This window comes from Phacochoerus africanus, chromosome 8 (assembly GCF_016906955.1).
Source record: "Phacochoerus africanus isolate WHEZ1 chromosome 8, ROS_Pafr_v1, whole genome shotgun sequence".
NCBI lineage: Eukaryota > Metazoa > Chordata > Mammalia > Artiodactyla > Suidae > Phacochoerus > Phacochoerus africanus.
This window is the reverse complement of record NC_062551.1, coordinates 12,708,102-12,773,271: the sequence shown is the minus strand read 5'-3', so window position 1 is coordinate 12,773,271 and position 65,170 is coordinate 12,708,102. Positions and strand designations below refer to the sequence as shown.

The following is a 65,170-nucleotide window of genomic DNA, read 5'->3' as shown; positions in this document are numbered from 1 at the left end:
GAGCTTCCCCATGATAAAGGACAGTTATGAAAACCCCACAGCCAGCATCATATCTCATGGGGAAGGACTGAAAGGTTTTCTCCCTAATATCAGGAACAAGAGAAGGATGCTCATTTGCTCCAGTGCTGTTCAATATTTTCCTGGAAGCTCTAGACAGAACAATTAGCTGGGAAAAAATCAAGGCATCCAAATTGGATAAGAAGTAAAACAGTCTCTGTTCAGTGATGACATAACCTTACATACGGAAAAGTCAGAGTACCCATGTGAATTTTTACTAGCGCTAAATAAAGGAATTCAGCAGAGTTGCAGGATACAAGATGAACACAAAAATCAGCTGTGTGTCTATATACCAGCAATGAAAACTACAAAAAGAAAATTAAGAAAACAATCCCTATTACAATAGCAGCCAAAAGAATATAATAGAACGTACCATTTAGGAATATATGATATTCAAATGTAAGCAAGTAGGGGAAAAGACATGTACACTAAAACTACAAACCATTGCTGAAAGAAATTAAAGAGCTGAGGAGTTCCCTTCATGGCTCAGTGGTTAACAAATCCAACTAGGAACCATGAGGATGAGGGTTCGATCCCTGGCCTTGCTCAGTGGGTTAAGGATCCGGCGTTGCCGTGAGCTGTGGTGTAGGTCCCAGATGCAGCTTGGATCCCACGTTGCTGTGGCTCTGGCATAGGCCGGAAGCTACAGCTCCAATTCGACCCCTAGCCTGGGAAACTCCATATGCCGTGGGAGCAGCACAAGAAATGGCAAAAAGACAAAAAAAAAAAAAAGAAAAAGAAATTAAAGAGCTGAAAGAAATGAAAATCATCTTTCTGCTTTTATTCTAGGACTTTTGTCAAAACCAAGGAATCTGGTTGGCTTGAATGCTGGGACAGCTCCTAAGTGAAAGGGGATCTACACCAATGTTCAACCAATTGGAGGGAAACCTCTTGTCCTTTAGGCGGACAATTCTGGCAGGTGTTACGTCTGCTTCTGCAGATGCCCCAGCAGAATCTGTGTGAGAACCTCACATACTCATTTTTACATCGCTCCCCTACTTTCTATTCTTTTCCCGTCTCTCACTCCTTATTTCTGCAACTACCTCCCACGTAAACGACATGGTTTTGCTTTTAAGCTTGATTAATATTCTATTTTATTTTTAAAAAGTTTTTAAAGTTCTTTTTTCCCCCATTTTAAAAAATTTTAGTGACTCCTGCTGTTTAGCACAGGGAACTATATCTAATCACTTGTGATGGAACATGATGGAGGATGGTATGAAAAAAAGAATGTATATATATATATATATATATATATATATATATATGCAGAAGTGGGCCACTCTGTTGTACAGCAGAAATTGACACATTGTAAATCAACCATAATACAAAATTTTAGTGAGGTTGTTCATGTTTTTGTTGTAAGGTTTGCGTTTTATCAGTGAAGACAGGTTCCCATTTTGATGCTCTTACTAAAACAATACTGGAGTTCCCACTGTGGCACAGTGGAAATGAATCCGACTAGTGTCCATGAGGATGCGGGTTCGATCCCTGACCTTGCTCAGTAGGTTGGGGATTCAGCGTTGCCGTGACCTGTGGTGTAGGTCGCAGACATAGCTCAGATCCTTCATTGCTGTGGCTGTGGCTACAGCTCCCACTCAACCCCTAGCCTGGGAACTTCCATACGCTGCCAATGTGGCCCTAAAAAGCAAAACAACAATAACAACCCAAAAAAACCCCCAACAAAATGATATTTTTTCTTCCTTTTCTTACCCCTGCTTCTTTTCCCATGCTATAAGCTGACAAAAGATCTGGGACGGAGAGAAAACGAGAACCTTGACATTTTCCAGGTTTCACATAGAGAAAGTTATTGTGTTGTTATTTCCTCACTGTAAAGAAATCTCCATTAATTTTTTGAAGCCATCATATCTTTATAGAAATTTAGACTGGAAAGTTCATGTGTATAGTTCCAGATTCCTCTCAAAAAGAGCAGATGAGACAAAACAATAAGTTAAAAGAACGGAAAAGGTGGAAAATGCTGGAATTTTATAATCACAGTCACTGGAATCCATCAGAAGGGTACAGACTGCATGCTGCCACCAGAGGGCAGCAGAGGCCAGGGAACAGGCAGAAAACCAACGCCCAAACACTGTAACTATCAGAGATCTGGCAGAGACAAGACTCCTATTTACTGGGGCCTGTTACAAGTTGGCATTGTGCTGCGCACAAAAAGAAAGTGTACAAAGTTCAAAGAGTTGAGAAGCCAGAGCCAATGGAGGAGTGGAACTGAGTCAAGTGGACAGGACAGTTCCTCAGGGCAACCAGGGAACGCCCAAAGACAGCCTGCTTGGAGGCAGACGCAGGATGCTGGAAATAGAAATAAGGGCTGTGGGCCTGACCTCCGCCAGGGCATCTGGGTCGTTGCTAGAGAATCACGTAAATTGCTAGGATCATTGCGAGTCCGTCAACCTGCACACTGGCTTTACAGGGATCAGACCTGAAATGGCCCTGCGCCCTAGTAAACATTCAACTTTCTTGATGTTTTCCGTCTTCTTCCACCATAGAAATAACCATGTGCTCTGAGCTTCAGGCTTTCCCATCATGCTAGACGCGCTGCCATCATGATAATGTCCCACGCTGGCTTTGATATCTAATCTGTGACTCCTTGTGTCTCTTGCACCCAAAGGTAAAAATTCTCTGACGCAAGCAGATGGTCGCGCCAACTGGCTGATGGGCGTTCTCTATGTTATTCTCTTCCATAGGGTGGGGCTCATGCTCTCTTCCAAAGGCCTGCGGAAATCCCTAACCCCCTGGAAGGTGAGAGTGGGGACAGCAGGAAGCACAGGGGAGCCTAGCCAACATTCACTGAGCATGCCTTTTCTTTCATAGGTTAGCTTGTCACCACCCCCAGTCCAAAATCTTCTCCTTACCGTGCTACAAACTCAGATGATTTTGGTATGTCTTGCTACTTCTGTTTCAACTTTTTTAAAAAAATTTTTGGCCACGCCTGTGGCACGTGGAAGTTCTCAGGCCAGGGATAAAACTGGAGCCGTGGCAGCAACCTGAGCTGCTGCAGTGACAACGCCAGATCCTTAACTTGCTGCATCACCAGAGAACTCTATTTCAATCTTTTAAATAAGTTTTTTTCCTAATTAATTTTTTTTTTTTTTGGTTTTTTTAGGGCTGCACCTGCAGCTTATGGAGGTTCCCAGGCTAGGAGTCAAATTGGAGCCTCAGCCGGTGGCCTGTGCCAGAGCCACAGCAACACCAGATCTGACTCATACCACAGCAGTGCCAGATCCTTAACCCACTGAGTGAGGCCAGGGATCAAACCTGGGTCCTCATGGATACCAGTCAGATTTGTTTCCACTGAGCCACGATGGGAAATCCTTTTCCAGTAATTTTTTTCCACAGATGTGCTCATTTTAGACCTGTCTCTGGTAGACCTGTATATTTATGACTATATGTATTTACATGTATTTATCTCCTCCTTCGCTTCTTCCTTTCCCTTGGTCGCGACGCTCCGTGGCTGGATTCCCAGCACCACCCAGGGAATAGAGGTTGGGTTTTGCTGCTTGGGTGGCCAGATTCCAGTAATGGATTCCAGGCGCTTGGGGGATCAGTGGCTCAGACAGGTGGCACTTTTCTGCAGGCCGGGAGCTGCTCGAGCAGCAGTGACCAGAGCCTCGCCAACACCAGCTTGCCTCCACTTTCATTGCTCCCTCTGCATCCTTGGGCAGGTAAATCCAGAGCCCAGCTCCACGGGACCTCCTGAATTAGACTCTGAGTGTTGAGGACTTGGAGCTGTAGTTTGTTAGGATCTGTAGGTGCTTCTGAGGTGGTGGCTGGGAAGACATCTGGGAAACTCTTTCACCCAGACTGAGCTGGCCTGATGTTCTCCCTCCTACACCGGGCGTCCGTTGCTGGAGCCTTAGAAAAGTCAGCTCATCTCAGGAGTTCCCGTCGTGGCACAGTGGTTAATGGGTCCGACTAGGAACCATGAGGTTGCGGGTTCGATCCCTGGCCTCGCTCAGTGGGTTAAGGATCCAGCGTTGCCGTGCGCTGTGGTGTACGTCGCAGACACGGCTCGGATCCCACGTTGCTGTGGCTGTGGTGTAGGCCAGCGGCTACAGCTCTGATTCGACCCCTAGCCTGGGAACCTCCACATGCTGTGGGTGGAGCCCTAAAAAGCAAAAAAATAAAAGTCAACTCATCTCAGCTGAGGTCTGATAAATTCCAGAAGCAAAGCCTCCTCCGCGGTGCATGTACCAAGGCAGTCTGGGGAGCGACGCCACCCTCCTTTCACCCCCAGGTACAAGCAGTGAGGGGAGGCACTGTATGCAGAGAATTTTAAGCCAGTTATGAAACCAAGTAAGAGAAGAAGGCTTGGTGGCCGTTTAATCGTCACTGTACCCTGCCAAGGGCAGACCACCTGGTCAGCGATCAAAGAAACACTCCTTCCTGCTGAACGGACCACCCACTTCCACCCTTCTGCTCCTCTCCGGCCTTGGGGGAGTCTGGCTAGTGACCATCAACGAGCAGCGAAACAGAAACAGACGCATGGACACAGCCAACAGACTTGTGGTTGCCAAGGGGGAGGAGGAAGGAAGCAGGATGGACGGGGAGCTTGGGGTTAGAAGCAGCCAACTCTTTCATTTAGGATGGATAAGCAATGAGGCGAGGGCCTGCTGTACAGCACAGGGGACTGCCCCCAGTCTCTTCCGAGAGGACATGATGGGAGACAGTATGAGAAAAAGAATGAAATGGACCCAACGCGGTGAATCCACCACACTCGAATAAAAAATAAAAAATTAGGTAGCAGGGAATCTTTGTTGGCTTCTTTTCCAATGTTTTTATTTTTCAAAATATACAATTTATTTACACCTTTATTTCACAACTGTAGTTTGTATATTTATTCCAAAATCTTTAAATAACTCCGCAGTAAACAGTACAAATCACAGGATGGGTCAAACTGCTTCCCTTTAGCCTTTACACACATCGAGTTTTTCAAAAGTTTCAAGTAGTAACGGTTTGTGGGTAAGACGGGAACAAAAATAAGACAAAATTTTTTTACATACGCTCCACATGTAGGATTAGAGAGGGCAATATGAGCAGCTACTTGGTCTGGGGGCCCGACTAACGGTATTTATAGTTTATAAATAAGACCCTTTAATGAGCAGTGAGGTTTTGGTTACGAGGAGGAAGGCTGGGCGTCTCACCCGCTGCGGGTGGGGCTGAGATAAGGCACCGAATCAAGGCTCCTTCTCGGCTTAAGGAGAGAGGCACGGGCTGGAAGGGTCCTGAGTGAGGCGGGTTGGGGCCCACCTATGCCGGGGGAGGGCAGGGATGGCCGGGGCTGCGAGGGGCTGCCGCCCACAGACAGGTCTCTTTAGCCTCCCTTGGGGAAGAGCTCTGGCGGCTCCTCAAGAAAGGTGCATCCTTGAGGCTTTGGTCAGCACCCCTGGGCGCACCTGCACAGACAGGTGAGGGTGGGCATGTGGGTGCTGGATGGGTCACGGCCAAGGCCCCTGGCGGTATACAGCTGGCATGTGTCACTGGCACGGGATAAAGGCGCTGCCCCGGGATCGGGGTGGGCCTGTGGGAGGCATCAGGCTGTCTCTTCTTCCAAGAGCGCTTCATCCACCTCTGTGGTCTCCAGTCCTCGGGAGAACAGCCAGAGCCACCAAGCGTCCCCAGGAAGGGTGGGGGAAGACGAGGGCCACAGCCCTGCAGACCCCGTGCTTTGCTGTGAACACTGGCGGCTCCTGGGGAGCCCAAGGTGCTAGAACGTAGGCAGGACACAGGCCTGGTCCCAGGGGTCAGTTTCCTTCATTCCCCTCAGCAAAGTCCCCGCTGGCCAGGCCCTGTGGGCTAAGGCTCTGGGCAGGGATGCGGGTGGAGAGGCTGGGGTGGTCCAGGAAAGAGCTAGTCCTTGCGGGCCGCGGGGCCACCAAGCAGACATGACCCTCCTGTGCCGGGTCGTGGGTGGGGGTTGGTCTCAGGGTCAGCCTCGGTCTTGAGGGTTTCCCCAGCATCCTCCACCACGCCCGAGGGTTGGACCAAGCCCGTCCTGCCTGGCCAAGCCAACCTTCTCTGCAGGATCTGGGGTCGGGGGAGCGGGGTAGGGGCAGGGGCCATGGTGGGGCTGGGTGTGGTCACTGCGTCTTCGGGTGGGGCTCTTCGGGTATGAGGGTATGGAAAAAGTGATCCCAAAATTTAGAGCTGATGCCGAATCCTAGAGAGGGAGACAAATGGGGAGAAGGTGAGGAGTTCTGGAGGGAGTGGGGTCGGACTGTTCGAGAAGGGAGCCTGTGGGGGTAGCACAGGGGGAAGATGTCAGCATCGGTCCCCGCTGGCCTTCCCACCGCTCGGGGCCATCCTGGCAAAGTCAAGAGCAGGGATCCTGTGTTTCTAGAGTCCCAGGGATGCTGCTGGAATAATCCCACATTTCTCGTGCGGCCTGACTTCCTGGGAGGGCCTGGCCACCACCTGCCTCCTCCTCCCTCCCTCTCCCTCACTCCAGCTGCCTCTTCTCTTTGAAGATGCCACCGTCATTCCTGCTTCAAGGCTGCACACTTGATGCTCCTGGGATGCTTTTTCTCCAGACATCGGATGCTGGCTTCTCTTCAACATTTTTTTTTTTTTTGGTTGTTCCCAGGCCAGGGATTGAACCCATGCCACAGCTGCAGCCGAGTCACCACAGTGATAATGCTGGATCTTTTTTATTGATTGATTTTTAGGGCCGCACCCATGGCATATGGAGATTCCCAGGCTAGGGGTCGAATCAGAGCTGCAGCTGCCAGCCTACACCACAGCTCACGGCAATGCCGGATCCTTAACCCACTGAGTGAGGCCAGGGGTTGAACCTTCGTCCTCACGAATACTAATTAGATTTGTTTCCACGGAGACACGATGGGAACTCCCACAATGCTGGCTTTTTAACCACTCGTGGCTTTTCTTAATTTAGGTCTCAGCTCTAATGACATCTCTGTGGTGACACCTCCTGGACCACTCTAGCTAGCTTTCTGCTGTCCTGCACGGTAGCCACCAGCCCAGGCTCCTGAGCACTGGAAATGTGGCTAGAACGCAAAGGGACGAAATTCCTAATTTCACTGAATTTTAATTAATTTACATTTCAGTGTAAAGACCCATGCTTGATTCAGTGACTGGAAAACTGTTAAGGCACATCTGGAGCAGTGCATGTACGTGAATCTCCTTTTTTCGCCTGTAAATTGCATAAACTCTAAAGATGGACCAAGTAGCTCCAATGAAGATTTAGCCCTTGTATGGCGATAGGCTGTGTGTGCAAGAGACACACTGGACGTCAAAGACTTAATAGGAGAGAATGTAAACTCTCTCGTTAACAATTTTTTGAATCGATCACCAGTTGAAAGGATAATATTCTGGTTGCATGTGACTTAGACTGTTGCTTAGGTTAACTTCATCGGTTTACTATTACTTAACATGGCTACTAGGAAATGTAAAATCCTATCTGCGACTCCCATTGTAGTTTTTTTTCTTTTTTCTTTCTTCTTTTTTTTTTTTTTTTTTTTGCTGCACCCACGGCATACAAAAGTTCCTGGGCCAGGGATCGAACTTGCACCTCAACAGCACCCAAGCCCCAGCAGTGACAATACCAGATCCTTAACCTGCTGGCCGCCAGGGAACTCTGCGCACTGCATTTTACTAGACTGTGCGGGACCCCTCCCCTAGTGACATGGTTTCTCTAACATCACTTTGCTTTTCTTTGGGGTGGTCATCTCTGCCTGAAATGATCTTTGCTATTTATTTATCGGTTTCCTTGTCTGTCTGTCTTGGCACAGCCCCAGGCACCAGGGACTCGGATGGGCGCCCTGGGGTTGCCTTGACGGCTGTGCATCCCGAGATCCGATCCTGGACCCCTGCCCTGGGGGGCGCTCAGGGGTGGAATCAAGAAACAGACCCGTGAGGGACGGGGAGGCGCCGCCGAGCTCACCTGACCGTTGATGTGCAAAGTGGTGCTTGACGTGATAGGCCTTCAGGCTGTACAGGTAGGAGCCCTTGTGCGGGGAGCCGAAGTGCAGGTAGTAGTGGATCATGTCGTAGATGACGTAGCCCAGCAGGCCCCCCGCAAACACGGTGCCCCCCACCGCCTCGGGCAGGATGAGCCGGAGGAAGGCGTAGAAGAAGCCGATCACCAGAGAGGCCGGCACCGGGGGGAAGACCAGGCGGGACTCGTCGAAGGGGGCCTGTGCGGGAAGGGGCTCAGGTCAGGACGCCGAGGGGGGACAGGGCGCAGGGGGACAGCCAGCCCAGGGAGGGCGGGGCTTGGCTTTCTCCGCGCCTTCGGAGCGGATGGGCCCCGGAGAGCCCGAGAGGGTCTGTCCCGCCCCCAGTTCCAGGCCTGGAGGGGACCTGAAAACCTGCCCAAGAACACGGCGTGGGCTCCATGCAGGCGGGTGGCTCACCGGGCAGAATCTGCTTGACGCTCGAGGCCACTTTGGCTCTGGAGTTTTTTGGGTGTCAGAGAGGAGCCCCCCACTCAGCTCCACACGGGGTACCAGACCCGGGCCTGAGGCTGATGAAGGCACACAGGTGGATGACCCTGAAAGTGCCGGGGGACAGGCCTCCCACCCCAGGTGGCCTTCTTTGGGGTGAATGTCGCAGAGAACCAGATAACAAAAGAGTGGAGTCTTTGGCTCTGGAGCTGCACAGGCCAAGGGCCTGGCACAGAGGTAAGATGACAGAGCTATGTGAGCATTCTGGGAAGAGAGACCCTCTCTGGGCTGAAAGAGAAATCGGAGGACAGAGAAAGAGCAGCACACTGACGTGGGCGGCACCCCCACCTGACCAGGAGCCACAGGACCTGCCAGCAGTGTGCACCTCCTGGAAAAGGAAGGAAGGAAGGAAGGGAGGGGGAGGGAGGTGGCCCTGGGACAGGCTGAGAACAGCCCAGTGCGGGGACAGAGAAGCAGCAGTGGATGCAGCTTCCTCTGGGCAGACCTGGCCTCTGATCCCAGCTGCTGCGACCACCGTGCTGAGGACCCCTAGGGTGGTGGATGGCATAGAGCACGGCCTGGAGGCCACCGGGCACAGCATGCAGGGGGGACCTTGGATGAATTCCTCAGTTCCTTTGTTTCCCCAAGCCTCAGTTTGCCCCTCTGTGGAGTGGGGAGAACTGTGGCACCATTTTCTTTTTATTTTTAGAGCCACATCTGCAGCATTTGGAAGTGCCCAGGCTAGGGGTCAAATCGGAGCTGCAGCTGCCAACCTACACCACAGCCACAGCAACACACAATCCCAGCCACACCTGCAACCTATGCCACAGGTCGCGGCAAGGCTGGATCCTGAGCAAGGCCAGGGATGGAAACGACATCCTCATGGGCACTATGTCAGGTTTTTAACAAGAACTCTACGTGGCACTATTTTCAGAAGCTCCTGCAAGGGCAGTGATACTGGTTTTGTTCAGTGGCATCTAGAACAGTGTCTGGCACAAAGTAAGCACTCAGAGCACAACTGTGGGTTTTTGTTTTTTGTTTTTTGCTTTTTAGGGTTGCACCCACAGCACATGGAGGTTCCCGGGCTAGGGGTCTAATCAGAGCTATAACTGCCGGCCTACACCACAGTCACAGCAACGCGGGATCCGATCCGCGTCTGTGACCTACGCCACAGCTCACGGCAATGCCGGATCCTTAACCCACTGAGCGAGGCCAGGGATCGAACCTGCAACCTCATGGTTCCTAGTTGGATTCCTTTCTGCTGCGCCAGGACGGGAACTCCTCAGGGCACGATTGTTGAATGAATGAATGAGTAGTGAGAATTAAAGATGGACACGTGTGCTCGCTCTGTCCGTGCCCGGTTTGGGTTAGGAGCCGGTCACGTGCCCATGACTGCCCCTGGCTCCCACCCTGACTCCCACCAAGATGGGCAGCCCCCGAGGGAGGGTTAGAGCTGCCGGGGGCGGCGGGGGCACGCCGCTCCACTCACCTTGTGGTGCTGGCCGTGCAGGACGAAGTGCAGCATGATGAGGTAATAGCTGTTGCTGGGGGGCTTCATGTGGAAGAGGAAGCGGTGGATGAGGTACTCGACGAGGCTCCAGAGGAGCATCCCCAGCACGAAGAGGCCCGGGAACACGGACTCGGGCATGGCTACCGAGTACTCTGCGGGGGGCAGAGAGAGGGGCGGTCAGGGCGGATGGGCTCAGGGCACAGCAGCGCCCGGGGGCTCCGGAGGTCCTGTCTCATGACCTGTCACCTGAGGAGCTGCTGCGAGAGGGCCAGGCGGGGCCCATGCATGGGGCCCTTGAGTCAAAATGGGAAGGAGGCTCGGAGGCCGAGTGTCGGGCTTAGAAGAGGTCCTTTCAGAGAACAGGGGAGGGTGTATTCCACTGACTTCACACGCTGAGCCACCCGTGCAGTCCTGAGATAAATCTCATCGGGTTCCGGTGTGTCACCCAGCACGCGCCAGGGTTCAGTTTTCTAGTATTTTGTCAAGGTTTGGGACGTCTATAGTCGTCAATGATACTGTCGTTTGCTTTCTCGTGGTGTTTTGTTTGGCTTTGGTGTCAGGGTAACACGTGGCTAGAAACCGGAGCTCTTCCTGAGAGGGACTATGAGGACAACAGCTATGGCCCGGGCTGGACCTGTGCCTGCCGCTTTGCTCTGAATGTGGTCCCTCAGATTCCTATGTTGAGACCTAACACTCATGAGGTGACTGGGACGAATGACCTTACGAAAGAGGCTCAAAAGAATTCCCTCCCCCTTTCTGCCATGTGAGGATGCAACGAGAGTCTGACCCAGAAGAGGGCCCTGGCTCGACTGCGCTGGCACCCTGGTCTCGGACTTGCGGCCTCCAGAACCGTGAGCAGTCCGTTTCTGCTGTTCCTAAGCCACCGGGTCTGTGATGTTCTGTTACAGCAGCCCGAGCAGACGAAAGCACCAGAGAAGAGGGACCTGGCCTGGGTGACATGGAGGAGAGGGAGCAGCCACCCTGCGGAAGGCAGCAGAGCCGGGGGGGCTGTTGGTGGAAGATGTCGAAAGCCAGGGATGGGGCAGGGGGTCAGGAAAGCCCGGAGAGAGACAGCTGGACCAACACTTCATATGTCAGAGCTTATGAGGAAGGTGTGACAAACCTGAAGATGATCAGCCCGGGGGGCCAGACAGCGGGGGAGATTTAAGGATCATCAGGTGCCAGGTCCCCACACCCACCCTCGGGCAATGGCCCGCGGTCCTTCCGTGCTTCAGGCCTTTCCTCCAGGTAACCCATTCTTTGACCTCACAGGGACCTCAGCTCTAGCCACTGTTACAAGCCATCGCCTTGGCTATGCTTGCTTTAAGAAGTAACAGCTTTACTACTGTTTTGTTTTGTTTTTTTTTGGTCTTTTTGCCTTTTCTAGGGCCGTACCCGCAGCACATAGAGGTTCCCAGACTAGGGGTGGAGCTGTAGCCACCGGCCTACGCCAGAGCCATAGCAACACGGGATCTGAGCCACATCTGCAACCTACACCACAGCTCACAGCAACGCCAGATCCTTAACCCATGGAGCGAGGCCAGGGATCGAACCCAAAACCTCATGGTTTCTAGTCAGATTTGTAAACCACTGAGCCACAACGGCAACTCCACACAATTCAATGGTTTTGAGTATACTTAGAGTTGTACAAGCTTCACTACAACTTCAGAACACTTTTACCACCCCAGAAAGAAACTCCTGACCCATCAATGGTCACTCCCCATTTCCTCCAACTCTTGCTATTTCCCAGAGCCAAGAAATCATTAACCTACTGTCTATTGACCATTCTGGGTATTTCATGTCAAAGGAACCATACACTATATAGTCTTTTGTGATTGGCTTCTTTTACTTACAGGAACTTCAGGGTTCATCCACTCTGTAGCGTGTATCAGAACGTCATTCCTTTTTAAGGCTAGATAATATTCCTTATCAATGGGGATGCATCTCATTTGTCTAGCCCTCACCAGGTGATGACACCTGGGTTGCTTCTCCTCTGGCTATCGTGAATAACGCTGCTGTGAACATCCATGTGCCAGTTTTTGTGTGGACATACATTTTCTGGTGTCTTGGGTTTATGCTTAGGAGTGGGTATATGCTGGGTCATATTGCAACTATGTCTAATTTTTACAAAACACCACTTTGTGTGAACATTTGGAGTTTTTGTGGAAATAGCAAATTGTTTCCCAAGGCTAGCCTTTCTCCTTTGGCCTCGGCTGCCCCCCATGAACCCCCAAGCCTGGGTCTGCACAAGAACCCGTCTTTCCACCCCGACATGGAGGCAGATTGTGTAGCCATTGGTGTGTCTCCTTCATGGTCGGCTAGAGCTCAAACACTGCCCGCAGATCCCCTTACGGCTCCCTCCCTGCTGCCTTCAAACGTCCCACCTTCCTTCCACTGGGCCGCCTACTTCACAGAGGAAGGACATCCTCGGGGACAGCAGAGGAAGAGGGAGAAGAGCTCCCTCCACGCCTTTCCGTCTGCCTTCCGCGCCACCTGACATGCCCCGACCCTGTAGCTTCCTTCTCGCTCCTTAGGAAGACGGGGAGCACCCAGCACCTGGGCTCTGGCTGGCCGTGGTGTAAAAAGGAAGAACAAATCTGACTCCACTGTGGAACCGTTTCTTTTACGTGAGCCTCTGTATTCTACTGCTTTTGCTGCAAGTTAAGAATGTTGCCTATAGCCTGAAATATACAGGAGAGCCCAGCCTCCAGGCTCTGACTTTGACAGGTGTAACGCCTTTCTATTCCTGTAGAGATAAAACATGTTTCCATTCACGCAGAGATAAGAAGTTGCAGAACAGAGGATAACATTTGTCTTGGAGGTTTACAGAAACATTGTGACCTAACCTACTCCCATAGCTGCAAGAAGAAAGGATTTGGACACCAAGACGTTTGCAATAACTAACCACGCTCCCTTCCCTTTTCATATAAAAACAGCCTGAATTTGGAGTTTCTGTCCTGACTCAGCTATAAAGAACCCAAGACTAGCCTTCATGAGGACGTGGGTTCGATCGCTGGCGTCACTCAGTGAGGTAAGGATCTGGTGTTGCCATGAGCTGTGGTGTAGGTTGCAGATGTGGCTTGGATCTGGTGTTGCTGTGGCTGTGGTGTAGGCTGGCAGTTGTAGCCCTGATTTGACCCTTAGCCTCCATATGCCACAGGTGCAGCTCTGAAAAGACCAAAGGGGGTGGGGGGAAAGGCAGCAGCAGCCTGAATTCTGACTTGGGAACGATGGTTCTTTGGGACATTAGTCCAACCATCTTCTCAGTCTGCTAGCTTGCCAAATAAAGTCACTATTCCTTGCCTCAACAACTCCTCTCTCGATTTATTGGCCTGTTGTGTGGCGAGCAGTACGAGCTTAGACTTGTTCCTACGTGCCAGGTGCCATTCAAGTGCTTTACATGGATTGCTTCAAATTTCACCTCACTCCAGGCTTAGGAAGGAAGCTCTGTCACTGCCCACATGAGGGAGGATGTGGAAGCAGAGACAACTTTCATACATGTCCAGCTCACCCTGCTGGGGAGTGCACAGCCCTCAATCTGCCTCCTCCACAGTCCCTCCATTCCAACCAACCCCTGTGAGTATCTTCAACTTTTTTGGGGGTCTTTTGTAGGGCTGCACCCGTGCCATATGGAAATTTCCAGGCTAGGGGTCGAATTGGAGCTGCAGCCACTGGCTTACACCACAGCCACAGCAATGTGAGACCTGAGCCTTGTCTGAGACCTACACCACAGCTCACAGCAACACCAGATCCTTAACCCACTGAGCAAGGCCAGGGATGGAACCTGAATCCTCATGGATGCTAGTCAGGTTCATTTCCACTGCATCACAATAGGAACTCCGGTATCTTCAACTTCTCTTGAACTGGCTTCTACTCTTTTTTTTTTTTTTTTTGTCTTTTTAGGGCCACACCCACGGCCTATGTAGGCTCCCAGGCTAGGGGTCAAATCGGAGCCGTAGCTGCTGGCTGCTGGCCTACGCCAGAGCCACAGCAACACGGGATCCGAGCGGCATCTGCGACCTACACCACAGCTCACGGCAACACCGGATCCTTAACCCACTGAGCAAGGTCAGGGATCGAACCTACAACCTCATGGTTCCTAGTCGAGTTCATTAACCACTGAGCCACGACGACAGGAACTCTGGCTTCTACTCATCTTTAAGACCTTCCCATGCACAAGTCAGCAAGACTCAAGTCTATTATCACCTCTTCCCATGACACTCAGGCCCCTAAAGTCTGTCTTCTGCAAAGAAGAACTGCAACGGCCATTTGTGACGTATTTCTTGCCAGCTCTGAATAATTTTTTCAACTCATCTCTACCTTGGCTGCAGCATAAGACACTGGTGACGACTCTCTTTTTGAATATGTCACCATTTACGTTTCCAACCTGAGGTTTAAGAACACCCAGCGAGTCCTCAGTTGGATTTCAGAGTGAACCTGCTGAAACGGTATCCTAAATGATGCATGTGTGTGCATCTTTCTGGGCAGTGCCCGCACCACTTTTTAGATTCTCAAAGCATCTGGGACCAACGGGGGTTAAACAGACAGCTTCACTCCCTGCCTGATGGGACACTTGGCTTTTCTCTTCTTTTTAAGATGCCCTTTGTCAGGCTCCATCGTGGAAATTGCCTCTGTCTCCCAAACCCTTGACCCTCTACCCTCGCATGCTCTTTGCTTGATACGGGATGTCAGCCACACTCACTTGCTGACACACCCAAATCTGCACCTGCAACCCAGCCCGGACTGCCACTTGCTGCTGGGTATCTCCATGCAGCTGTCCGCAGCCATCCCCTCAGCAGCTTTCTCATGAGGGCAGTCGTCTTCCTCTTCCTTCCTGCCACCCTGTTACCCCAGGCTGCTCCTCTGGGTTGGCGACGGGTATTTTGCTGTTGTTGTTGTCTTTTTAGGGCATATGGAGGTTCCCAGGCTAGGGTCGAATCAGAGCTACAGCTGCCAGCCTACATCCCAGCCACACCAACATGGGATCTGAGCCACATCTGCCACTTACACCACAGCTCACACAACGCCAGATCCTTAACCCACTGAGCGAGCCCAGGGATTGAACCTGCATCCTCATGGATACTCGTCAGACTCATTACCGAGTCATGAAGGGAACTCTGAGGTTCTTTTTGGTCCAGTGAAGGGTCCTGATGTCCACACATTAGCAAGGGCTTGACTTATTCCCCTGTCCTATCTGACCAGTCACCAAGCTCTGTCCGCTCCCTGTCCTTAATAGCTCTTGGCAAATTAAAGAAAGAAGAGCCAGACACAAAAGACCACATTTTGTAGGGTTCCCTTTATACGGAGTGTCCAGGCTAGGCAAGTATATAGAGACAGCAAGCAGACGAGTGGCTGCCAGAGGCTGGAGGCGGGGAGAATGGGGAGCAGCTGCTCAGAGGGTACAGCGGTTCCTTTCAGGGTGACGAAAATGTCTGGGGACGAGACAGACGCGGTGGTTGCACAGCACTGTGCATATACTAAAGGCCACTGAATCGTTCACTTAAAAATGCTTGAATGGACGTTGCGTGCATCTCACGTCCATGAAATCTCTCGGGTCAGTTCACTGCTCTGAATCCCGTCCCCACCTTATCACCCTCCCAGCGCCCACACTGGCTTCCTACTCCAACTGCCTCACATGCGGTTAAAAGCCTCCAACGTGCCTCATCCTCTTCAGGTAAAGTCCAGCCCCCAGCCTGGCACGGAAGGGCCACTAAGACCCAGCCCTGCCAGCCACATCCCTGCATCATCTCCCCATCACCCTGTACTGGGGCCAAACCCAACAGCGTGTGGCTCCTCAGGGGCCCCACGGTGCCCAGCCCCACTCCCATGTCCTGCTCCCTTCGCTGGCATTGCCTCCCCGCCTTCCTTACCCCGCTGATCTCCTCCTGTGAGACGCCTCCGCGGATGCCCTCTGCCCCACCCCGGCTGGGTTCTGGGCCCTCCGCCTCCTCCTTTATCATGCTGAACTTTGGCTGCTGTCTCACTCATTCATCCCCACCAGGTTCTGAGCATTTCACGGACCTTGGGTTTGCTATCTCCTGAGCTCAACACAGCAGGTGCTCTGATACTCATGGGGAGATTAACGGGCAAACGCAAGCCTCTCTGGAGGGCTGGACGCGGATGAGGTTGGACCTGCGCTGTTCCAAGGGCAGAATGGAGGCAGCTTCGGGTTAAGTTTGAAGAAGCCCTTCTGAAGGGCTGTGCCCAGGTGGCTGCTGAGGGAGAAAGCCCGGAAGGTGCGGAGGCGAGGCCACCTTTCAGCTCTCGGGACCCCATTCCAGGCCCAGGACCATCCTGACAAATGGCTCCAATGAGTCTCTAAGCTACGGAAGGATTCTTCATGCCTCACCTGGAAACTAACATGCATTGCAGCTAAGATTCAATCCCCAAAGGGTCCGTCTCTCTCAAACAGGTGTTAAGCTGGTCTGACATCTCTCATCAGTGGAGCCTGCTGTGGCCACATCTGGCACAAGACCCATCCCAACAACACTGCCTACGAGTGGCCACCCAGCCTTGGCTCAAGGGAAGGCTTGATACCCCTGCGGTCTTTCAGGACACTGTGGTGAAGGGCAGGGAGCGTGGGCTTTGGGTCTGCAGACCTGGGTTCAGGTCCTGGCTCTGAACCATCTACGTGTTGTCTCGACAGTAAAATATAATCTCGACGGGCTGTTGTTTGGATGGTGGAATATGTAACCTGATTATATACGTGTATATTTAATATACAAGAAGCATGTGTATAGGGTGAGGGGATGTGCCTGGGCTGTGAGATGGAAATCCTGTGAAATCAGATTATTATGATCATCATACAACTACAGATGTGATAAATTCATTTGAGTAATAAAAAATTAAAAAAAAGAAGCATGTGTATATTAACACTCACCATAATAACATAACCCTACTCATATCCAAGCAGGGCTGCCTTCTCTTGATACTCCTTGCAGAGCTCTGGTGGGTCCCCGGCTTGGGAAGAAGGGATTTCCTAGCCCCCTGCCCCACCTCACCCCACTGCAAAGAGGGCAGGACCCTTTTCTCGTCATGTGGCTCTCTCGTTGGCAGGGAAAGGACTAGACATATGAAGCGTTCCCTGACCACGGACTTTGAGCTTGACCTTTGCTGGGGCTGCCATCACACAATCCTGCTGGAGGTGAATCCTTGCCTGGGATGACACCCGGCACCCCCGCCAACGTACCCCTAGGAACTGCCCCAGGGACCAGCCTGAATGTGCAGAGCCCCTCTGCTTTCCAAAGCATTTTCACACAAGCACCTGGGAATGTCAGCCTTGAACGGGTGTCTCTGTTCAGCGTCCACTGCTCCTTGGCACCCTGTCTCCTGCATTGACTCCAGAGCACCGTTTATCCAGCAGCTGTGATGGGATCCTGGAGGCTCAGCAGGATCCCATCGCAGCTGGGCTCTATTCCCTCTGCCTGTGACCAGCCGGATGAGCTGGGGTGAGGAAGGCGTGCACAGCTCTCATGCTACCATTGCTGGCATCAAGGTCACAGGCCCACTAACCCCCTACACTAGGCCTTTATTAGGCAGCATATTTCAGCTCTCTGCAGAGGCCTGGGGTTCTGACCGAGCCATCAAACCACCCTCCCTGCCACGCAGAAGACTCCCCTCCTATAGGTCAAGTCTCCGCCCGCCCCCTCACCCCAGCATCACCCCTGACGGCCCATCAGGCCGGAGCTGGTACCGAGTGGCATCTCTGGAGGAATCCTGCAGAGGGACCTGGGCCAAAGCTCTGGCATCCCCTTCCCCCTCCAGCCCCAGCCCTGGCGGCCCTGCCACTGTTGGTGATTGTTAGGGGAGCTCCCGGCAGACAGTGGGTGATTCAGTGAGCAGACTGTCTGAGCAACAAGCCCTGTGCTGTGCCTGAGCTATTCAGCGTGGGCAGAAAAGGGTAACCTTGGCTCGCGGGGCACACACATTAACCCTTGGGGACCGGGAGCAGCCTGGGCTCTGGGGGACTTCCTGTACTTCAGCCACACTCCATCCTGGACCAGGTGGGAAAACTGGGGCTCCATGTTTTCAATGTGGCCATGACCCCTCTCCTGTAAGCCATTCAGCCCTCAACTTCTCCTGGGGAGGCGGGCCGGAGAGGACTTTAAGTGCGGGGGAAGGGGTCCCCACCCGGCACAGACGGGTTCAGAGGTTCACAGACGGGTTCAGAGGTTCACAGGTGGGAAAGTGGCGTGTGATCGGGAGAGGGGAGCCCTCCTAAGCGAGTCTCAGCACCCCTCTCCCACCGGTCCCCTCACTTGGCCTCCATCTAAGCCACTTGCCATGGACGGATGGACTACCTGGGCAGGTGACATGCACCTGGAGGCCCAAGGCAGGTGATGAACCTGGGAGGCAGGCTGGCAGAAGAGGCCACACCCAAACTCAAGGCTGTCCTGAGAGACTCAGTCTCACAGGCTCGTTGGAAGTCACCCCATGTCAGCCCCTCTCTCTGTCTCCTGCCCCCTTAGGGAACACCTGGCATCCACATCCTGGCCAAGTGGCCCTGAATGGCTCATCTGACTTCCCTGAGGCTCCATTTCCTCATCTCTAAAAAGGTATAATGACAACACCTTTCTTTATTTTTTGGTCTTCTTGCCTTTTCTTGAGCTGCTCCCGCGGCATATGGAGGTTCCCAGGCTAGGGGTCTAATCGGAGCTGTAGCCACCGGCCTACACCACAGCTCACGGCAACACCAGATCCTTAACCCACTGAGCAAGGCCAGAGATCAAACCCCAAACCTCATGGTTCCTAGTTGGATTCGTTAACCACTGCGCCACGACGGGAACTCCTGACGGCACCTTTCTAGAGGGGCTGCTGTGAGGGTGAAATGAGGTGGCCCTAGAAAGCACAGGCATGTGAGAGGTGCTCAGTAGAGGCTAGTGGGGGGCCTTCCTCGGAGCTAGGGTTTCTGCCAATGGGCCTTTGCCTGGGGAAAACTGTAGGACACGCTAGGATCTTTCTATCCCAGGTTCCAATCTGTGCGCTGCTCCTGGACCAATCTGAGTTCAGCTCTCAGCTGTGCCACTTGGTGAAATGACTTCAATTAGTCTCCTGGCAAAATTCCAACTCATACATTTTTCTAGGGGGAAACCCCACCTGACCAAAGGGTTTCATTTAGTGTCTGCTAATGGCTGGCTGTTTTTGGTTCGCTTGTTGTTTAATTCATTTTTACGGAGGGGGGGAAGGTCTGACATTTCTTTTGGGAAGAATATTTCTGCAGATAAGCCTTGCTTAAAGATGTTTATGGTAGTTTCCGTCGTGGCTCAGGGAAAACGAATCCGACTAGGAACCACGAGGCTGCAGGTTCGATCCCTGGCCTCGGTCAGTGGGTTAGGGATCCGGCGTTGCTGTGAGCTGTGGTGTAGGTTGCAGACACGGCTCGGATCTGGCGTGGCTGTGGCTGTGATGCAGGCCAGTGGCTACAGCTCCGATTTGACCCCTAGCCTGGGAACCTCCATGTGCTGCGGGTGCGGCCCTAAAAAGACATTAAAAAAAAATGATGTTTATGATGTGGAGTAGGGTTCTATGTTCTCGGAAACGCAGGACCAGGGAGAGCACCAAGGTCTCCTGCCTCCAGGAGCCACGGAGCAATTCAGGAAGGACCCGGCATTACCTGTGGTGAAGGATGTGAAGAGTCGGACATTGCCCTGGGCGAGGGTTTGGTAGTAGGACCAACTGAGGTACAGCATCAGGGGAATCCAGATGATGGGCACGCTGTACCTGCAGGGAGGCCATCAGGGTGAGAGAGATACATGCACACGAACTTGACAGCTTCCCCAGAGACACACTTCTCAACTAAAGGGTGGGGGGCGCGGATGAGATGATACCAAAGCATATGCAGAAGCATATGGAGACCTGGAGTCAAAGGGGTGCTGCTGTGGGGGTGTGGAGCAGAGAAGGAGAAAAGATCAGCGGCTATAGGTCCATCTGCCTCAGTCTCTGAGATGAGTTACTGGCAGGAAAAAAAAAAAAAAAAAAATCTCTGGCTGCTGACAGTGCAGCTGAATAGGTGCTGGCCTCTTGTGGCAGAGGAGTTAATTGCAGGCAAATTAATCATCCCGCCCCCCACCTGCAGACCCCCACCCGCGGACCTCCACCCCTGCTGAAGGCACTGAAGGCTAGAAATCCCTCACAGGAGTCTGGAATAGAACAGAAGTGACACTCAAAGTGGTTTCTGGGTACATGCTGGGTTGTCACTCAGTGGCTAAAATCATGCATAGGAATGGATCAGGCTTATGGCATGTTTCACTACTGCCAAGAACTTACAGTACAGCTCTAGGCTCCAGGGAGGGATCCAAGTACCCCTTCCCTTTTGTATCTGGCTGGCACCATTAGGACAGAGGGATGGCCTACCATGGACCGAGAGAAGGGCTCACCAGACAGTCTTGCTGAGGGCCTCGATGAGGTCAGACTGGAAGAGGCGGATGGGCCTGGTCACCGGCTGGTGGACCCATTCATCATACTTCTCTCCCAAGTGGCCAACCTGCCACAAGAGGGGCTTCCGCCAGTCTACCAGGTCCTGCAAGAAAAGAGTCAAGTGGACATTTGAGATTCACACCTGTGCACATTCCTTCTCCCATCTCCTGGTTACAGCATCCCAATCCCCAGCCCCCACCTTGGTTCATGTGGTCTGAACCCTCCTGCTACTACTCACCCTCCTGCTTCAGTGAGTGGGAACTAACCAAGCCATTCATCTCAACCTGCAGGCCACAGAGACAGAATCCAGGAAAGGCCCATGACCTAAGCTGGTGCAATGAGCTATCAGAAACCCTCTCCTCTTACTGGGATGACTAGGTGGCAGGGCAGGACCCTGGAGTTGCTAGTGGAGCCTGCCTGGGGTCTAAGTCAACCCAGAGGATGGCCAAGCCAAGAACTGGAGACACTGAGTCCTGGCGACGACATCTGAACACCCAGATTTGGCCACATCTGAAGCTCGAAGTCTTAACAAGGATTCTTTACTAGAGCCAATACATTCTGTACTAGGAATCAAGCAGGCCCTTTTTCCTTCCACCACTTTCTTCTTAGTTGTGGCCTGTGCAGTTCATTTGTTCATCTGTTCAAACAATCATTCATTTAGCACTTTGCTTAGAACTATCGATTTTTATTTATGTTTCTATGCTAGGTGCTGGGAAAAATAACAACAATGTAAGAGACCTTCTTTGCTTTGCCTAGCTTAGTGCTGAAGCAGAGTTCAGACTCTAGAGTCAGGCAGCATTACTTACTGTGTGTGACCCTGGAGAAATGACTTGACCTCTCTGAGCTTCAGTTTCCCTAGCTATGAAATGGGAGTAATAATAATGGTACCTTTATAAAGTAGGCAGCAAAGTGAGACAAACCAAGCAACATGATTTAATGGTGATGTAAGCAGGCTGAAGTTTGGAGGCAAGAATGACGGGTATAAATGCCTGCCTCCAAGGTAGCAGAGGAGGGCTTTGCAGAAGACCTGGGGTTTGGATGGGAGCTCATCTGATATGGAAGACTTGGCAGGGGGGAGGGGGAAAGAGGTGGGGTGGGAGTATGGGCATGGATGCCGAGTTGAGAATGACCATGGCCCATGGGATACCTTGACAATGATCTGCGGGGCAGGAGAAAGAAATCTGCTGGGGGCTTTAGCTCTAGTATCATGCTCAAGAGTTGGCACTTCATTGTCCAAGCCCGTTTTCTCCCAGGTGGGGATATATGTGTACCCGCAGGCTGATCCCCAGAGGTGGGGAGGAAACATCAAAGACTCTACTTTTGACCTATTTCTCATCTATAACCGTATCTGCATGTTTCCTAAGGCACATGATACAAGAGTACGTGAGCACATGCAGATAACCAGGAGATAAGGTGGACAAAGGACGGAGACGGTGCTCAACATGTTTTATTTATAGCTTTAAAAAGTTTGGAGGCTGCCGCTCTAGGTGATGTGAATCCCCTGAAGATTTCTGATGGGTCATGTATTAAAGATTAATCTAGACCCAAATTGGTAAAGAACAATGACCTTGGAGTCAGGGGACAACCTTCAAAGCCTGGCTCTGCCATTTATTAGCCATGGGATCCCAGGGAAATGTCTTTACCTCTCAGAGCCTCTTGGCTCTCTCATCTGTAAAGCCAGGTGTGCCTAGACCCGCCACCCATGACAGGAGAAAGGGCACGATGCGCCCAGTGTCAGGCACCCAGTGGGTGTCGATGAGCCTCCACTGCAAGGACAAGGGAGGAGGTGTCAGGAAAGGAAGAGAGAGGAGTGAGAGAAGTTTGTGGAGGGAGAGCCCTGAAGCCTGGGAGGAAGAATCGATTGGGATTCAGAAACCCACCTTCCTGCAGCCCCTGGTGGGACCTCATCCTTGCCAGGCCTCTAAGCCAAAGCTGGCCAAAGTATGTCCCTGCCATGACAGCCCAGGAGCCAGGGGGCTCAGGGCAGACAGGGTAGGTCGTGGAGCCATCTCTGTGTGCCTGCGACCAGGGAGAAAGGCCCAAGGATGTTTGTGGTTCCTGCCATGTGAACTTGGCAGGGCCCAGGTGCTTGCTGACTGGCTGTCTGCCTGCTTCTCAGGCTGGAAAATGACCCAGGTCAGCCTGCAGCCTCCCCATCCAGGACTGGGTAAACCAGGCAATCATCCCAAGCTCACCGGTTGTCACACTCCTCCTGGCCCTGGTCCCCAAGTCTCCTTGACCTTATCCCTTGGGTCTAGGAGCAAACGGATTATTGGATGTGTGCTAATTCATTCCTCCCATTCCTCTGCCTCAGGTCTACACACACACTCACACACACACATACCACACACGCGTGCGCACGTGTGCACGCACAGCCAGGAAAGAGAACTGGAGAAACCAGCTAGTGGCCTGTGTTTACTTCTTATCTTGCGACAGCCTGAGCCTGAGGCTTTTGTTCTAATTGCAACAATTCTGAAGGCTGAGAGTCACAGAGCATTTGCAATGTGCTAAGCACGGCTCTGAAGGTATGATGTGAATTAAATCCTTTGATCTTCGCCAAATTCCCAGCTAGCCAGGTACTTCTCCTGTTGTCATTTGCAGATGAGGAAGCTGGGGAACTTGCCCGAGGCTGCCCAGTTAGGACTTTTGGATGAAGTGGCCCCTTTATCATTGGGAAACAGTCCCTGGAAACATTCCTTGTCCTGGAGGCCACTTGGTCTGATTTCAGTACAGGCTTCATCATGCTTGTTATTTGCATGCTCTGTCTCTCCCCGTCCTTTTACTTCCGCCCTGGCTGCGGCTTTACGCTTCGAGTGTGTTTCTTACAGACGGCGGCGTATAGCTGAGTCTTGCTTTTCTGTGTAGTCAGACACTCCCTGCCCGGCCCCCACCCCTGTCCCCCTCTTTTGGCTTTTATTGCTTTTTTTTCAGGCTTTTTGGTGTATGGTATAAGAGAATGTTCTAGTTTCATTCTTTTACATGTAGCTTCCAGTTTTCCCAGCACTGCTTATTGAAGACTGTCTTGTCTTTCTTTTCTTTTCCTTCCTTCCTTCCTCTTTCTTTCCTTCCTTCCTTCTTTTTTTTTTTTTTTTTTGGTCTTTCCAGGGCTGTACCCTCGGGGCATATGGAGGTTCCCAGGCTAGGGGGCTAATTGGAGCTACAGCTGGGAGCCTACATACACCACAGCCACAGTAACGCCAGATCCTTAACCCACTGAGTGAGACCAGGGATAGAACCCACATCCTCACGGATACGAGTCTGGTCCTTAACCTGCTGAGCCACCATGGGAACTTCCCCACTTGATGTTTGGACATGACTGGTTTCTCCCTGGGTAGACCAGTGGGCACTGGCCACCTTACACAGGAAGACATGCTGTCTAGAGTTGGTCCCAGGGGTCCTCTGATCTGCTTGCCAGCCTGGGAGGGTCTTGAACCCAGGCTCTGAGTCTAGCCCACGATGCATTTCTGTGAGGTTGTCCCTCCTTGGTTCCCAGGAAGGGCCCTTTGCCCCTGGGCTAGAGGACCCTGGAGGGATCCCGGGAAAGCTCCCTCCCAGCTCCACAAACATCCCACTGAGGGACACCGACACACCCGCCCCTGAGGTCATGCTCTTGCAGGGGGAGTGAGTGAGCTTCCACAGTAAGTGTAGAGGACCAGGCTGGCTGGCTTCCTCCCCACCTGGAGAATGAGTTCCTTGACCGAGGCTCAGGGGGGTTAAGCGACCCTTGAGATGAGCTCTGTTGGCCCTGTTGAGGACGCTTCCCTTTGCGCCTCCCCCCAGCTCGCAGCACCTTCCACACAAACTCCCAGGAGCTGGGCCATTCGCCGCAGGCTCCACCCTGATTTAGAGGGTGCAGGACGCACAGGGCTCTCTCCTCAGTTCTCTTCCCGTCCTGCTTGCTGATGGGAATGTCTCAGGCGGGTGCTAATACATTCGTTTCCAACATGGTACCCGGCTGGGAAGGGAGGATGGCAAGAGATGACAGCTCGGGAGCCGGTGAGGTGGGAGGGGGCTTGGGGTCAACCTCACTTCCTCCTCCACCTGGCCGGGACCTCTTCGCCCCTTAACTCCTCCTGCATAACGGGCTCCCTTCCTCTGGAGCTGGGGCCGGGTCTTTCCCCCGCCTCCTAAGGCTTGGGGGCCACAGAGGAGGCATCAGCAAAGGTCTGCTGGCCTCTGAAAGAGGCTGCTGGGGAAAGGAGAGGGGGTCAGGTCCCTGATCACGCCTCCAGTTCCCAGGCATCCGGGAGCTTCCACGGCTATCCTGGCAATAGCAAATCCTCCTTTACCAGTAGTGGAACGTGATGCTCAGAGAGGGCAAGTGATTCACGCAGGGTCACCCAGCTAAAGCCAGACTGCGTGAATGCCGGTGAGGATATGCTGAGACTGCTCTGGAGTGGGCTTGGTGGGGGCTGTGGTGGTGGCGTGGAGGTTACCTGAACCTGAAGACCCAGAGCAACAGGTCAGGTCCCAGGAAGCACTTGCAAGTTGGGGTGAGTTTGGCTCAAGCACCTTGTGTCCCGTTCCCCTCCCCCACATAGCCCTGCCCCTGCGCATCAGAGGGAGGAGAGAGGGCGTCTCCGGGCTATGCCAGGAATGCAGCTGCAGCAGGGCCGGCAGGGGGAAAGGGCAGCCTGCTGCCCAAAGCGGGGTGGGAGGGCGCTGCCAGGGTGGAGGAGGGGGCCTCCTTTCTCTGTCTCCACCCATCCCCCAGGGGTCCCCCTCCTGGGCAGCATGGGGGTGTGTGCGGGGGTAGGTGGCACAGGACACCTTCCAGGGGCAGCCCTGGCTCTGGAGTGGGAGTCCGCTTGTCCCCAGACTGGGCGAGGGGTGACTGTGGTGGTGGGGGCTGCTCTGTGGCAGCAGCTCCTCCCACCACCCCAGCTACAGCCAAGCAATTGTTTAAAGATATGTGCACCCCAACCCCGGCGCTCACAGCTCCAGGGCGGGTGGCTTTCTGGGCTGGGGCGGTGGGGGATGGGCTTCCAACCAGAGGGCCCAGCCGGGAGCGGGGAGGAAGAGAACTCCAGCCACTCTTTCTGCACCCCTGTCACAGGCCCCTGTGCTCGGACTGCAGGTCCATTACGCTTGAGAAGCTGGCAGTTTGAGAGATGGGGCCCTGATGAGCTCATTTGACAGATAAGAAGACTGAGGTGTATGTGCTGTCCCCGAGCTGCCCAGGCCCGGAGCCTGCTGTCTGAACCAGCTGGCTCAGGACCCCCTTGGCAGTGAACTCTCTAGCACAGAAGCTGTGAAGGACCCAGCCTGGGGGCGAGCTGTGGGTGCTCTTGGGGGCCATGAGCCCATCCCGTGCAGTCTAACAGGGAGCTCCCAGCTGGACAAGCTCAAGTCCACAGGGGCGGTTCTGGACCACCTGCCCTATGACCCTCCCGGCAGCCAGAGGCAGTGGCCGGGCTCCCCCCCCGCCACGAGGCAGGGAGACGAGAGTGGCCATCTGTCCTGCAGGAGCAGGGGATGGAGGGAGAGGGGAAGGGCAGCCTGCCAAGCAGAAAGCCCGCGCCCCTGCAGTCCTGCCTGGGTGCCCCACCTGAGGCGAGGCGGGTGGTCTTTCACTGGCAGCCCACCTTCTGTCTCCCAGACCCTCTGGTCTGACAGCCCCACACAACACCTAGCGGGAACAATTCCTCCATCTGGTTGATGGAGAGACAGACCAGAACTGTCTGTGGTCACCGGGCAGCACGTCCTGCCCCCCAACCTGCCTTGTCCACTGTTCCCACAGGGACAAAGAGGGCAGTGCCCAGCCCACCTGCCCAGTTTCCCCCAGGGGGATATTCTTTGATCACTACTGAGTTCTTCAGGAGCGGGGCTAGGAGCTTGGGGTGGGGGGGTGGCACAAGAGAGAGGGGGCTCTGGGCCGCCGAGGACAGTCCTGGGAGGCCCGTGTGGATCCCTCCAGTAGCCACCCCGCCCAGGGCCCTACTCCAGGGCAGGTCAAGGGGAGAAGGGAGGCCCGAGGTGACTGGGGGGCAAGGAAGCCAGCACCCATGGCGTCGAGATTGGTCCTTCCCAGAGGTGGGCTGCCCAAGGGGCACTGGTTCTGATCCAGGTTCTACTTGCCTGAATTCTCATGGACTTATCTAAGGGTCTGGAAAAAGTAAAACCCACGGGGATAGCATCAACACCTGTGCCAGGCCCTGGGGACCCTCGGAGCAGCCAGCCCCCCATGCCAAGGGGCGTGTGTGTGTGTGTGTGTGTGTGTGTGCGCGCGCGCACGCAGGCAAGGGGCCAGGGAGGTTGGGGACCTGCATTCTACTTTGTGACACACCTGGCTGGATGTCTCTTAAAGGAAGTGAGTGGCCCACACCCCCTGGCGGCCTCCAGGAGCCTGAGGGGAGCAGGTTCTGCTGGAGTCCAGCTTAGCCTGGGGCAGGATGGGGAAAGCTTTGCAGCCGCCTCCCTGAGCACCTGCTCAGCCTCCTCCCTGCCTTCGGCCACCTTCTTTCCCAGCCACAGGCTTCAAGGTCTCATTCTTGGCGGGCTGTCAGGGTGGAGGGTTCCAGGACACACAGGGGGGCAGGGCAGGGGGCTCAGCTGTGGCGCCTAAGCTAACGGCGGGGGTGTGGGGGGGTGACTCTGACCTTGGGCTGGAGGCAGAAGCTCTTCCTCGGTAGTTTAATCAGGATCATTATAACCCTTATCTCCGTGTGTTGTTGGAAGGATTAAATCAGATAATAGATAATATCATTGCAGGGCTTACTTAGCCTGCAGTGTCTGGCACAGGCAAGAGCGGGCTGGGTCTGGGCAGGGGCTCCTGCAAACCCCTCAAATCACACCAGTTCAATCTGATTCCCGGGAGGCTGACCCCCCGAGAGGGAAGCCCTGCCAGGGAAACAACGAAGCAGCGAAAGAGGCAGTGGGACAAAGGGGACAGGTGTGCCCTGAAGCCAGGAGCCGTGTGCACTCTGGCCCATCTCTCCCGGGGCAGGCTCCACACGGGCTGGGTTCCAGGAGACAGGGAGAGACGTGCAGGGTGCAGCATGAGCTGAGGAGCTGCAACCTAGTGTCTTGTTCCCCAAGGAAGCCTGGGTCCCTATCCAGCTGGGTGATCGAAGGAAATGATTTAGAAATCATCGCAATAACATCCCACGCAGAGCCCAAGAGAGTCAGACGACCCTGCATGTTTATGCGGGGCAGGGCCCCCCCGGCTTGCTTCCAGCCTTACTGCTTGCTGTCTTTTCAGAATCTTCCGCCTCTGTCCCAGCACCCCCAGCACCCCCAGCCCAGTTTCCCCCACTCTCTGCAGCCTGGCCGGCTCTGTCTCCCAGCTTCTAGGGCTCGGAACCTGGGCCGTGGGGAGCCAGGACTCCCTGAGCAGTACCTGGAGGGCCTTCCCGCAAATGCAAACATGGATGGTTCACTTTGGCGAGACCACCTCAGGCCTGGGGACCCCAGGCTGAGACCAAGTGGCTGCCCCCCGGGCCTCTCTCCGCAGCTGGTCAAGGGGCAGGCCCGGGCCTGGGTCAGAAACAGACGGGGCCTCTCCCCGCCTCTCTTCTGCCCCAGGAGAGCCGGGATCCACCACAGCGGGTGAATGAAAAAGGAAAATGAGAAGCAAGGAAGGCATTGCCCCCACTCCCGGGAAGCAGCTCCACGTGCTGGGTCTTCTTAGGGTCGGGGGAGGCACGAAGCTTACCCCTGTCGCCCCGCTGGGCATCTTCACACCCGCTCTCGGGCCAGCCCTTGCCCCCAAGCCCAGGGACCTGGATGTGCTGGCGAGGGGTGGGGGGCTGCCCTGGGGCAGGGAGAGAGGAGGCCTCTCTTCCCTTCGGGTCGGGGCCTGGGGGAGGCTGAACAGGCCTGGGGTCCTTGATCCCCTGCCTCGTGCAGTAACAGGGCTGGGGTCAGCCTTGAACCTGCAGCCCAGGGAGACCAAGAGGACCCATCCCCAGATCTGCCCGTCCTCAGCCAGGCTCAGGTGGCAGCCCTCTCTCTTCCAGGACAAATCTTTCCTGCCATCTCACCCCCACCCCAGTCAGTTCTTTGAGTATTTTCTTTCCAACATTCACCCCCTAAGCCAACTCACCAATGCTGACCCCAAGGACCCCTCCTTTCGGCACCATCCACTGGCTGCCAAGCCTGGAGCTCACTCTCTGGTGCTGCCCTCACGCCCACACCGTCCTCTCCCACCACAGCTCCACCTCTTTAAGTCGGGGTCCTGGCTCCACCAGCTTCCAAGGTCCTGGTCCCACTTGCGTTGGCTTCCCCCGCCACCTCCATCCTGCCCACGGGCAGAACAAACCCAAGTCCTCAAAGCTTCCAGAGAAGCAGGTCATTTGTACCGAGACCCTTGACCTCTGCCCTTGGCCCAGGCTATGAGCAATCACGGCCCAGTCTGACATCAAGGGCAAGAGACCAGATCCAGTGAGCCTTCCGGGGACATGATGTGTGGCCTGGGCAAGTCCTGCCCCCCAATGACCTTCAATTCCCTTTGATCACAGGCCCCCTGAAGGAGACGGGGCACAACTTGTCCTGGCCTCTTGAGTAAAGGACCCAGAGGCGACTTTGCCCTGGGCTGATGGGTTCCCCCAGAGGCAGTGGCCAGTCCCATGTGACAGATGCCATCTCTGAGGTCCTGGGGTCAGGGCCTTGGGAGGCCCCATAGTATAGTACATGTGTGGGGGGAGGTCTGTCCTCCCTACCAGGCTGTGAGCTCCCTGGGGGCAGAAGCCTGTCCTGCTGGTCTCTCATGGCCAGTGTCCTACACAGGTAGGGACATTTGTGGATACACATACTTTGTGTATTCTGGGAGGAAATGGCCACACGACACTGGGTCCCATGACCCAGGCTGAAGGGAAATGACACCCAAGTCTGGCTCCCTCCAGATCTTCCAGGCAGTGCTGCCCTGGTCCACCTGTGCCCACCCGGCTCCCCAAGGACTCCCCTGATCAGTAAATGGGGGTCTGCCTAGTCATAGCAACACTCTGGGCTCGGAGCCCCAAGAGACGTTTGTCACTGGGCTGTGCAGACATTTGGTGCAGATGGCTCCTGCCCTGTCCTGACCAGCCTCAGCGGGCTCCACGCCAGTGACTCCTGGGAGCAGGTGCCGGCGCCTGGGGCAGCTCTGCCTTGTGCACTGGGCATGTCTGGGCCTCCTGACCCTGTCATTGTGCCCTTTGCAGCTTCAGGGGTCCTTGTGGGGGGCCTCCCCCTGGGGTCCTTGGAGCCCAGCTCTGCACAGATCTTGTGTGTCATCTTCCTAGAGTTGCCGCAGCCTTGGCCTGGGCTTGCTGCCCCAGGGGGTGCTTGTACGCTGTGGGCACCAGCTTCTGGTCCTCCTCTTCCCTGGGCAGACATCACCAAGAGCTGCAGCCTGTGGCTCCCTGTACCCTCTCCTTGGCCCCAGGAGCCCCGGACCGTCATCCCGCCCCTTCCTGTGCCCCCTACCTTGTCCCAGTCCACCGCTTTGAACTTTGGCTCCATCGCAGGGTCTGCCTTCTGAGTGCTCACAGAGGCCACAGGCTCATTCTCCACGTAACCCTGTGGAGAAAAGACACAAGGTGATGCCCTACAGTGGGTGCTGGAAGAGGGCCCCAGGCCGTTCCTCAACGAGGCAGCCAGGGGAGTTAGGAGCCCCATGGTGGGGCAGGGTGGGCGGAGATTAAAGGCACTGAGCACATTTGAGAACAGGTGGGCACGAATGGATGTGGGCAGTCTTTTCTCCTCCCTTAAAAAAATAATAGTGGTTGGAATTCCTGTTGTGGCACAGTAGAAACGAATCCGACTAGGAACCATGAGGTTGCAGGTTCGATCCCTGGCCCCGCTCAGTGGGTTAAGGATCCGGAGTTGCCGTGAGCTGTGGTGTAGGTCGCAGACACGACTCAGATCCCGAGTTGCTGTGGCTCTGGTGTAGGAAGGTGACTACAGCTCTGATTAGACCCCTAGCCTGGGAACCTCCATATGCTGTGGGTACGGCCCTAAAAGGACGAAAAACCCCCAAAACAAACAAACAAAAAATAATAGTGGAGTTACCACTATGGTCTAACAGGATTGCCAGCGTCTTGGGAGTGCTGGGATGTCGGTTCGATTCCTGGCCCAACTTAGGTCACAGCTGTGGCTCAGACCTGGTCCCTGGCCCAGGAACTCCATATGCCGCAAAGTGGCCAAAAAAAGAAAAAAAAATTTATATCCAGGAGTTCCCCTATGGCCTAGCAGTTAAGGATCAGGTGTTGTCGCTGTTGTGGCTCAGGTCACTGCAGGTTCATGGTGCAGGTTCAAGCTCTGACCTGGGAACATCCACATGCTGTGGGTGTGGCCAAAAATAATAGCCATAAAAATAAGAGGTAGAAAGATCTGGGGAAGAAAAGAAGTTGGCAGAAAGGCTATAGGGAAATGAGAGCAGTTAGGGGGAAGACTCAGGGCCAGGACAGTCCAGCCAGCCTCTCTTCCGGCCTCTGGCAGGTATCGGGCAAAGACTCACAGGGTGGCACCCTGGGCCACACCCGATGACTACACCACCTGCGCCCTCCCTGGTAATTCTACAGAGCTTGGGCCGCAGGCCGGGACATCTGGGTCCACGTGGCCACAAGAGACAAAGAGGCAGCAGAGTGTGAAGGAGTCATCCCTCCAGGAACTCCCAGGGGTGGGGCTGGGCCGCAGGCGGGGCAAGACTGGCAACTAGAGTCCAAATGGGCTCAAGGTCAAATGGAAGGAGCAAGGAGGCAACGGCAGAAAGAAATGGCACGTCCTGGGCAAATCACACGGCCCTGACATCACGGGGGCGGGGGGGGGGGGAGGTGGCGGAGAGGGCGGGCAGCACGTAGGTAAATGCATGCTTCCCTCCAGGAAGGGTGGGGCGAGCCCTCACCAATGGGGGCCTGTCCTGAGTCCCTGTGGAGTCCCTGTGACTAAAGGAAGTGGGCTTCGGGTGGCCGTAGAGGAGGGGCCCTAGGAAGCTGGGTTTTGGCAAGAACTGGAGCAGACAGTTTGAGGAGCCAGTTGGGGTTTTTGCAGCCATGGGTTGTTTTTTTTTTTTTTTTTTGTCGTTCTGTCTTTTTAGGGCCGCACCTGCGGCATATAGAGGTTCCCAGGCTAGGGGTCTAATCGGCGCTGTAGCCACCGGCCTACACCACAGCCACAGCAACGCCAGATCTGAACCATGTCTGTGATCTACACTACAGCTCACGGCAACGCCAGATCCTTAACCCACTGAGCGAGGCCAGGGATCAAACCTGCAACCTCATGGTTCCTAGTCAGATTCGTTTCCGCTGCGCCACAACAGGAACTCTTGTGGTTATGATTCTTACATTTTTGCTTCCAAATGAGTCAGAAGAACCTGAAGGTGACAGTGACACTGGCATTTTCTGGGAAAACTCATATGGAACCAAGTAAAAGTGGGCTCTTGTGGTCCTGTCTTGCTCTGGGCATCTCAGCATTTTCAGTGTCACCATGATAATATCTGAATTTTTTTTTCTTTTTAGGGATGCACCTGCGACATACGAAGTTCCCAGGCTAGGGGTCAAATCAGAGCTGCAGCTGCCAGCCAACGCCACAGCACTGCAGGATCCGAGCCACATCTGCGACCTACACTGCAGCTCGCGGCAGCACCGAATCCTTAACCTACTGAGTGAAGCCAGGGATCAAACCCACATCCTCATGGATACTAGTTGGGTTCTTGACGATGGGAACCCCTCTGACGACCTCTTGAGGATAAAGTTTTATAGAATTTCATACAATGAAACTCCCTAAGTATCCAATATAAATGCCATAATAATCTTATTTCTCCCGATTCTGTTCTAGCCTCAAAATACCCGAGTGCCTCCAGTCATGAAGCTATTGACTCTCCCTCCCTCCTGGACAGTTCTTTTCTCCTGGTGACTCCAAGTCCCTTCTGGTCTAATCCCGCGCTGTACCTCCAACCCCATTCACTCACTACAACTCCATCCCTCTCTCTCCCCAAAACAAAAGGCTTGCCTTGATGTCCGTCCACCCCAAGCTGGGAAGGGGTTATCACTTAATTATCATTTGATGTTTTCATCTGCATCACACTTGTCAGACACGCTGAGTGGCAGGCACAGATCTGTTTGGGGCACACGCACCTAAACAAGCACTGGGAGCGGAGGCGCGGGTCCTCGCTCCTCTGCTGTGGGCACAGAAGGCTCATCCGTCCAGCTGGCACTTGCGTCAGTCAAGGCTGACCTGTCATCTACAAGGTCCAGTTTCTGGGAAAGTCTCTCTTCTGCACAGCTGGCTGCCTCAGGGTCCAGGGACCACGGCTGGCCCTTCCGCTCTAGGACTGTACAGGCTCCTTCTTTTTCACCCGGCTGCTTATGTGTCCACGAGGACAGGCAATACCCCTGCACCTGCCACCTGCTTTCTCCAAGACCTCTAAGGACATAACAGGGTTTCTAAGCATAATGGTTGGCCCCTCCTCCTCTTCCAAGGTGGGTGTGATGGGCCAGGACAGAACCCAGCAGGGCTCAGGCCTCCCTGGCGTGGGATGTCATATATCAGCTCATGGGAACGGAGCTCCCATCAGTGCTTTGACCATCTTATGTGGCTCATTCACTGAGCTAATGGCCACCAGAAGCTTTTTTCATGGGCTGCTGCTACTGCTGGCATGGTGTGGAGAGCTGGTGAGGTCCAGCCAGGAGATGATTTGGACCTGCAGGCCTGTTCACTGTGATGAAGACGGGGACACAGGGCTGAACGCGAGGGCAGAAGGCAGCGGAAACCAGAGAACCCTGAGATGTGGGATCGTCGAGGGGGGTGTGCTGGGATCGAAGCCCCTGAGGGAGCGCTGTGGCCCCTCCCTTTTCCCTCAGTTCTTCCCTCCTTCAAGGTCTCATCCACACTCACTGCTGTCCCCGCTCCCCCACGGACACGAACACCCGCAACGTGCCGAACAGGCGCCAGCTCAGAAGACGTTGTGACATCTCTTTCTCTGACACTCGCCCTGCTCCCACTGCGCATGTCGTAGTCTGACCCAAAAGCCCGCAGTCACCTGTGACACCACATTCTTTCTTTTTTCTTTTTTTCTATTTAGGGCCACACCTGCGGCATATGGAAGTTCCCTGGCTAGGAGTCAAACCAGAGCTGCAGCTGCAGCCACAGCAATATGGGATCTGAGCTGCATCTGCAACCTATGGCACAGCTTGTGGCAATGCTGGGTCCTTAACCCACCGAACAAGGCCAGGGATCCAACTCCCATCCTCACAGACACTGTGTCTAGTTCTTAACCTGCTGAGCCGCAACAGGAACTCTAAGGGCCTTAGACGACAGAACACCCAGTACTGCGCCCAGGAGTTGGCACTTCATCCTCCAGGCCAACGGGAAGCCCTGTCACCACATTCTTCAAGCCAACATGCCACTACTCTCTGCAGAGTGACTTACCCTTGACATCTATGTATTTAACGTCCTTCCCTGTATTTCCAAACGCTTCTCCTAGTATGCCTTTGAATTAACCCTAATTTTTCTCTCTAGCCACGAGCGATCACTTGCCATTTTCTTTCTTTTTTTTTTTTTTGTCTTTTTGCTATTTCTTTGGGCCGCTCCCGCGGCATATGGAGGTTCCCAGGTTAGGGGTCCAATCGGAGCTGTAGCCACCGGCCTACGCCAGAGCCACAGCCACGCAGGATCCGAGCCGCGTCTGCAACCTACACCACAGCTCACGGCAACGCCGGATCGTTAACCCACTGAGCAAGGGCAGGGACCGAACCCGCAACCTCATGGTTCCTAGTCGGATTCGTTAACCACTGCACCACGATGGGAACTCCCACTTGCCATTTTCTAAACATGACTTGCATTTTTCTTCACAAATGCCATCCTCTTTCGCATGATGACGATGGTTAATATTCATGAATGCTTACTATGTGCGCAGCCCTTTCATCGTCCTGACAACTGTATGAAGGAGGCAGGGCTGTTATTCCTGAGGCATGAAGCAGCGTCGCAGTTAATAAAGGGGTGGAGCCAGCCACCATGCACTTCCTCCCTCACCATTCCAGCCAAAAACCAACTCTTCATCTTCCAACTTTAAACAAAAATCACACTCTCCCTGTGTCGCACTGCCTCAGTCGGTATTCATAATTTCCTGCCTCTTGCTGTTTTTTCAGATGTGGGCCATGACCTTGTCTGTCCAATCGTCTTAGAGATTCCAACAGGATGGGAAATGACTGCTTCCTCTCTTCAGGGCACCTAGGATGGGCTCTTGAAAACAGAGGATGCCCCATTCATATTTCTGGAGTGGGTCATGTTTCACTACTGGTCTCTGCCACACAGTCAGGACCCCCTACGACTCCAGACCCCCCCGAGATGTGGCAGCAACCTCTGGGGGTCCTGGAGGTGCTGCTCGGGATGGAGGCCCCAAACTCTGCAGGACTCACGCTCCTTGGAAAGGTCAAACGAACGGGGCAAGCACATCTGCTTGGAAGAGAGAGGTGGCCCAGGACACTGAACACACCACCTGAGAGTGCCGCCCTCGGCTGGATGGGGACAGTGCCCAGATACAAGGGTCAGAATTCCAATAGTCTGGGCCATAAATTCTCAGTGCCCTTTGGCCGAGTCCACCGGAGCAGCATAAGCAGAACTAAAAGTACATTAGACTGATAGGAAATCACCAGCATCTTGCTTTGCCAAATAAAAATATTTCTAAAAAATTACCATCAGACACATTTCATAAATGGAAGAACATTTCAATACCACACACACGTAAGAAGCACATGCTTGTAGAATAAAAGGCAGTTCTTCCCAAGGAAAGGCATGTGGCAACTTACCACTGGCACTTTTTTAGAGGTTCCCTTTAGAAATATTTATTAATGCAGACAAACAACATGAAATTTTTGTTTTGTGAGCATGAATTGTACATCACTGTTTTCCGGGTTGACGGTGGTCCGTGTGGGGCTCTAAGCTCTGTGTTAACACGAAGTGGGTGAAATGTCCTCTTTGTTTCAGTTCTAAAGTTTTCTTAACAAATTACTAAAAATCAGGTTTCACTGAGAAAACGGTGAACTGCTAAAGTTTGTTTGTTTTTTGCTTTAGCTGTAAATATTCCAGATGACAGGAGCAAAGTGGAGGATCCCCATGGCTCGCTGCTCTCCTCTCTCCTGCGGGCCAAGCGGAAGGGGAGTGGCTCCTGCCCAGTGCCCAGCTCACCAGCTTGCATCTCCCACCCCAGGCTCCCCGTCCCGAGTGGGTTCCCTTGAATCCTGCACCTGCGCCTGTCTGAGGGCTGCGAGGAGCTGCAGGTGGGGGGGGGGGGTGCGGGTGGCCCGCAGAGCCATGGAAGATGGGAAAAGAGAGGAGGAAGGAGGAGTGGGAGCAGGCTGTTTCCTGTCCTCCTGCCTCCTGCCACCCAGTTCTGCCTCTGCAACGTGAGGATCCTGGAGCCACCAGGCAGTGATGTGGTGCGTGACATGCTTTCAGCAAATAGATCCCAGAATGACAACATAAGCGAGGTGCTTTCTGTGGTCCCATGGGGACCACACCCCTCCCTGGCAGAACCCCAGCTTGATTAATCACAAGATGGTACCCACCTCCAACCTGGGAGGAGGTTGCAGAGAACCGAGCAAGCAGCATACGGGCGAGCTGCCAGCAGCAGAAATGCCCTCAGGTATGAGGAAGTGCCCTGCGGTGCGTCTTTCACGGACTCCTTTGCTACAGTCAGGCTGTGGGTTTTCAAAAGGTCTTCCCTTCCCACTCGGGACTGCACCCACCTGGACCGGAGCGGAGGACTGCTGGGAGCCACCGCTGCACCGCACTCGCTGATCTGGGCCAGGGTTTCCAGACCTCCCTGCCACGGTGTTTGTTTTATGGTTGAGCCGGGCTCGCCCCTGAATTCCATAGGCAAACACCGTTCATGAATCAGAAGTGGGTAAAGGTCATGCCTAGGGACTAGGGTTCAACTCAGACTTTAAAAAATACATTTCTTGGAAATTTCCACGATGCATTATTTAAAAGACTCTCCTGATCCTGGAAGCAAGCCACAGGGCGCTTTAAAACACAAAAAGCATCAGAAAGGGAAGACTACGTCTGCTCTCTGCCAGAATCTGGAAATTGTTCTGGGTCCTGCCTTCAGACTGCATAAGCGCCTGTGTCTGGGGAAGGGAAGTGAGTAATTCTGCAGTCAGACTCACCAAGGCTTCCACAAGAGTGACCAGCCCAAGTGTTGATGGGTGTGGCTGGACGCGGGGTGTCCCACCCCCCATGCCAGAGGACAGCTCTCTTAGAGGGTCTCCCTGAGGGACACAAGACTGTTCTGGGGCAGCAAGACCCACCCCTCCTCCTGAGCCCCCCGCCCCGGGAAGGCAGGCGGGGGTCCTGGCTCGAAGCATGTTCCTGGCCAGGTCCAAGGCTGTTTGCGAGGAGCTGTGGGGAGTCTAGGGAAACAGTTCTCGGGGGCTGAAACCACCCCGCTCTCCTTGTGCAGTTCCCTGGGACTGTCCCCCCGGCCAGAAGGTAAGCTGTGTGAGCGCAGAGGCCCTGCTGCCTTGCTCACGGCTCTGTCCCCAGCAGCCGGCACAGGGCCGGCGCACGAATCCATGCTGAGTGCTACATTATGAGCAGCTGGTGGCCTGTCTAGGCTCTGGGGGCCCCGGCCTGGGGAGGCCCCCGAAGTGTGGGCGGCTCAGGAAGGAAGAGCGTGACCCCACTGCCTCCTAAGGCCTCTGTCTGGGCCCTGCCGAGCAGACCGGCTAGGCAGGCACTGCCCACCCGGAACTGGAACCACTGGACATGCTGGGCAACGTGGGGAGAGGGCAAGGAGGGCACTTTGAGCTACTTAGATCCTCCTGGCCACAGTCCCAGGGAAAAAGCCAGCGCTGTCCCCTCCCAACACAATGCCAGTGCCCAGCTGCTCATGAAGCACGACGTCCTGTCCTGCCGGTCAGCCCAAACCACTGCTCTTCTCTCCTGGAGATGGTCCTGCCATCACTGCTGCCGCTTCCCCTGCGCTCCCTCCCCCGGCCACCTCTCACACTGAGTTCAGCATCCTTGGGCCCGAACCCACGGTGGACCCAGGAGCTGGTCTCTGCCAGCTTCCGGAGGTTCCAACACGCCTGTCTCTCGGGGAGGCAGCCCTCAGGGGGGTGAACCCAGCGCCAGCACCTCTTTTAGACCCTGCGGATTCAGCTCTGATGAAGACACCAAGTTCCAGACCAGCCTCCCTTAGCAACCTCTCTCTGGCAAGGACACCCCAAGTTCCTGCTCCATCCTCAGAGGTTTGGCAGGTGCGGAGTGTGGTTATAATACACACTCATTTTCTTTGCGGACGAAACATGTAGGGATATTCTTCACTTCTACAAGGAAAGATGCTCACTCTCCTTTTTCTTAAAACATGAGGCACAAAGAAACAAAACACAAGCAAAACCATGAGGAACCCTTTTGCTATAGATGGTGGTACAGAGACAAAAAAAGAAATGCAACAGGACCGTCATCAATGGTCCCTGTCACGTGGGGGACGCTGCAGTGGACGGAGCGGCCGGCGGTAAAACAGAGGGTTCGCATCCCGCTGAAAGGGGACAGCCCTGACTCAGGTCAGGTCAGGATGGTGCCCAGGGCTGTCAGATCTCCTGATTTCTAAGAAAAGCGGGAAAACCAGATCTCTTTGTGAAATCTCCAGATTTGAAGCCTACAAGCAATGTGCGCCTAACCAACCTCTCGGAGGCCAAACACGGCCCTCGGTCTGCCAGTCAGAAACACCCGGGTGAGTGGAGCCCTCCTGCCCCAGGACGGCCGTGGAGAAGGACCAGCCCAGACAGGCCACCTCGTGTTCAGCTTCCGCCTCGGGGATTCCACACGGAGCCCAGGTGCACCGACGGGGGTCAGGCCTGGGGGGTCAGCTGTGCCGAGGCCCTGAGTGGGTGGCTGACATGCTGGCACTGTGGTGGGGGGACCAGAGCCACAGCAAGGCTCTAGGAAGGGCAACCCAGGCCTCCTCCTCCCTTCAGTCTGGCCAGGAGGAGGCGGGGGTTCAGGAAGCAGAAGCGGGTGGTGCTGCTGATTTTCATTGGTGCTCTTCCCCTGCGGGGTCCGGAAAGGAGACAAATGGTGAGGGGAGACCCAGCCCTGCACCCAGATGTTCCCTCCGGGGTCTCCCCCCACGCAGAGGCCCACTGAGAGGTGACTGTCTCCTGCCCACAGCCACCCACCTCAAACCCCGATGCTGAGGTGCTACCCCCGCAACATCAGAAGGTGGCCTTCTCTGGAAACAGGGTCATCACAGATGCAGGTAAGATGAAGGGATCAGAGGGGGCCCCAATCCAATGTGACAGGTGTCCCTATAAAATGGTGATATTTGGAAACACACACAGCGGAGAAGCCCATGGGAGGATGAAGGCGGAGACCAGCCCCAAACTGCCACAGATGCCCGACAAAGCACCAGGAGCCCGGGAGAGGCCCGGAACAGGAACCGAGCCCCACTCCCGAGGCTCAGCGTCCGGCCTCGCAGAACTGTGACACATACACTTCTGTTGTCTCAGCCACCCGTCCAGGGGACTTTGTCATGGCAGCTCTAGCCAATAAATCCAAGCCCTGAACCGGTTCCTCCCGGGTTCGAATCAGGGCCAGAGGAGGAAAGGAATTTAACCAGGAAAGAGCATAAATGATGGAGGCACCCAGGCAGATGTGGACATGAGCTCGGAGGAGGCGGCAGAAACCAGGGTCGCGGTCAGCACAGCTGCCACCGCCCACCCACCAGGCCCCTCGTGGTGCCCACATGTGGCTTTGGGAGGGGCGGGCATTCAAGTACCTCCCTCCCAGCCCACTGGTCCCTGTCCAGCAGCCAGCAGTGGCCTTGTTCCCCTTCTCCAGAACTCGAGAAGCCACGCCCCAGTCTTGCCCACACGTGCAAGTGCTGGGGGGGGAGCACGCGGGTGTGGGGGGAGCTGAACTGGGGGGTCCGGTGGACCGCAGCCCCCTCTTGAGTGCAAATCCCCACCCCCAACCCAGCCATGCGGCTCCAGGGACAGCTGCCCCCTCCACAGTGAGCTGACAAGTGGCCATCATTTCACGGGTATCAACACAACGCTCCCTGGGGGTGTGCTCCCCAGACTGGGGAGATGGAGGCACAGAGGGACCGAGGCACCAGCAGATTCCAGGACTCTCCAACAGCTGCTGGGCCAGCCAGCCAGGCACCCACTTCCCGTGCTGACCCCGCCCAGGTGCTTCATGGGTCCCCCTCTGTCCCTTCTGGGGGGACGCACCATGAGCCCCCAGCCCCCTCCGGCGCCCCAGACCCTGCTGTCCCCAGAGAGGGTTCGCTTGGAGGGTGCCCAAGGGGGAGAGAAAAGAGAAGAACAACAAAAAGCCTGCCCTCTGCACGGCAAACAAACAAGCCGACCACAGAGGCAGTGAAAGGAGGTAGTGTGCTGCGGGCGGGGGCCGCGGGAGGCGGGGGAGCCGCATAAAGGCACGTTGTTCGGGAAAGCCGGGGCTGGGCACCGAGGGACGGACAGATGGCCTTTTATCCCGCAGCCTGGGTTTGGCCTGAAAACCCTTTTTCTGAAATGAGATGGTGGCACAGGCCCCGTGTCCAGCTGCCCCCACCCCACGGAGGCCCAGGGCGAGGGGGTCCAGGTGTCCCAGCATGCCGGGGCCGCACGTGGCCCAGGGCAGGTAGGAAGGGCGGCCTGGGGAGGAAGAAGATCTCAACTGCGGGAAGAGTCCTCCGCGGGGAGAAGCCTGTGTTAACAAGTCACCTAGGAGCTGGGTGTTTTCAGGAGCCAGAAACTCTGGGCTGAAATGAAGGCCGTAGGACCTGCTTGTCTGCATCTCTAACAAGCTGCCTGTCTGATGAGGTCCACAGCAGAAGCTGGACCCAGCCAGGCCCTGTGGCCAAGCCTATCCTTGAAACATTTGAAATAAACCCTCTACGTGCAAAATAAGAAAAAAAAAAAAAACCCTAACAGAAACAAAACCCATACCTGGCAGGTGACAAGCCACAGAACCACCCAAGCACACGCTCTTCCTGTCCTCCTGGTCACTGCAAGGCCATTAGCTCTGCTGGCCACTCTTCCTGTACTCATGGCAGGAAGATGGAAGGAGAAGAGAAAAGAATGGGAACAGAATGCTTGTCCCTGAGTCCCCCTGCCTCCCGCTAGGGAGACGTGGAGACTTAGGACAAGACAGCCCAGCCTCCTGGGTCCCCGACATCTGTTTGCCTTGGACCCGGCAATTTTCCTATTCGTGAAATGAACCCCCCTTGGATGATACGGACAGCAACCTTGTCATCAGAAGCAGAAGCCAGCACAGGTGGGCTTTCTAAGACATCAGAAAAGGGGGTGAAAACACTAATTTACCAGGCAAAGCTCACCCTCGTGTCCCCCAAGTTTTCAGGCTATTAACTTGATTCGGTACCACATCCTGCCACTGCACCTGCATCCTGCAGATCCTCTACTCTAGGCTCTAACGTCGGAGGAGGGTACCATTTCCAGGAAGTCATCAAAAGTCAAGTGGATGCGTTTTTGTCTTGTCTTGTTTGGAACAACCTGAGGGGAAAATTCCAGTTGGGAGCCTGGGCTTGGCGAGGGTGGGGAGTGGTGGTGACCTGGGCTTGGTCAGGGTGGACCGGGAAGCTCTGAGGCTCACCTGCTCAGTCCTGACTTAGGAGACCCTGCCTCAGGAGACCCTGCCTCATCTGCACTGGTAGGATGGGCAGGACCAGGGCTTCAACTCTAATGAGCAGCGCCCGCACCTGCAGGAAATGAGCTGCTCAAGCTCATCTTGCAGATTGGACTGGACATTTTTAGACTGTGGTCTCTCAAATCTTAGACCTCAAGGCCCCTCAGGAAGGCTGAGAGAATGTGCTCTCCACAAGGACCATGCACTTGTTCTTTGTTTATAAAATGCAAATGATGATATTGCCCCAAACAGTAAGTCACTGAACTGTTCTGCAAACAAAATAAAAACAAATGAAAATGCCTGCCTTATACCTACCATGTCTTTTTACTGCTTCAATAAAAATTTCCCCTCTCCCTGGGCAGACCTGGAATCTTCTCCCATGTAGAGTGGAGGATGCTGATGTTCAGAGGGACCGACCAGCTTCTCTCTAGAACCTAAGTCTGTGGAACTCGAAACCTGACTTCTTTTCCCCCCTCATTTAACCTGACAACTCCCAAGTGCACCTGCACCTGTCTTAGACCAGCTATATTTACAGAGTGAGCCCGAAAACTGCTATCTCTTCACGACTTTACAGCCATGAGTTACTCCATGTTTTATGCTCATTAAACACCACGTTGATGCTTATCGCTGTAACAGTGCTCAGCCTCAGGGAATGCTCCTCTTGAACAGCCTCAGGACGACTTTCCTTCGGAGGGTTCAGTGCCTCTCTGACAGGGCCACGTGCCAGGGGCATCACTGAGTATGTGACCCGGTGAGATTAATCAGAGAGAGTGTGAGCAAGAAGGAGCCATGTGTCAAGGATGCAGGGACACCAGCTTCCTGGGGCAGAACCACCAGATCAGGAGGGTGCCATCCTAGAGAGAAGTGCCTTGTGACTCTGGGCCACAGCTCTAGACAAACACTGCCTAATGGAAGTTTCGGCAATGGTGAAAATATTCTATATCGACGCTGTCCAACATAGTAACCACTAGTGCACACAGATCTCTGAAGCACTTGAAATGTGGCTAGTGCGACTGAGGAAGGAATTTTTATTTTATTTCATTTAAAATTAAATAGCCTCATGTGCCTAGTGGCTACCCTATCGGACAGTAGTTTTGGACTCCTACACGCCACTGCTCTTTCGCACCTCTACCTGGGTGCTTCCTGGGCGTCTCAGGCCTAACGGGGCCCCAACGAACTCTGTCTGCCGCCTCCCAAACCCGGACCCCCCATGTCAGTATTCACCGCGTCCGTAAACCAAACCACCCAGCCGCTCAGGGCAAAGCCCTGACATCATCCTCACCTCTTCTCTTTCCCTCACTCCCAACATTTACTTCCTCAGCAGATTCTAGTGCTTCTGCCTCCAAGACATTTCCAGTTTCTATCCACTTCCCTCAGGCCCAGGGGACACCCGGTCCAGGCCAGCTCTTTCTGTCACCTGGACCACAGCGAAAGCCTCTTCTCTCTCTTTCTGTTTCCACTCTGGGCTCCCTTCACTCCATCTTCCGTATGGCAGCCAGAAGGATCAATAAACTATAGCCTGACTCTGTCAGTCTTCTGCTTAAAATCCTCCAGCCCGGTGTCCTCAGGATCCAATCTAAGCCCCCCCAGTGACCTGTGAGTCCCACGCGGCAGGGCTCCTGCCTGCTCCCCCCATTCATGACATCACGCTCCCTCACCCACAACGCACCCGCAACGCCGGAGCCTCCTTTTGGATTCCTGATGTCACCAGGACCTTCGAACTTGCTGTTCCCTCTGTCAAGAATGCTGTTTTACCCAGTTCTTTTCAGAACAGCCCCCTTTCCCCCATCAGATCTCAGCTCCCCTGAGACGCCTTCCCTGATGACCCTCGGCAGAAGCTGCAGCTGTCACGCTGTCACAACCCTTGTACTAAAATATATTTCCTTCCTTTCTTTATATCTATCTATCTATCTATCTATCTATCTATCTATCTATCTATCTATCTATCTAAAGTATATTCAGAGTTCCCATTGTGGCTCAGGGGTTAAAGAATCTGACTAGGAACCATGAAGTTGCGGGTTTGATCCCTGGCCTTGCTCAGTGGGTTAAGGATCCAGCGTTGCCATGAGTTGTGGTGTAGGTCGCAGACATGGCTCGGATTCCACGTTGCTGTGGCTCTGGTGTAGGCCGGCAGCTACAGCTCCTATTAGACCCCTAGCCTGGGAACCTCCATATGCCGTGGGAGTGGCCCCAGAAAATGCAAAAAAAAAGACCCCCCCCCCAAAAAAAGTATATTCTGTTACAGCTCCTGTCAGCACTTGCAATTGTCCTAGCTTCCTCCCTGCACTGGCAGTTACATCCCATGAGGGCAGTGACCAGTTGTCTTTTTATCGCAGCACTGACTTAGTCTGGGCATGAGGAGCCATCCAGTATGTACAGTTCAAGAGAGGAAGGAATGGCGGGGAGAAGGAGGCCACACTGCAAGCCCCTGGCACCAATGAGGCTGTGGCCAGCCTTAGTTTTGGAGACCATGACCCGTCCCTGACCAGGGGGAGGGTCCCCGGTATAGCCGTGCACCTGTCCAGGTAAAGACAGAATGAGGGCAGCAGGTCGGTGCAGACCCACATGCCTAGCTGGGGGACGGGGAACCCCGAGAAGCTGAATGTCACCACTCTGCAGCTCCTCCAGGGGGCAAGAGAGTCTGAGCACACAGCGACTCAGATTCCAAAATCACCTAATATCCTTCAACCACCTCGGCTGTGACTGAAGGGGCTCATAACCATACTGTTTCAGTTTCATCTACATATTGTTTTGCAGATCTCACTGCAGCCACACACAGTCCTGTAGGGACTCAGGGAATAAGGAAACAGAGGCCGCCAGAGGTTTACTACCTCGTGTGATGTCACATTGCTGATGAGATGCAGAGCTAGACCCAGAGCGGGCTGCAGATCCCCGGCTCCTCCTCTCTCTCGGCCATTCAACACCCACCATGCAACCGCTCTGCATCAAGCGCCACCCTGGGAGCTGGGGGATGCGGCTTCTTTAGTAACCCTGAGGGATCTGCCCACCAAGCCACTTTGAGCAATTCCAGGTTTTCCAACGCCATTTGCCCTCTGCCCTGAGCCTTCTAGGACAGTGGGTTGCAAACTTTACGGTGCTTCTGAGGCAGACGGAGTGCTTACTGAAGGCAGAGATTTCTGGGATCTTATCTCCATAGATTCTGATTTTATATATGGGGGGAATGGCCCAAGAATATGAAACATATATCCTTATGATAATCAATTCCTTAATTTAGTTATATGTACACGTTTTCACCCAAGTGAACATCAAACTTTTCACATGAGCCTTAAGTATTAGAATCTCTGTTGCTACTCAGGCAACATTTTTCTAAATATAACACAGTTGTCCAGTGTCTCCCATACTCACTTCCATCTTGCTTATTTGAGGGGCTGAAGTCATGTAATGATATTTGCATCAGGAGGAATAGTATCTCTCACCCCACCCCACCGCCATATTCATGTCCACCCAGAACCTTGTGAATGTGACTTTATTTGGAAAGAGTGTCTTTGCACTGATCATGCTAAGAAGAGGCCATCCTCAGTTAGGGTGGGCGCTAAGTCCAATATGACTGGTGTCCTCCTAAGAAGAGGGGACATCTGGAGATGCAGAGACACAGGGAAGAATGCCTGTGTGCAGAGGGTGGCAGAGACTAGAGTTACTTATCTACAAGCCAAGGGAGAGCAACGGTTGCCAGCCCCACCAGAAGCGAGGAAAGAGGCAAGAAACAGATTTTCCCTTAGAGCTGCCAAAAGGAACTAATCTTGACAACACCTTGACTTAGACTTTGAGCATCTAGAACTCATCTGCGAGCATCTGTGAGAACAGATTTGTTGTTTTAAGGGCCCCATCTGTTATTTTTTTTTACAGCTGCTCGACAAAACGAATACAATGTCACTAGAAAGGTGATGTCTTGCTGCATGTACCACTGACACACTGTTACTTTGCTTTATTTTCCCACTCATCCTTCAAAAACATATTTGTGAGTGATGTCCACAAGATAACTAGCCAGTATGTTTCCAATATTTTATTAATTTTATAAGGTGAAAGAATCTCACCGTAAATTACTTATATCCCTACTACCTAGATCCTACCAGTCACATTCTACTATTTCTTTTTAAATGCAAGTTTTAAAGGCCGGTGCATACCAATATCTAACTCTTGACAATCATGAAGTCATATCCTTAGAAGTGGTTACTAAATATATGTTAAAATTTATTTGCCTCCTTAGAGGAAAACATAGGCCAAACACTCTTTGACATAAACGACAGCAACAACTTCTCAGATCCACCTCTTAGAGTCATGACAATAAAAACAAAAATAAACAAATGGGACCTAATCAAACTTAAAAGTTTCTGCACAGCAAAGGAAACCCTAAACAAAACGAACAGACAACCCACAGAATGGGAGAACATCTTTGCAAATGAAGCAACTGACAAGGGAGTCATCTCCAAAATTTATAAACACCTCCTACCGCTCAATTCCAAAAAAACAAACAACCCCATCCAAAAATGGGCAGAAGATCTAAACTGACAGTTCTCCAAAGAAGACAGACAGATGGCCAAGAAACACATGGAAAGATGTTCACCATCACTCATTATTAGAGACATGCACATCAAAACCACGATGAGGTACCACCTTACACCAGCCAGAATGGCCATCATCCAAAAGTCTACAAACAATAAGTGCTGGAGAGGGTGTGGAGAAAAAGGAACCCTTGTACACTGTTGGTGGGATCGTAAATTGGTGCAACCATTGTGGAAAACGGTATGGAGAGTCCTCAGAAAACTAAACACAGAACTACCATTTGATCCGGCAATCCCACTCCTGGGCATCTATCCAGAGAAAACCACGACTCCCAGAGACACATGTACTCCGATGGTCACTGCAGCACTCTGCAATAGCCAAGACATGGGAACAACCTAAATGTCCATCAGCAGAGGAGTGGATCAAGAAGATGTGGTACGTATACACAATGGAATATTACTCAGCCATTAAAAGGAACGAAATAATGGCATTTTTAGCAACATGGGTGGACCTAGAAATTCTCATGCTAAGTGAAGTCAGTCAGACAATGAGACACCAACATCAAATGCTTTCACTGACATATGGAATCTGAAAAAAGGACAGACTGAACTTCTTTGCAGAACAGATGCTGACTCACAGACTTTGAAAAACTTATGGTTTCCAAAGGAGACAGGGTTGGGGTGTGGGGGGATGTGCCGGGGGTTTGGGATGGAAATGCTATAAAATTGGGTTGTGATGATCATTGTACAACTAAAATGTAATAAATGCATTGAGTAATATAAATAAAATAAAATTTATTTGCCTCCTTAAAAAAATTGGGTATAAATTTCATATAGTAAAAAATTACCAATCTTATGTGTATCATTTGCTACATTTTGACAATTACATGCCTCCTTGTAGGCACCGCCCACATCAAGATGTAGAATATCTCCATCATCCCAGAAAGTCCAGGAATCTATTTTGAACAAACTCATTTGATTTTCTTTTTCTTTCTTTCTTTCTTTCTTTTTTTTTTTTGCTTTTTAGAGCCGCACTCACGGCCTATGGAGATTCCCAGCCTAGCAATCTAGCAATCTAATCAGAGCTACAGCTGCCGGCCTACACCATGGGCACAGCTACGCCAGATCCGAGCCGCATCTGCGACCTCCACCACAGCTCATGGCAACAACGGATCCTTAACCTACTGAGCAGGGCCAGGGATCAAACCCACAACCTCATGGTTACTAGTAGGATTCGTTTCCACTAAGCCACGACGGGAACTCCACTCCTCATTTGATTTTGATGAAAGGAAGTGGAGGGGGTTTAAGTATCCAGTTCCCTTGGCCAAAGGGACAAAAAGTTTTAGATTTGCTGGGCTTTGCAAAAGAGGTACCAGGTTCCCTGGGGCTCCCGCCTGCTCACCCAGCCTCGGGCTGTTCACACACAGTTAGAACTCAACCTGTAGGCCCCTTCTCCCACCACAGGCTGTGGACCCAAAGCAGAAAGTACACAGGACCTGTCCCCAGGCTGAGTTCCAGGGGCAAGGCTGCTCCCTCCACACCCCTCCCTATCCCGCATCTCCTGCTGGAATCACTACCATTTCATAACCCACTGTGCACCCTCTTCCCATGTGCTTCCCATAGGTTGTTGGGCTTCCCTGAGATGCTTTCTCCCTACTCCAGCCCCGTGACCTCGGGGTCAGGGCACGCTGGGCAGCCACAGCTCTGCAAAGGCAGACGTGACCCTGTTTCTCCAAGGCCGGCAACATGGCCCAGAGTTGACGCTCAGCTCTCATCCTGCCCTTTGCTTTCTCTGGTGGAACAGAATCCTGGCTGGAATAGAACAGGAGGAAGGTGGGAAACAAAACCAAAAGTAGGGTGGTCTTTCTAAGAATAATAAGATGATAGCTTTTACTACCTGGAAAACTGAAAGGTTTAAATGGAAGAAAACATGTTAAGCTAAACAACAAATGAGGTCTGGAAACAAGTGGTAATATGTCTGATGGAAAATGGGCTAATATTTTTTATTATCTATTATTATGATATAAATTAATAAGAAAAAGATGGACTATACATTACAAAGATGGGCAACGGACCTGAACAGGCGGTTAACAAAAAAGGTGCAAATAGTTTACAAATACATAAAAAGACATTCACGAAGTTCCCGTCGTGGCTCCGTGGTTAGTGATCCCAACTAGCATTCAAGAGGACTCAGGTTTGATTCCTGGCCTCACTCAGTAGGTTAAGGATTAGGCGTTGCCCTGAGCTGTGGTGTAGGTCACAGACAAGGCTCAGATCAGGCGCTGCTGTGGCTGTGGTGCAGGCCAGCAGCTGCAGCTCCAATTTGACCCCTAGCCTGGGAACCTCCATATGCCACAGGTACGGCCCTAAAAAGACCAAAATAAATAAATAAATAAATAAAAATTTAAAAAATACATAAAAAGACACTCACTGTCTTTCATAATTCATATACATAAAAATTTAAACAGGAGGAAATTTTTTCACCCACTGACAAAGCTTAAAAACACTGGTAATTTACAGCACTGGTGAGCATGTGAAGAACAAGGCATTCCTGCATGCTTTTGGAGGGAATTTTAATTGGCACAACCTTCTTAGAGGGCAATTTGGCAATACTCATCAAAATACCAAGAGGATATCTTTTTTTTTTTTTTGTCTTTTTAGGGCTGCACCCGTGGCATATGGAGGTTCCTAGGCTAGGGTTCGAATTGGAGCTGTAGCTGCTGGCCTACGTCACAGCCACAGCAACACCAGAACGGAGCCGCATCTGTGACCTACACTATAGCTCACAGCAATGCCAGATCCTCAACCCACTGAGCAAGGCTAGGGAGCGAACCTGCATCCTCATGGGTATCAGTCAGATTTGTTTCCATTGAGCCACAATGGGAACTCCTCAAATGGGTGTCATTTTGATCTAGAAATTCCAGCCTACATGACAAATTTATTTGCATACGTGTGCAAAATGATTATGTAAGGATGCTTCTTGGAGCATTGATAGAGTAAGAAAAAACATCCATAGGGATGGCTATTAAAAAGAATAAAGGAAATCTTTATTGCCGATATGGAAGGAAGAACAAAGTATGTTTTTAGGTGAAAAAAGTAGCACATTGCCAAGCAGTGTGTACCATAAGACGCCTTTGTATGGAAAATAGGAAGAATAATGTATCTGTTTCTATGAGACTACGTAAGAAATTGTTGATCTCGCCTACACAGGGACTGGGTTGGGAGGGGCACTTGATTTTTTTTTTTGCACATTTCTTTTAATGATTTAAATTTTTGTATGAACATAGTTGATACAAATTACGATGACAGAGAAAAAGAGGGACAAAATGATGGCTGGAGTTGTGATATTCTGATAATATACAATGTAACAAAATGCAAAATGCAAATGACTGCAAGTGAAATTGAAAATCAATGCAAAAGCTTCAAAAAATTAATGAAGTCAATGAAAGTGAGGGAAAGCTGTTTTAGTTACAGCTCCACGGCCAAAGAAGGATCTGGCAAAAGTTAGGCTGCTTAAATACAGGCAACCAACAAAGGATAAGGCCCTTCAAAGGAGAACTCGTTTATCAAAAGATCAAAAGAGACCCTTGGCCCTAAAAAGACCTAAAATGACCCTCTTCGTTGTCATGCTGTCAACAGCCAATGCAAAGTTTAGAATATCACCTCATGCTTTCATACAATTTACCAGAAAAACCACACATGTGCAAGAAAACACTACTTGATTATTTGCTGAATTTAAGAATCAGCATGCAAGTGCAATCGCAACTTTGCTGTCAGATTAAAATAAACTGAAGACACCTTTCATTTTCTTTTTTCTTTCTCCCCCCCCCCTTTTTTTTGGTCTCTTTAAGGCCGCACCCACAGCATATGGAAGTTCCCAAGCCAGGGGTCGAATCGGAGCTGTGGCTGCTGGGCCTCCATCACAGCCACAGCAATGCTGGATTTGAGCCTCATCTGCGACCTACATCACAGCTCACAACAATGCTGGATCCTTAACCCACTGAGTGAGGCCAGGGATCCGATCTGCATTCTCATGGGTCCTAGTCAGATTTGTTTCCAGGAACTGCTCAGTTTCATTTTTAAAGATAATCAATTTCCCTCTCCCAACCTCTTGGATCATCTTCTATGAGATTTTGCTCTTCATTTAAAGGAGACTGACTTTAAGTGGCCTTTAACCCTAGGAGTCAAGTACTTCCCTACTTAGGGTCAAGGAACAACTGAATTTTTTATGTACACCGTCTCAAAGGGTCTCGCCTGGAACAAGAGGAAGCAACCACGAAGCCAGCTGGTCTGGCCTTTTCCCTGACTTGGGCGGTGGGGGATACAGGATTACAGAAGCTGTATTTATTTAGCCAAATGGAACTCCTCTTCATTCCTCATGGCAGCCAGCCTCAAAGTATGTGCCTTAACTTGACTTAAAAATTTGAGGTCTTTCTTGGATTTTTGTGGGTAAATGATGTTTCATAGATATTCAAGATTACATAAGACAAGGGACTATTTATTAGCAACGAAGTGGGTTATTACGCACAATTAACATTTGGAATTTATAAAACGAAACTAGCCATTCCTCAAGTTCCCTGAAACCTCCGATTCCACTTCCTGAGCACCACACAATGCTAAGCAGTGTCAAAAAGGTCCTGCCAGGGCACCAAAGAACGGCGAGAACCAGAGCTCTGCTCCATTTAAATTCTAGTTGTTTTAAAGGAGAAATTATGACTAATTCACTTGGGTAATTATCAACCAAGTTTGCTGCAGATTGCTTGGCTCAAAGTGTACAGTCACATGTAGTTGCATCAGTGGAATTTTTGGCCACTGGTCTTCCTGTAACAGGACCTTAAGACATTGTGTATGAGTTGTAGTAGCTCAAATATGTCCAAGCAAATCTCCCCACATTTGCTCATCTGGCACTGCTTATTTAAACACCTTACAATATACTAACAAAGTTCAGAAAACAGAACATTTGAATAATCTTGTTTTAGGGCAATGCTTCACAACAACAAATCCTGAGTGCGCGACTTCTATTTCTCGGTGCTAAACTTTATGGGTGTTGCGAGCATTAGATTTGCTGTCCCTCAGTCTTATTATTTTATGAGCTTGTACTCCATTGGAGGGCAAGTGTCGGTGGGGAGGGCGGTCGTTGGAGTTTTCTGCCCACCTGAGATGAGTGGCACTTACAGAAGACTGAGAATCACTGTTCTGAGCTTAAACGCTTTAGGGAACTTTGCATGAGAAGACCCGGGAAAGAGAAAATTGAACTGGAAACCCAGGCAACCTGGGTCCTGCCCCCTGCACATCATCCAGACACTTCCAGACACACGGGGACAGGTCCAGCCCCGAGAGCAAGGAGGGCTCTTGGTGGGCGTTTTCTATGGTTCATTTCACTTCTACACTTGCGGGGGACTCAAGGGCAAGGGTGACCTGCAGGATCCTGGTATGGAACATGTTTTGCTAACTCTTCTTGGCTATGAGGGCAAAGGCAGAAACGGGTGACTCACTTGATAGTGGTCCATCCTTTCCATCAGCTCCCAACTCTCTTAGCTAATAAAGAAGAAAGTGGAAAGAGATTTTCTCCCCCCCACATTTTCCTACTTAAAGTATCTTGTGTGCTAACATTACCACTTTCCTTTTCAACTCGGCACACATCTCAGTTTTCCAAGCAGCTCATTCATTCATTTATTCAGACATTTATTACTTCCTGTTGGCAGGCACCAGTGTGCTAGTGTCTCCTAGGGAAGCCTGGATGAATCAGACAAGTCCAGTCTTCAGAGCGTTTACAGTTTCGTAGGGGAGATAAAACATGTAGTGAAAACACAGGGAATAAGGAAGAATATTATGAATGCTGCAATAGGCCAAGTGCTATGAGAGTCTGGGAGAAGGAGAAAAACCAGCCCTCGAGGGGGCGGCGGCAAGGAAAAGTCTCTGTGGAATAGATAGTGCTTGAGCTGGACTGAAAGGATGTAGCAACCGGGAGCTACAGAAGGTTTAGGAGCACCGTAGTAACAGAGCCAAGCGATCTTCAGAAAGCAACACAGGCAATGGGCGGTAGCAAGTGTCATCAGGGAGAGAACTGCTTCGGGGATCACTGCACAATGAGCAGGATGGGGCTCTGGCCAAGGTAGGGGAGTAGCGGGTGGACATCCTGGAAGCAAGACTAGGGAGGCTCACGAGGATCAGCACGGGCTCCATCCCAGCCACCGGCTCTCCTCTTCCCAGGGAGTCCCCACTTTCCTTTCTACAGCCTCTGGGTTCTCTGGGCCAGAGCAGGCAGTGGAGACGGCTGGAAAACATAGAGCGTCTCCCAGATGAAGTCCTGAGTGAAAGAAGCTGCACAGCAGAGCACACACTGTGTGTGATTCCATTTAAGATTTGTGCACTTTTCTGAGACATGAGGAGCAGGAGAAACGGGCAGTGGAGACTGAGCTGTGATGACCAGGGGCATAAGGGCTGCGGTACACAGGAGAGTACCCCCCCCAAAAAACCTATGTCCCAATACCTGGAACCCGTGACTATTTTACCTTACATGGCAAAAAGGACTTTGCAGATGTAATTCAAGACTTTGGGAATGAAGGGACAATCCTGGATTACCAGGAGGCAAAGGAGGGCTCAATGTAACCACAAGGCTCCTTATAAGTAAAAAGATGGAGGCGGGAGGATCAGAGTCTGAGAAGGAGAAGTGCCAGGAGGACTGAGGTCAGAGCAACGTGATTGCCGGAGCCAGGGCACACAGGCAGCCTCTAAAGGCTGGAAAAGGTGAAGAAATGGATTCTCTTCTCGAGCCTCCAGAGGAAGCCTGTCCTGCCAATTCACCTTTGACTTCTGACCTCCAGAACTGTGAGAGATACATTTGTGTTGCCTGATGTCCCTGCGTTTGGGGTAAGTTGTTACAGCAACAATAGAAAACGAATGCAGGTGGAAAGCCAAGTGGGTGGGGCATCCAGAAGCCAGGTGAAGCCAGCGTATCAAAGAGGAGGGAGCGGTCACCAAGTCAGGAGCTGCTGTCGGGCCAGGTGAGAACCGACCACCGGGTTTAGGGAGGGCGAGGTCCTGATGACCCTGGCAAGGGCGCGTTCAGGGCTGAGGTGGGTTTCAGAGGGCACAGGACGCTTATTACTTATCTAAATGAATGAAGATAACATATAGGCCAAGGATAAATGTGTGCCCGAAGGATGAATGAATGAAAGCGAAGACAACGGGTGCTGCTTGGGCATCCATTTGCGTTCTTTGCTGGCCATGTTCTAAGAAATGATTACTCGCAGGTGTTTCTGGGATTCCTGTTTCTTTTTATTTTCCCCAGAGGGTCCTAATTTCCCAACTCTCCCCCAGTGTGGGTCTCAAAGCCCCTTCATTCACTGAATTCTGGGGTGACACCAGGGAGCTCAGAGAATCACAGCGACTTTGTCCCTGGACCTCTAACAGCTGGTCCTAGCTTCGTCGTCCAGCTGAGGCCCACCTGGCACCGCAGCAGGCCAGAGCCCACAAGTCCCTGGCAGGAAGCAAAGGATGGTGGCTGCTGACTGGCCAGGCAGGTCCACTTAGGAAGCCCTCTTGCAGCCTGAGTGGATCTCAACTCCCTTCCGTTAGCAGACTTCTCACGTCCACGCTGCTCTGCGGGTGAGAGCAGTGTGGCGAGTTCCCCAAGCATCAGCTTTTATCTGAGTCCTCTGCTCAGGCTGGTGCTCCTGGCTGGCTGTGCTCAAGCTGTTCCGGAGCCTGGGTGGGGTGGGAACCCTGAGGCTTCCTGCACCTAGATCTCCTCCCTACTGGCCATCCCATTTACCATCCAAACTCTGAAGCCCTGAATGGCTGGACCCCTAAAGCCTGGCAGAACTACAGGTGGCAGAATCTGTTTTCTTCTCAGCTCCTCAGAAATAGATACACCCGTGGGGTTAGGACGTGGCACCCAGAGACATGCAGGCAGCAGGGTCACCCCCAACAGCAGGGGCTGGGCAGTCGGGGCTTGCCTTCCCCCAGGGTCTTCTCAAACAGAGGGCTTTCCTCGGGGGCTGAGGTCTGAGTGTGTGAGATGGGGAAGGATGAGCCGTCCCTTCACAGTTAGTTTCCTCTTTGGGGCACGTTTGCAATGAGGGACGTATTCTGGTTGGACCGTGATGAAAGCTGCAGTTCCCTCACCATGCGTTTTGTTTTTTTTTTTTACACACAATTTCATCTCTTTCATCAGACCAAGAAAATGAGCCACTCAACACCAGGGTTGAGAAGCTCTGCCTCAGGTGCCTTCCAAAGTGTGATGTTTATTACTCCATGACGGTGCTCGAGATGATTTCAGACAATAGGAGGACGAGCACTTATTTTAATAGCCCTATTGTCTGGCCGTACCCAGAGCATGTGGAAGCTCCTGGGCTAGGAACTGAACCTGCACCACAGCAGTGACAATGCCAGATCCTTAACCCACTGAGCCACCAGGGAACTCCAATTAGTAGCTCTATTTTTACTATTTTTTAAATTTTTATTTATTTATTCTTTTGTTTTTTGTCTTTTTTAGGGCTGCACCCACAGCATATGGAGGTTCCCAGGCTAGGTTGAATTCGAGCTGTTGTGACCAGCCTATATCAGAGCCATAGCAATGCCAGATCTGAGCCGCATCTGTGACCTACACCACAGCTCAGGGCAACACTGGATCCTTAACCCACTGAGCGAGGCCAGGGGTCAAACCTGCAACCTCATGGTTCCTAGTCGGATTGTTTCCGCTGTGCCGTGACGGGAACTCCAGCAGCTCTATTTTTTTTTTTTTTTTGTCTTTTTGCTATTTCTTGGGCCGCTCCCATGGCATATGGAGGTTCCCAGGCTAGGGGTCCAATCAGAGCTGTAGCTACCGGCCTACGCCAGAGCCACAGCAATGCGGGATCCGAGCCACGTCTGCAACCCATGCCACAGCTCACGGCAACACCGGATCGTTAACCCACTGAGCAAGGGCAGGGACCAAACCCGCAACCTCATGGTTCCTAGTTGGAGTCGTCAACCACTGCGCCACGACGGGAACTCCCAGCAGCTCTATTTTTAAAGTGCATGTACAACCTGTGATTTCTATGGTGTTATTGCCTAGGGTGAGTAAATGGTAAAACAAAAAATGAGTCCACTTAAAGACAAATACTAAAGAGTTCAAGTTGAATGCAATTTGAAAAAAAAAAAAAACTGGGAGAGTGATTCATGGATGACCTAAGTCTGGGAAACACAGGACTTCCAGTCTTGGGAGACCTGGACCTGAAGTTCCTTCCTTTCCTACTTCTTTAAAAAACAATGCCGGCTGCAGCTCGATCAATGAACTTCATGCTCCACTAGCAACATGAACTGCTCTTGCCTAAGCTTGGAGTGAGGAACCCTGAGAGTCAGGGTGAGGAGACTTCTAAGCCATCATTGAGTCACTTTGTCAAGGCAAGCGTTCACTTTCTCAAGTCCAAGGCTACAGCAGACCTTGTCTCATCCCCACAGTGTGTTGGCTCAAACAAGTTTGACTTGTTTCGTGTGTGTGTGTGTGTGTGTGTGTGTGTGTGTGTATGCTTTCCTGTGAGTGTGAATGTGTGTAAGTGTGTACAGAGAGGGGGTGTGGCAAAGAGAGGAACAAGGGAAACCAGTGGGGCCAAGCCTTGCCCCTGGAATTTAACAGCAGAGCTCAGTGGGCTCCCCTCCAAGGACCACACTTGGGAAGAAGGACTCTGAGGAGGCACCATCCAGAAATGAGCCCCAGCCACAGAGCTAGCTCATGACAAGCCCCTTCCCCATCAATGCCCCTCCTGGTCCTCACATTACAGGAGCCAGGTTCTAGCCTCAACAGGTGTCAGCATCGCTGCCTGGTCCAGCAGGAGGAGAGGAGGGAGATGAACAAGGCAGCATGGTGGTGATGGTGGTGGGGTGTTGCTAGAAGGGCTTGACCAGAGAGAAAAACAGGAATGTCTTTTCTCCTTTCAGGCCTTAAGAAGAGGGCTTCTCTCTGAAAGGATGCTCTGCTTGGGATTTCTCCTCTCTCTCTCTCCCCCAACAAAAAGGCACCTCTTCACTAGCTTCCAGAAGCTGACAAGCAACTGGAGTACTGGGTGACCATGGCTACTGGTCAAGTTTGGGCCATTGATTTATATGTGTGGTGTCAGTTTTTAGCTTTTTTCCCACATTCTCAGGTGGGCGTCCAGATATCAGGATGCCTGAAACACGGCCACACCAGGGCTCTTGGGGTAACAGGTGCGTGCTGGGGTAGGAACAACTTTAGACTCAGTCTTCTCTGAGGGGCAGGTAAAGCGAAGCAAAACAAGGCCACGTCAAACCATAGTGTTGGTTGGGTAGCAGAGCTGGCCAGGAGAGATGCTCTCAGTGGTGCTGGGAGGAAAGGCCACATCCTGAGGCTCCTCTTTAGAGGACACGGTTACAACGCAGGTTGGCTTCCACGAGCCATGGCAAGCCTGGCTGTCTCTAGTACTCTGGCCCCGATCTCTCATTTCCCGCATTCAGCTTTAGTTCTATCTATGGCGAAACATCCTGCCCCTTCAGCAAACATCATCAGCTTCCAAGATAAAATTGGGCTCCCGGTGCAATGTTGAGTCCCAGCATTATTAGCTAGAAATCTCCCCAGTTGAACCTTCCCTTCCCTCTGGTTGTTGTCTTTATTAACAAGGTTATCGTCTCCCCTGGGCTACAAGGTAGCCTCCTGGCTGGTCTCCTCACACCCACTTGGGCTCCCTCCACTCCTTCTTGGCACTGCAGCCAGGATGCTCTTCCAAAAATGCAAATCTGACCACGCCACACCCCTGCTAGAATCCACTCCCTGGCTTCCCGTTGTTTTTCGAATCAAGTCTCAAATCTGACCACAGCGGCCCTGGCTGATCTCCAGCCTCCTGCCACTTCCCCCTCCTTGCCCTTCAGCCTCTGGTCACATCGGTTTTATTTCTGTCCCTTGACTATGCCAAGCCCTTACCCGTCAGAGCCTTCACACACTCTGTTCCCTCTGTCTGGAATGTTCTTCTCACCACATGTGACCTGGTTAAAGCTCTGCGCATTTATTCGCTCCCAATGTAAATGTCACTTTCTCTAGAAAACTCTCCCCAAATCCTACTCCTCCAGGTCCATTCTCTGATCACACCAGGCAATCGAAGAATTACTCTGGGATTAGCATCATTCCTCATTAGCCTATCAGGTCCATGGAGATGGCATTGTTTTTGTCCACTGGTACCCCCTCCGTGCCTAGCTCAGGGCTGCCAGTCATTAATGGACCAAGTGAGTGACTGAAGAAATGATTAAAGAACTAGGCAAGACGGCCCAGGGCAGAGTCAGTCTGTGCTGGCCTAGGCCTGCCTGTGGATAGGGCCATCTCCCAGGCCAAGGATCCTTGGGGTGGAGAGAACATTGATTTTGCAATCAGATACACTTGGCTTTGCCACTAATTAGCTGTTTAACCTCACAAAACAGCACCTCTCTGAATACTCGTTTTCACATCAGAAAATGGGGATAACAGATCCCACCCCAGGCTCAGTCAGAGGCTTAAATACACAGGATCCTGCAGCGCATAGCAGCTCAGAGTGCCACTCACTTCTCCCCAGCAAAACTGGCTTATGCCTGTCATGTCACTCCTTTGGACACACAAGCCAGCATGCACGACAAGGAATAAAGGGAGGCCTGAGAGGCGGGAGGACACAGGCCACCCAATACTCCACCGCAACCTCCCCGGCCAACCAGGGAAGCCCTAGTGCAAGACTAGGATGGCACCAGGAAACCAAAGCCAGCTGGGAAGGGTGACGGATCTGTGCCTTTTAGAAGCAGGAGTAGGTGAGATGGGTAGAGAAGGACAGGTGAACTTGGAAGCTATTACTCAAACAGAAATGAAGAGCAGTTGCCAAGAGGGAGAGGCCGTAAGAGAACAGGAAGGAAAGACTGGATGTGTGAGGGGCTGGAAAAAGGGGATCCAAGTTGTCAGACGGCAGAGGCTGCGACAGGAACCAGTCAGAAGAAGGAGTTGTTTTGGGAGGTGAGAGAAGTATCTGATAGAAGAGGGTGAGAGGAAACGTTGGAGAGGAAGGTCAAACTCCTGGGGGGGGGAGGGCATGGCGGCAGGCAGTGACCTGTTACCTGGAGAAAGGTGAGGGCGGGGGCTGTCACCTTGGGTCCTCCTAGAGGGCAGGTGAATGGAGCTTGCCGGGGAGTGGAGAGTTGGGGGAGGGGGGGTGCGGAGGGTGTGACCCTGGCCTCCGCTGTACCTGAGGGTCTCCTTGCAGGTTGCCCACGTAGTACTGCTCGAGCCAGCGGCGCGCGTTGGCCGAGTGTCGGTGCGGTGGCCCATCCAGGTCGGCGCTAACATCCTGACCAGCCCTTGCCCGGAGCAGCTGTTCGCCCCCCGGGTGGTGCCGCACGAAGTCGGTGAGGTCGTAGAGGCGGGCCCCGCAGCGGACCCAGCAGGCGCCCGCCGCCAGGCGCCGCTGGACCTCGGCGGGTGAGAAGGAGGCGGCGGGAGGCCGAGCGGGGGCCATGACGGGAGACCGGAGCTCGCAGCTCGAAGCCCGGGCGTCTGCTCGGCGGCCGCCCAGCGCGCCTCTAACATCCCCTGAGCCGCGGCCGCCTTGACCCGCCGAGCCGGCCGCCGCCGCACCTGCTCATTTGCATGTCGCGCTCCCATTGGCCGCTCCGCTGGACGCTGCCCGTGCCCGTAGGGCCCCTTCCCCATTGGCCCGCAGGAAGCCGCGCAGACCCGAGCGGCCCGGGTCAGGCGATGCCGGCCCACCGCCAGGTGGCCCCGGGCAGGTAGAGTGCGCGCCCGCCAGGTGTATGCCGTCGCAGGAGACCAAAAGAGGCGGGCGGATGCAACCAGAACAAGGCTCTGGTCGCCAGGGGCTAGATGGACGTCCTTGGTGGCCTGATCGCGACTGGAATAACTCTGCTGCTGCTGCTGCTGCCTTGTGGGGGAAACTTGCAGGCTTCCACCCTCAGGCTCGAGGAAGGGGGGAGGAGTGGAGGAGGCAGGGTGAGGACTAGAGTAAGGCAAGTGAGACACTGGCCTCTGGCGCCCCCAAACTCAGTAATCACAATATAGATTTAAATGTACTAGTTTAAAAAATCATGTAGAGCACAGGATATGAATGTGCTTAATGCCGCTGAACTGTACATTTTAAAACGGTTAAACTGGTAAATTTCACGTTACCTATATTTTCCAGAGCAGAACATATATAATAAAGGATTTTTAGAAATAGGAATATTGGCAAGTCACAGGCCGTGGGCTTACCACCTGCTTTTGTAAATAAAGTTTTACGGGAAGCAGGACTAGTGAGGTGAGTGCGGAAGGCTATTGAAAGTGAAGGGTTGGATCATGTCTTTAACACTTTAAATTTCGGTATTTTGTGCATCATGGATTTTTTTTTTTTTGCATTAGTTCTTAATTTAAAAAATACTGCATTCAAATATTCTTTACCTTGATTACTGAGTTTTTTGGTGCACCCTTACATTTTGCACACAGAGTGGCCTCTTCTACACACACCTTCTGAGGAGGACCCTGAGGGAAGAACAGAGAATCCTGCTGCCATTTATAGGAGGGGAAACAGGGACCACAAGAAGTAAAGCCTGGTAGTCGTGCTGGATGGAAGGGACGACTGCATGTGCTCATCCAGTTTTGTTTACAACAGGGAAAGAGTTTACACAAATTTAACTGCCCGGCAACTGGGGGGGTCTCACTTGAACTCATGATTTGTAGTAAAAGGATCCTGGTACTGAGGCTGCCCTATTCACCTGGCCTAGATCTCCTTCAGAAAAAGGTTATTTTCAGGGTCACCCTTGTTTATGCTCTTCTGGGGCTGGGCATTTATGCTGGGCCAGCGCTGTAGGGAAAGCCTAGTCCAGATGCCCTAGGGAGCCACCCCAACTATAGACACGTCCAAGGTCAGGAGAGTTGTTCCTTCCTCATCTCCCTTCCAAACCTGTCTGGCTCAGCATCAGAGAGTAGACAAGAGTTTGGCCTAGAGGCATGACAGCACGAAGGCTGCTTTTCGACAGTAGTGAATACATAAATGGCCACCCTCACCCCATTGCCACACCGCCTTTGCTCCAATTACCTTGCTTGTGCTTAAAGCATTCAAACACACACTCATAGTTATCCTCAGGTACTTACTGATGACAATATCTGTGGGACATCCCCATGTGGATTTCTCACCATTTCCTTAAACCCCTATTATCTGAAGTTGAGCAGGCAATTTAGTCATCTATTCAGAATTGTGACACACTTCTTACCATAGCCATTCTGCTTCTAAATATGTGACCTTTCAGATGACTGTAAAAAGATGTGTAGGGAAGGAAAAATAATTTTACTTTTACCCTTCTAGGTTCTGGACTGAGACACCTCCTGCATTAAAAGAGAGATTAGCAGAACAACAAATTTCGTACATGTAGCCAAAGATATGAGACCCAAAGAAGTGACCAGAACAGGCAGCTTTTAAACCTTTTAGATAAAGAACCGATAAATTTGTGAAGAATTGACAAGACAAAGAAGTTTGACCTGGGGGTAGGAAATCAGTAAAGAAGTAACAAGGTTTAGGAGTTCGGGTTGTAGCTCCGCGAGTTAAGAATCCGACAGAGTGTTCGTGAAGGGCAGGTTTGATCCCTGGCCTCAATGGGTGAAGGATTCGGCATTGCTGCAAGCTTCGGCATAGGTTGCAGATGTGGCTCAGATATGGTGTTGCTGTGGCTGCGGTGTTGGCCGGCAGCTGCAGCTCCGATTCAGTCCCTAGCCTGGGAACTTCCATATGCTGCAGGTATGGCCCTAAAAAGGAGGAAAAAAAAAAAAAAGTAACAACGTTTGACCTAATTAAACTTAAGAGCTTTTTGCACAGCAAAGGAAACCATAAACAAAATGAAAAGACAACCTACAGAATGGAAGTATTTGCAAATGATGTGACCAACAAAGGACTGATATCTGAAATATACAGGTTTTATAGCTCGATATAAAAAAACAACCCAATCAAAAACTGGCAGAAGACCTAAACAGACATTTCTCCAAAAAAGGCATCCCGATGGACAACAGGCATGCGAAAATATGCTTGACATCACTAATTATTAGAGACATGCAAATCAGGGAGTTCCCGTCATGGTGCAGCAGAAACAAATCCAACCAGGAACCATGAGGTTGTGGGTTCCATCCCTGGCCTTGTTCAGTGGGTTAAGGATCCAGCGTTGCCGTGAGCTGTGGTGTAGGTTGCAGACGTGGCTCAGATCCCACGTTGCTGTGTCTGTGGTGTAGGCCAGCAGCCGTAGCTCCAATTCGACCCCTAGTCTGTGAACCTCCATATGCCACAGGTGAGGCCCTAAAAAGAAAAGAAAAAAAAAAGATAAAACAAATTTATTTACAAAATGGAAAGAGACTCAATGACATAGAAAACAGTTACCAAAGGGGAAAGAATCGGAGAAGGAAAAATTAGGAATTTGGGATTAACAGATACATGCATCTATAAAATAAGAAAAACAACAAGGACCTACTGTATAGCACAGGGAACTATATTCAAAGTCTTGTAATAATCTATAAGGAAAAACAATTTGGAAAAGATTGAAAAAGATATATAATTACTGAATCACTTGGCTGTACACCTAAAAAACATCGTAAATCAACAAAGAAGTACCAAGGTTATTTGCAGAACCTTCTCGGCCCTGAATTCCCCATCTCTAGTGATAAGAACGCCCTCTACACTCCTGGTACGAGGAGGGGAACGTTCACATGGGAGACTCACGTCCTGCTTTTAGGAGGACAAAGGAGGGTCACAGTGCCCTTTCCTGTATCAGCTGTTTCTTAAGTAACTCATTCAAAATAATCAGTATGTGGCATATTTTGGGGGTGGTCTACCCTGAAGCCTATCAGATGTAAGCATAATAATATTAATTGCAAATTGTTGATAGACTAGAAACCACCCAAATATTCATCATTTGGGAGGACTGATAAATACAGTATTCAGAGAAATACTATGTAATCATTAGAAAGAATGAGAGAGATCTATATTACTGATAGGAAACAATCTATCTCAATTTTTTTTTTCTTTTTAGGGCCACACCTGCAGCATATGGAAGTTCCTGGGCTAGGGGTCGAATCAGAGCTGTAGCTGTTGGCCTACACTGCAGCTTGAGGCGATGCCAGATGCTTAATCCACTGAGTGAGGGCAGGGATTGAACCTACATCCTCATGGATACTAGTCAGGTTCTTAACCCACTGAGGCACAATGGAAATTGCCCTCTAGGATTTTTTTTTTTTTCTTTTTTGGCCACCCCGCAGCACATGCAGTTCCCAGGCCAGGGATCAGATCTGAGCTGCAGCTGAGACCTAAACCACAGCTGTGGCAATGCCAGATCTTTAACCCACTAAAGCCACTACGCCGGGCTGGGGAATGAACCTGCATCCCAGGGCTCCCAAGACACTGTCAATCCCTCTGCGTCACAGGGGGAACGCCCCCTCTGGGATATTTTAAGTGGAAAACAAGAATAGTGTATATGGTATGCTAACAATTATTTTGCCATTTTAAAATCCTTAATCTTTAAAAGTTTTAAATGCAAACAAAAGGGTATAGGTAAACTTTAAAGCAAAATTAGTGTAAAGTCAATGAATTTGCCTCCCAACCCAAGAGCTAGGACTTCAGAAAAACTTGCACTTAACTTCAATACTCCAAAGCTTCCATCTCTCTGCTTCTTCCCAAGAAGTATTTAATCACTGCCCCAACTTTTGTGCTTTGTTTCCTTTGCTTTTTATTTTTGATATTTTTATCACTTCTATGTGTATGCTTATACAATATGTTGTTTAGATTAGCTTATTTCTGAATTTTATGAAAATCACATGTACTATATATCGATTTATGTAGCCTTGAATATTGTACTCAGTATTGATTAAGGATTCATCCCATATTGTGAGGGTAACTGTAGGTCATCGATTTTGGCTGAAGGGTCATAGTCCACTATATGAATTTATTTACCAATTTTCCTTTACTCATAGATAGGAATTTTTTCCCAATTTTCCTTTACTCATAGATAGGAATTTTTTCTATTATGAGTCTCCTTGTACAGCTGGGTGCTTCAATTATACGTCAATAAAAAATGTTCTATTTCTGGAGTTCAGGCCATGGCTCAGCGGAAACAAATCTGACTAGTAACCAGGAGGATGCAGATTAGATCTCAGGCCTCGCTCAGTGGGTTAAGGATCCGGCCTTGCCGTGAGCTGAGGTGTAGGTCGCAGATGCAGGTCGGATCCAGCGTTGCTGTGACTGTGGTGTAGGCTGGCGGCTACAGCTCGGATTAGACTCCTAGCCTGGGAGCCTTCATATGCCATAGGTGTGGCCCTAAAATGACCAAAAAAAAGTTCTATTTCCAAAAATACAACTCAGAATACTCAGAATATATATATATATATACGTATATATATGTGTATATATATGTGTGTGTGTATATATATGTGTGTGTATATATATGTATATATATATGTGTGTGTGTATATATATATGTATATATATGTGTGTGTGTGTGTATATATATATTTGTTGTTGTTGTTGTTTTTTGTCTTTCTGCCATTTCTTGAGCTGCTCCCGCGGCATTTGGAGGTTCCCAGAAGGGGTCGAATCGGCGCTGTTGCCTCCAGCCTACGCCAGAGCCACAACAACATGGGATCCGAGCCACGTCTGCAACCTACACCACCGGATCCTTAGCCCACTGAGCAAAGCCAGGAATCGAACCTGCAACCTCATGGTTCCTAGTCGGATTCGTTAACCACTGTGCCACGACAGGAACTCCTCAGCACATATTTTTTTAAAAAGAAACAAAAGATATACAGAGCAAAGATGAAGGCTTAGAGATCTATTTGCAGGTAACATGATCGTTTACACAGAAAACATCAACTAATTTGCAAAGCAACTGGAACTAGTAAGTGAATTTAGCAAGTTCACAGATCCAAGGTCAAAATACAAAAATCAACTGTGTTTTAATTACTATCAAACAATTGAAAAATAAAATTTTAAATTCCATTTACAATAATGTCAAAAAGCAGGAAATATGTGAGAATAACTGACAAAAACCATTCAAGACCTCTAAGTGAAAACTACAAAACACTGCTGAGAGAAATTAAATAGAATCTAACAAATGGAGTTCATGGATCTAACAAGTTCCAAGTTCATGGATGGAAGGCTCAATGTCAAGATCTCAAATCCTCCAACTGATTTACCGATTCAGTCTAATCCCTGGAGTTCTTTTCATGACTCAGCAGTTAACGAACCCAACTAGGATATATGAGGATGCGGTTCCATCCCGGCCTTGCTCAGTGGGTTAAGGATCCGGCGTTGCCGTGAGCTGTGGTGTAGGTCTCAGCCTCAGCTCAGATCCTGTGTTGCTGTGGCTGTAGTTGTGGCGTAGGCCAGCAGCTGTAGCTCCAATTCAACCCCAAGCCTGGGAACCTCTATATGCCATGGGTTCAGCCCAGAAAAAAAAAGGAAAAAAAAGATTCAATACAATACCAAATATAATCCCACTAGGTTTTTTTTTTAAGGACTCTGATAAACAATTATATAATTGAAATTTGCTGAGAGTAGTACTTAAATGTTCTCACTAAAAAAAAAAAGGAAAGAAAAATTGACAAACTGACTCTGAAATTTATGTGGAAATATAAAGGACCTAGAATATCCAAAGCAATACTGAAGTTTCAGGACTTACACTTCCTGACTTTAAGACTTAAAATTTCATATTCAAAACGGTGTAATAACTCTTGTAAGAACCAACAAAATAGATCAATGGAACAAAACAGAGTCCAGAAATAGACCCAAACATATAAAGCCATTTTGTAATTTTATTAAGATACTACTCACATAAGTAAAATCTGGACCTTTTAAATGTACAGTTGTCTCTCAGTATCCACGGGGTTCTAGGCTCTGTGCAGATACCAAAATCCACAATGCGCAAGTCCCTTCTAACAAACGGTGGACTACTTGCATATGACTTATGTACCTCCTCCTGCATACTTTAAATCAACTCTAGATTATTTATAATAACTAGTATGGTATAAACATTATGTAAATAGGTGCTCACACGTGGCAAATTGAAATGTCGTTTTTTGGAACTTTCTGGAATTTTTCTCCCCAAATATTTTCATTCTGCAGTTGGTTAAATCCACAGATGTGGAACCCATGGTTATGGAGAGCCAACTATACAGTTCTGTGGGGTTGGGGGCATCTTCTATACTATTAGAAAGATCAGGTTTTGCCCCTCCATTTGCCAATACCACGATGTCTTTATCGTTATAGTTTTTTTTTTTTGGCTGCCCTGAAGCCTCTGGAAGTTCCTGGGCCGGGGATCAGATCTGATTGACAGTTGCAACCTCTGCCACAGCTGTGCAGCTGCTACAATGCCAGATCCTTAACCCACTGTGCTGGGCAGGACATCAAACCTGCACCCCAGCGCTCCAGAGACACCACTGATCCTGTTGTGCCACAGCAGGAACGCCTATTATTATAGTTTCATAATAAATCTTGATATCTGGTAACGCTATTGCTCACACCCTGCTCTCCTTTAAGAGTGTCTTGGTTTATTTTTGGATTTTCCTTTTATCAGAGCAACTCCAGAATCATTTTGTCAATGTCCATGAAAAAGTCTATTCAGATGGTGAAAGGAATTGCATTGAACCTACAGATGAATTTGGAAATGTATCCTTATTCAGGTCATATGTAATACTGTTCCCTAAA

General features: G+C 51.6%; 1 protein-coding gene across 1 annotated transcript; it reads right to left on the bottom strand.

Moving 5' to 3' along the window:
- Positions 1-4,834: 4,834 nt before the first annotated feature.
- FA2H (fatty acid 2-hydroxylase) lies at positions 4,835-58,049 on the bottom strand. The gene is made up of 7 exons (XM_047792334.1): positions 57,689-58,049; positions 29,803-29,895; positions 20,358-20,500; positions 19,595-19,701; positions 9,961-10,133; positions 7,970-8,222; positions 4,835-6,229 (listed from the first exon to the last, which is right to left on the bottom strand). The coding sequence occupies exons 1-7, from the start codon at positions 57,956-57,958 to the stop codon at positions 6,150-6,152; spliced, it is 1,119 nt and encodes a 372-aa protein (XP_047648290.1). The 5' UTR covers positions 57,959-58,049; the 3' UTR covers positions 4,835-6,149.
- Positions 58,050-65,170: the final 7,121 nt, after the last annotated feature.

Excerpts from the sequence above, each read along its gene's own strand:
- FA2H (XM_047792334.1), bottom strand. The coding sequence starts at position 57,958 with ATGGCCCCCGCTCGGCCTCCCGCCGCCTCCTTCTCACCCGCCGAGGTC. Across the intron at positions 20,501-29,802 it reads AAGCGGTGGACTGGGACAAG|GACCTGGTAGACTGGCGGAA; the intron begins GTAGGGGGCACA and ends CTTTTCTTGCAG. Across the intron at positions 19,702-20,357 it reads GCCCTCAGCAAGACTGTCTG|GTACAGCGTGCCCATCATCT; the intron begins GTGAGCCCTTCT and ends GCCTCCCTGCAG.